The sequence below is a fragment of the Sitophilus oryzae genome, unplaced genomic scaffold (assembly GCF_002938485.1).
Source record: "Sitophilus oryzae breed Bouriz unplaced genomic scaffold, Soryzae_2.0 scaffold_172_pilon_pilon, whole genome shotgun sequence".
NCBI classification, from domain to species: Eukaryota; Metazoa; Arthropoda; class Insecta; order Coleoptera; family Curculionidae; genus Sitophilus; species Sitophilus oryzae.
Genome location: NW_022146424.1, coordinates 3,709,463 through 3,781,551, shown reverse-complemented (window position 1 = coordinate 3,781,551; position 72,089 = coordinate 3,709,463). Strand labels below are relative to the sequence as shown.

Here is a 72,089-nt window from a genome sequence, read left to right as displayed (position 1 = left end):
AGAGCCTAATAGAGTCTAACCTAACCAAAAAACAAACGAAAGAAGATATTTCAGTTTCTAGTCCCTTAAATAATTTTCCTACCAAATTACCGCCAGTAATGGCAGTTACGTTTCTTGTTTCTATAAAAAAAATGAAACGTTAGAAACAATGAAAATATTTATTTATTATAAATCTTAAAAGTACAATTATTTAAATTATTAAAGTGAATACATAAAAGGCATCCAACTTTTCGTCTCTAAGAGAAATGCAAGTTGTAGGAGTCGGAATAAGCAAATTTCTTGTACTGGCAATGCTGGTAGCTACTGCTTCTACTTGAACTGCTTTTAATTTCTTATTTGGCGTATCTTTCTGTTTTATGATTCTTTTTGCTATTTCGGTTTTCTGTTCAATTGAATTTTCAATGTAATCTTTATCAACCGAGCTTGATCGCCAACCTCCATGTCGCTTTAAAACTGTTATGTCCACTCCTGAATCTGCCAGCATTGTTGCAGAGCTGCATCGGAAACAATGACCAGTGTATTTAATGGCGTTGGAGAGTCCAAGAAATTCCGCTATCCTTTTTGGCATACCCCCTATTGTATTGAATCCAACTGGCAGGGTACAGCATTGATTCTTTCGATACGTCAAGAAAAATCACTGATGTGTCACAATGAGTGGTCGAAGTTTTGCGTACTTACGAAATGCATGTAAGAAATTGATACCATGTATTGGTCCCTCAGTAATCGTAAACACTCTTGGAAAATGAGTTTTTGTGTTCGGAATCTTCACACTAATATAAATGGCTGACAATCTTTAATGACATCTACGGTTAAAAACGTGATTTCTTCCCTCCTACATGCTCCAAATACTCCAACGATTAAGACAACTTTAGTCAATTCTTTGTCCTCGGCTTCTTTCATAAAGCGTTCTATTTCCAGTTTTGTGAATATTTTTGATTTCTTTGCCTGATATCCGGAAGCTTTTATTTTTAAAAATGCAATAATGTTTGTGAATTTGCTAATATCTACGTTTCTGTTCAGGTAAATCATGGTGCAGAGCACCGAATATCTACTCCACAGAGTTGACGGCTTTAAGGTAGTGGATAACTTCAGGAAATAGGCTAGCAATACCTTTGTGAAATTCTCAACATGTTTTTCTTTGACCCAGGTTTCAAAGTTGTAGTATGTGGTCTCGTATAAGTTTTTCGACTTCTCGGGCAATAACGTGTATAGCGCAGTTTCAGCAGTTTGTTGAATATCCAAAGACTCGTCATTATCACTCATTTTTTCACAAAACTTTGTAGGAAATACGGCGACGTTTGAACCTGATAGAACTTTGTGATTAAACAATGCATAAACAATACTTTAAAAACCGATTACCAGAACATTTTAAAAAATGTTTATAAATAAATTATGATAATAGCATGAAAATCTCAAATTATCCGCTTCCACAAAAAATCTTGCATAAAATTCGTCGCGAAAAGAGTGTTTTAAGCACTCGAAGCATTGTCCAACTCGGCTTTCGCTTCGTTGGATAATTTTGCGTCCCGTGTTTAAAACACATTCATTTCGCAACTTGTTACATAAATAGCTATTTTGCAATTAAATATTAAATTGGTTAGCATCTACCCATAAATTGCCAAAACTATGGCAATTTTGAAGTACCTACACTTACGCACTGTCACGTTTTGAATCAACTAGTAAAAGTTTTTTGACACGAAATGTGTAAACAGGGAATATTCTCTCACGTCACTTGAATTCCTGTGACTTGATGATGTTCTTCTTTCGTCTTTTGAAGACCACTAAAACCTAAATAGCTTTTGGCAATATTGAATTTATCGTTTGTTGCTTTTTAAAAATTTACAGAAGATGTAGAAAGAGTAGATGCAAAAGAAATGACAAAAAATCTTCTTCTTAAAGTGCCTTCTCCATTCAGTGAAGATCGGCAACAACCATGGCAAATTCCTCTCTATTTTTCGCTCTTCTCAGCAAAGTATGTGAGTCCAGGCCTGTCCAATCTCTGATGTTCTTCAGCCAGGAGCATTGCCGTCGTCCGGGTCCGCGCTTTCCCTCAATTTTACCCTCGATGATGAGCTGAAGGAATTCATACTTGCTATGTCTCATGATATGGCCCAAATAGGCTGCTTTCCTCTTTTTTATTATGTCGAGGAGTTCTCGGTCCTTGTTCATTTGGTTTAGAACTCGTTCATTCGAGACACGGTCAGTCCATGGTATTCTCAGCATTCTGCGATATACCCACATCTCAAATGCTTCCAACTTATTCATTGCGCTTACTTTGAGTGTCCACGACTCAACCCCGTAGAGAAGTGTGGAAAGTACGTAGCACTTGACGAAGTTGTCTTTTATATGGATGTTGAGACGTTTATCGCACAGTAGGTTCCGCAATTTTAGGAAGTTTGATCTAGCCATCTCAATTCGAGCTCTGATCTCAATGTCTGGGTTTAGGTCTTCACTAATCCAACTGCCCAAATATCTAAACTTTGAGACTCTTGCTATTGGTGTCCCACCTACGACTACCTCCGTTGCCTGTCTTGCATCTCTATTTATCACCATGACTTTTGTTTTGTTTGTATTTATCCTGAGACCCATTGAGTCGCCCACCGAGGACAGTCTATCAAGAAGTCTTTGCAGGCCCTCAGTGGTGTCTGCAATAACGACGGTATCATCAGCATATCTCATGTTGTTAATCAGCCTGCCATTCACTTTTATGCCGTCTTCTGATCCCTCAAGCGCATTTCGAAATATTAGTTCGGAGTACATATTGAAGAGCATAGGGCTCAATACGCATCCTTGCCTAACTCCACGCTTGATAGGTATTGCTGTTGTTTCAGTGTCCTGTAGTTTTACTTGCAGGAAATGCGTTAGACAAAAGATGAGTGAAGGAAATGCGTTAGAAAAATGGAAGAAGAAAATGGTGGTTGAAAAAATAGATAAGATAATGTGACAGTGGAAAGAATGTATTTTCCAATGGATCAAAGAGATATTTTCCGGCAACCATGTTTGTTTCCTATCGTATGTTTTTCGAACTCCGGCTGACATTTTGACCTGGTATATTCACGATCGTGTCGTACCGGTACGCGTCGTCAAAAGGACAGGCGCGAAACATCGTCGCATATATATTTACTATTCGCCTTTCTGGTTTCGATTCCCGCATTTAGCAGCAAAAAGCCGCGGCCATGATTTATCCGATCGTTGGTAGTGGCGCGGCAGACATGAATTATTAAAACCGGGCCCGAATGTATTCGACGCCGCCGACACTTTACCCCGACTATATCTGACGTTGTCAATTTATTATTTATCGAAAACGGTACCGGTTCGGTGTTTGTGTACCGGTACCGTTCACCCACAACAACAGTGGTGGTACTTAGAAATTCGCTCGAGTTAGAATAAGCTGCCGTTATAACAGATTTACTAGGGCTCTGGATGATATAACGTATGATCGAAAAAAAAATTGACGTCCAGTTGGCTGGAAAATGAAACAATTATTGCATTATTAATAAAAATAATTTTAATGTATCAAACTTGCAGAATGTAAGTGTCATTGGATCCATTGTCAATCTTCCCACTATAGACCCCAAGTAGCATTTTCACGACTTGCGACCACATGTTTACTAAACACAACGTTGGATTAGTTACAAAAAATAGTTAGCTCCCTACCTTGGGTATTAAAATAAATTTAAACGTTTTTATAACGTTGTGCCGACGTTGGACTAGTACTACAGCAAAGTAGAAGCTTCTGCGACGTCGAATAAACGTTGTCTTGTAACCTTTTTTGCTTAAGTGATCTTTAGGTGATTTGGACAACGTAGTTACAACGTTGGATAATATAGAGTTTTCCGACGTCAGTTTCAGGACCTATTCCAACGTTATGCAAACGTCGTCTGTTTTACTAATTCCAACGTTGTTTAGATTTCCTTATTCTTACGTTGGTAGGACGTAGAGTCACTACCTTTTTGCAACTGTATTGAACCATAACCTTAAATCTTAAATTTTCAATTCATTGTTCTGTTCAGTCAGACAGTTCAGTGCTGTTTTTGTTTTTATAAAAAAAAAACTTAATTAAAATGGGACATAAGAAAGGTACATATAAAACTAAATTTAAATATACATCGACATATATTACCGACACTTCCTCGTTTATTTAGATTATAGAGGGCGGCACAAGCTAGACTCTAGAATGACTAAATTAGGCAATCTTGCGACTAGTATACTACCTGTTAAGGCCGAACTGCGACTTTATTAGTCCAGTATGCGACTACTCGAACTACTCCATCTTAATCTCCAAAACAACAAAGTTAAAGCCGCCATGTTGTTAAATAAGAAAATGTTTCGTTCTTAAAATAGCAATTCCTGCTTTTTGAATACATTAACTTGAAATATTTGACCCTAAAAAATACGCGGAAACAATTTTTTCGAATGCGAATAAATTATTCTCATTTTACTAAAAAAAAAATTCAAGAAAATTTTTAAAACTTCTTTAATTTCAAGGCCCATTAGTATTTTTTAAAGTAGAAACAATACATTTATCAATAAAGTTGTTTGCGTTTAACTTTTTACCTTGGGTAACGAGTTACAGAGTCGGTTAAAGTGTTTCAATAATTATGATCTTCAAACATCCTCCACACTTAAATACTTTTGTTTTGTTTTCCTTCACTGCCATCTGACATATGTCTCTAACTAAATTATAAATATAATATTTTTACTATAATTATCCCAATTTAGGATAAAACGCGACTTAGACGCCATATTAGTTTTGTATTTCTGTGAATTAGGATTTTAAACAACGTTGCAGTTTGTACTAAATTAGGCTTCTAGCCAACGTCGGTATCCAACGTTGTTTCGACCCAAAAATTATTCTCCAAACTAGTGCAGACTAGGTTGGCACGAGGTTGTGCCGACGTTGCGCCCCGACGTTTGGTCGCGTGACACAACGTTGTCCTGACGTCGAAATGCTGCTTGGGACGCACCTCATCTAAGCAACTAATCCATCTAATTCCACCAGTACACAGTTTCATCAGTTACATTACACAGTTTCTTCTTCAGTGTAGCATTAGATGAGCTCCGTAGTACAATTAAAAGTATTAAAAACAAATCCTCATCTGGGACTGATGGGCTTACTTCTCAAAATGTTCTCTGAACTTCCGGAATGCACATTAATCTATCTTACTACTTTAATTAACAAGTCATTCCAAAAGGCGTTTTTCCAAACTGCCTTAACACAGCAATAATTATTCCCCTGCATAAAGGAGGAGATAAAGATCAAGCTTGGAACTATCGCCCAATTGCTCTCCTGCCCACATTATCTAAGATCATTGAAAGATTGGTTAAAAAACGGCTTCTATCTTTTCTCCTTAAATATAAAGTACTTACTACCCATCAATTTGGATTTCTAAGTAACAGTTGCACAAGTGATGCTATGTTCGACCTTTTTAATAATGTATACTCTAGCCTGAATAATTATCTCTCTACAGCTACAATTTTCTGTGATTTATCGAAGGCTTTCGACTGTGTAAATCATAATATCTGAATTAACAGATTGCAATACTATGGATTCAGGGGAGTGCCGCTCGAATGGCTTAAGTCATATCTTGGCAACAGAAGGCAGCTTGTGAGGTTTGCTACGTCTATGTCTTCTTGTTCTTGCCTATAGAATGTGATGTCCCTCAGGGGTAGGTTGGATTCGTTAGGTTAGGTACTTGACCCTATTTTGTTTCTGGTTTTATTAACGACATGGCAATTCTAGACAATAGCGGTAAAATCTGCCTCTTTGCGGACGATACTATTTTCACTTGGAGCGGCCCAGATGTTACGGCACTATATAATACTATATCCAGTGACTTATGCACCATTAAATCTTGGTGCGATTCTCACCTTTAAAAAAACTAAAGTTTTGTCATATTTTTATATGACAAAACTTTTGTACTACGTACTTTTGTACTATACAACCGTTTGTACTTAATAACACCACTATTGACGTCGTGGACTCTGTGAAATTCTTAGGACTTATTGTAAACAACTCGTTAAAATGGGACTTGCACATCGAAGCTTTATCAAAGAAACTAAGCGCTGCCTGTTTTGCGCTAAGATCAGTTTCTAAGGAACTTAACTTATCAACCTCTAGACTAGTCTATTAACTATTATGCCCTTTTTGAGTCGCATCTTCGTTATGCCCTTCCATTCTGGGGTACTTGCTGCGCGACAAAATTTGATCGTATTTTCAAACTTCAAAGAGAGCATTTAGATATTTATTGGGACTGAACAGTAGAACTCACTGCCAGAATTTCTTTAAAAATTTCAAAATACTGACTCTTCCTTCTTTATTCATTTTTGAATCCGTTTGCTTAATCCTCAAGCACATATCTGCCCGAAAGGCGATCTCACAACTATCCACTTAGGAATGCAGAGCACGATCTTTATCTGCCAACGAGCTCAGAACTAGTTAAAGGCTCAATACTCTACAATGCCAAAAAATGTACAATCATCTGCCTTTGAATATCAAGTCGCTTTCATTCTTTCCCGCATTTCGCAAAGCTCTGAAATTATACTTACTGGAGAGAGCCCTATATGCAGTAAACGACTTTTTTGTTGATGTTTAACCATGAACAATTTTGAATTTTAATATTTTAATCATCTCACACACTAGTTAAAGGTCTAGTATTTAATATTTAATATTTTCTAACTCTTACAGGATTACAATTTTCCTATTGTAAAATTTTATTGATACGTCTTTTTTTGTGTTCTGCAATGTCCATGTATATTTTATTTTATTTGTAATTTTAATGACGTAAATTTTTTTGAATTGATTTGTATTGTATTATATTTTTTATTATTTGTATATTTTTTGTGCTTTTGTTTGTTTTGTGATTGCTTTGTCGATGAACCTATTTTGGCTTTTTGTACAATAAAGCGTTGTTTATTATTATTATTATAGAAGGTAGATGTAGATTGTATTGGAGAAACTTTATAATAGATCTATTATTGTGTCCCCCTTTCCTGAGTTATAATACATTATACAGTCTCAGGGCTTTGAAAAAAGCCAGTATCTGAGACAGTTTTACAGAAGCAAAAGTTCTCCATCTCCTATATCAGTCGTACCAAAGTTTATGGCACGAACAGGTGTAGTCTCGGCGCACTCAGTGATTAGGTGTTCCGGTGTTTTCCCATTTTCCCTACAGAATGTGCATTCGCCGTTGTTTCTTAGCTTCGATCTACTGATGTTGTCTTTGGGGAGATATGATGTCCTGTTAAAAACCTGCTCGTTACGATCCGAAGATTTTTCTTGCTTAAATCAAAGAAAATCTTTGATTTTTCTTGGTCGTAAATCTTGAGAAATTTCTTCGAGTGTTTTCCAAGTTTCGTTTTAAGTTGGTTCCAACTTGGGAAGCGTAACGGTTCTGGTCCAGATCTTGTCCAACAAAAGGTGATAATACCATTCAGCGTTTACTTTCATAGTAAGTAAACAAAATTTGTAAAGAATGTCATTTTGGCCTTTGATTATGATCCGACGAGAGAAATCGTGTTTAGAAACCAAATGTTTTTGTTTTATAATCTCAATATTGGGCTTTCTCTAAGGATACAACTGCTTCCCCTAACAGATGCAAGACCTTGTCGTTGGTGGGGAAGCTCCTGGTCAGGTGCTGGGGGGAATCCCCTCTAGCACTTGGCTTGGTCTAAGAAGCATCTCACTCATCGTCTTGTCCCTGACAGTAGTGTCGTGGCCAGGGAATTGCACCAAGACATAACGATACCGGGCGGGGCTACGGACAGACTCAACCTTGGGGCACCGGGGGGCACCCCATTGTATTTTACCCCTTACTTCTACATGCGGGGCTCTGTAGAAGTGGACCGACTGTCCCTAGCGACTCATAGGAACACTATGAGATCTGGTAATGAAAATTACTGAGTTATAGCTTGATTCTTATCATTTTCAAACAATTTCACTTAGTTAGCCATCAGAAATGTGAAACTGTCACATCCAAACTTTGTAAATTAAAATCAACAAAAATTGTAAATATGAATTTTTCAAATGAAGAAAAGCGTGTAGATACTCGCGCATCAATAGAGTGGTTCCAACATGACTTTCATTATGACCCTCGCTCCCCCATAATAAAAGAAATGTTAAAAATTATTTATATCATAATTATGCAAACTCAAGGATAGGAAGAGGTGGACCAATTGCATGGGCCTCCCCCGATTACCTGACCTATCAATTTTAGATTTTATTATGCGGTATGATTAACAATAAGGTTTACAAAAAAACTTATGAATTAAGAGAGGCACTCGAAGTGGCGGTACGAGAGAAGTTTAATTAAGTCAACCGGTCCTTCTGTGAGAATAGGTAGTAATTCTGTTTTAAAAAGAGGCAACTCAAAACCATGGCGGATTGTTTGAACATTTTTTAAAATATCTTAAAGTGTATGCGTAGTATTTTTTTAAGTTTTAGTTTGTGTAATGTAAATTATAAAGAACCGTTTAATAATATATCCTGACTTTTTATAAGTTATAAATCATAACAGAATAAGAATACCATGCAATCTAAGTGAAATTAGCCTAGAAAGTAGTCAAGAAAGATAAGAATTGGCTATAACTAAATTTAACTTCTCTGAAATGTCTTGAAAACCGTTCTCTAAAAAAACGTAACATTCATCGGTCAACGTATCCTCGAAAATCAAGAAAAGTTGAACCAATAATCCTACAAGCTTTTCTTCATTTGAAAAATTCATATTTACAATTTTTGTTTATTTTAATTTACAAAGTTTGGATGTATATCGCTGAAAAGCTTAAAAAATTGCGCTTTTTATGAAGTCATTTAAAAAAAAACATATGTTTGTGTCATATGTCAAAAATAAAAGGCTTTAGAAAAAACGGAGGACACAATTTCATTAAGGATGTGATCATCTACAACTTTTATCGGAAAACTTTTTGTCTAAAATAGCTTATAATGGAATTAGGGACAATTTTTAAAATAGCCGAAATTTGTTTTTTTCGAAATATCTAGTAAGCCATGAACTTTTTCAAAAATCTGACAGGCGCATACTTATGATCCCACAAAACTGCAATCCTTTCCCCATTTAACCGACTCTCTATCTCCAGTATTTTCCGAGATATCCATAGAGAATATCGTAGAAGCTCACCCTGTATAGTCCATTAATATCTGAAATTTTCTGAGCTATCTTATTTTTAAAATAAAAAAAATCTTCAAAACATGCGCCGATTCAAATTTACTAAATAATTCTTTCTGTTTTTAAGTATTTTGAATGTTTTCCAAGATAAAATCAACATATGCCCTGGCACGTTCGAATCACTTAAAACGATTTCTTTAACCATACATTACCCCTCGTGTTAAATTAGCCCTCCCTGTATCTAAATCCGAAACGGATCTGTTAGTGTGTTATATGTTCTCCAACTAAGATAGCTCAAGTAGGGGGATGCACTTAAATTTAGATAGAGCGTCCTTTCTAAATATATATAGGTAAATATGAGGTAGAGGGATGAAGGTCTGGTAGGTACCGCGTGCTTAGACAGATAAAGAAATGCGATAGCTGATAATATTCGTTTAAATTGTTTTTCAAACTCTTTTAGTGGCAAAAACTACCCAAGACACTACCCGGCTACTCAAAATCTTTCCCCATTTTGGTCGCAGTTACTTAGCAGCTACGAATATACGACGTAGCCGCCGATGGTCATCGCCCACTTTGTAGTGGCTTTGATAGTAGCAGTTACGTATCTGCCACTATAAATGCTAGTTGGGTATTCAATTTAAAAAAAAAATGTATATACAGGGTGTCATTAGCATTAGCATTAGAAGTTTCTAGAGAACCACAATATCTAGATCGGATATTTTTTGCACATCATTGTTTTATAACGAGATCTATCGATTAAAAATATTTTCAATATGGCGACACTTCCGGAAATGCCGGAAGTTGACAGCAACTTTCTTATTTTAAATGGGTACCCCCATTTTTTATTACATACTTAAATTCTCTGTAAAATTTGATGAATTTTGATATTAAATACTCTATAACTAACATTAAGAGTTTTTGAGAAAAAAATATATTTAAAATTTTTGGACGAAAAAAACTACCTGTCAAAAAAATGTATCTAGTCTAAAATCAAATGTACTGATTACCACAGCCACTGTGACATAAAGAGAAGACATGTGGCTAGCTTTTTCAAAAATTAAATTGTTTAAATGTCATATAATAATGGCGGCAGCTGTCATGAAATGGATCGATTAAAAAATTATCAAAAATCAGTTTTTTTCAAACGGAAACCTACTTTTTTTATTTCACTAGTGAAAAGATTTTCCAATTCGTTACTTTTTGAGTATACATATTTCTATACCTATAATAAACCGTTTTTAAGTTATTTAAGATTTAGTTTGAAAATGTGTATTTTTCTTGATTTTATCTAGCTTCCTTTGAAATTAAGTATCAAATGGTCAGACAATTTATTTCCATCTGTCAGAAAACGAATTATTTGAATTTCCTATATATTATAAATACTGCCTGCTTAAAGAGTTTAAAAAGTGTATTTATAAAAAATAAAAATATATCTCGTATTTTCGCTGTTTGGTGATATCTAATAGTTGATATTATTAATAATATTGCGTATGATCAAAAAAAAACAGCGCAAAGTTGGCTTGGTTTTGTGTTTTGAAAGATGTTATGTATGTTATATTGTTTTCCTATCTTTCTTATTCAATTTTTAGTTTAATACTTATTTTTCAAAAACGACTTTTGGGTTTGACACAAGCAACAAGTAAGTTTATAAAGTAAGATTAACGTTAAGACACCTTATGTGAAATATATCAACCACTAGACCAATACATCGCAAAAATTATCATTTATAGTGATGGCTGCAAATCGCAAACTGTTGCTGGATTTGCAAATATTATCAACGGGTCAGCTTTCATGATTTATTTCTCTTTGGGACATAAATCATCAGCTTTCTTCAGAGAGCACGTTGCTATCTGGAAAGCTTTATCCTATATCATCGAGAAATACAATCAAACTAGAGTTATAATTGTCTTTGACTCTTTAGATATGTCTAAAATACTCGTCCAGGATCTTCTGAAACCAAAAAAAAAAACAGACTCTTATTCGAAAGTACAGTTAAAAGGGAATAAAACTCACGTTTATATGGGTTTCGAGTCACACTAATATCCTTGACAACACTATGGTAGATGAAGCCGCTCAGCAAGCTCCTAAAAAATATCAATAATTTCCCTTATATTAGTAGATATAGCCTTAAAGTACCTACTACTACATAAACGAACAGAACAGGCAGCTGCAACGAAAAGCTGCAGGATGAGAGGTTAGGTTAGGTAAAAGTAAACCTTCTAAGATTTGCGCAGTAAAACAGGATATGTCAATCCCACTACACTAGGATGAACGAATGAATCCAGAGTGCGTCGTCTTGCATAAGGCATACTGTAGCGTATAAATGCATATCTACTTAAAAACAAAGTGCAGAGACTGTGATGTTGAGACTCACGTGGGCTTATATTTATATTTTTCATTCTTTAAAACTGTCTATATCAGAATTTTATAGACAGTCTGGTAAAAACGGTGCGAAAAGAAAAAGCACCATATTAAGTTTGTTTAAATGTTTTTTTAGTAGTTGGTACCTACAGCCGCTGCCGTATCTATAATAATAATTATTGTACCTTTCTCCACGCACGTGCGGGTGTGTTCCTAGTTTATCTCATGCTACATCGGTCTGCTAAGTACCGTCTGACTCGTTCCGAACCAGTACCGAACGAAATTCTGGTCTGAGGCGAAATAAATGGGTATCTCGACCAAGGCTGTACATTACGAAATTTCATTTGATATTTAATTATTATAGATATATTGTGTATAAACGACTTAATATTTTCTGTATTGGTATTTGGCTGGCATCTCTTTAAGTAGGTGCAGAAGAATGTGTGGAAAAAACTGGGACTTAACCCTAAAATGACTCTATGGTTATACACAAGGGTAGTAAGACTCATGATAACCTACGGGTCGGTGGTGTGGTGGACAAAGACATTGCAAGTGGCCGCGATAAGACTGTTTGCAAGACAAAGACTTGCTTGTCTGTGTGCAATGGAACGGAAGTTGTGTTGAACTTTTCACCACTACATATTCATTCAAAGCCAAGCCAGATCTGTCATGCAGTAGGTTAATTCACGGTCAGAAGCATATAATCCAGACCTGATAAGCTGATAAGCCAGACACTGAAAACCAGAATCTAATCGAAGAAGTAAACGCAAACGAGATATTGGGATTCCCGCTAGATGCAATAGCTACAAGGTGTATCTTTAATAGCAAATGTAACATAACGATACCAGGAAGGGAAGACTGGAGAAAAGGTGTACCCATTCAAGCCTGAGGCAACCAGGTATACAGATGGCTCAAGAACGTTAGAAGGCGTAGAAGGTAGAATAGTAGGACCGAAACTATCCCCATGTAGAATGTAGAATGTTAAGGAGGGGGGTTAATCACCGCGACCTTACAGATCTATTGTGTTCTTTCTTTGAGTTATAACAGGTACCCTTTCTTGAGTTATAAGGTACAGGCATCATACAACCTCAGGACTCGCCAGGTTGTCGTCTAGGCGCACTCGTGATAAGGTGGTGTGGTGTTTTCCCATTTTCCCCACAGAATCTGCATTCGCCGTTGTTTCTCAGCTTCTACTGTTCGTTGAGGAGACAGTGTCCTGTTAGAAACCCAGTGACAATCCGATGATTATCCTTCAAAGGATCAAGGAAAATCTTTGATTTTTCTCGGTCGTAAGTTCTGAGGAACTTTTTCGAGTGTCTTAGAGCAATTTAGAGCAGCTTATACCTTTTACTTAGAGCAGCTTATTCCAACCTGGAATGGGAGTCCAATCCTGCAACGGTCTAAGACACTCGAAAAAGTTCCTCAGAACTTACGACCGAGAAAAATCAAAGATTTTCCTTGATCCTTTGAAGGATAATCTTAAGCTGGTTTCCGCTTGGAAAGTAGAACGGTTTTGGTAATAGATCAGTAACAAAAAGATTAGAACCATCCAAATAAATGAATTTCTTGGTTGATCTTCGATGTCGGAACTTAAAAAACAGATGGCTGCTTAATCTCGCACAGTAAAAATAATCTGGGCCTATTAGCGTGTCCGATAACGTTTATTTTCGACAAAGAAAGCGTGTCGGGGCATAATCTGATGATGCACACCGTGGCAGCAGCTACCGTCGTTCTCGAGGTGCTCCCGTAAAAAACCTTCCTCGTCCGGCCAGCTGGGCCAAATTAAATGGCTCCGGAAATGACCCTTTCATTCGAGAAGCCCTCGAAAGAAAATTCCGACTGAGATTTCTAGAAGTCGTTGACATCGGGGTTATTAAAGAATATTTTGACCGTAAATCTAGCCAGAATAATACTAAACGCGGTTTATATTTGGATGAAAAGACCGTTAAATCATCAAATTTAAAGGCAGAAATAGTGTAGTAAGGTAAACGTACCTATTATCAGCACCACCCCAATTATCGGCACTAATTCTACATAATTTCAAAAAATAAGATATCTATGGCAAGATTATTAAATAAAAGTATTTCAAGACCTTCAGCGAACCTTTATCTACGCGTCTTCACAATCGAACAACTGTCTGTCAAAATCGGTAATTGTCACTATCAAAAATATACTGGTCGGTTCGCGCTAAGCTCTTGTATAAAACTTTTCTTGGTGTACGTGTTAAGAAACAGGTAAGTTATATTGTGTTATAATTTCTGAATAATATTTGTTATAAGCGTTTAATTGGGTCTCATATAGTTAGGATGTATTATTTTTATTAATTGCTTGTCAAAAACTGCTTTTCTGTAGCTTTTATGAGTATTTAATGGTTGCCGATAATGGGTACATAAATATTAGTGAATGATCCAATTTTCGGCAGATATGCCGATAATTGGTTATACGCATTGAACTGTATTTAGGTTGATTTTGTCTTTAGCCCTTAAGGTACCAAAAGAAGTGTTTGGTCATTCTATGGAATATCAAGCTACGAGATTTTACACCAATTTTCGGCATCCCTTTTTTTTATTGGAATTAAACCTAACTTTGACATAATAGTAGTGCCGATATACATACACTCACGTGCCGATAATTAGAAATTATTTTTTTTTAGATTTAAATTTCACGACAATGGAAAAGAAAAAACCGATTCTCTATTCTGTGGAAGACCTAAATAACGCTGATAGCCCCATTCGATCTGGAATGCCATTTAAAGCAGCTAGTAAGTTATTAGTATCCAAGTCGACCCTACAAAGTTAAAGGCGAACGGCTTTAGAGAAGAAATGTGGACCAGAAACCATACTAATAAGAGAAGAAGAAAATATATTGGTAGCATGGCTATTTCGGATTGCAGCCTGTGGATTTCCTGCAACAAAAACAATGTTGTTAGATAGTGTTCAGCTATTGGTTAAAGAACTGAATAGACCGAATAATTTTACAGACAATAGGCCTGGACGTAAATGGTACGAATTGTTTCTTAGAAGGCATCAAGAACTGGCTACAAAGATTTCTCAAAACCTCTCATCTGCAAGAAATAGCCTTAGAGAAAATCGCATTCGTCAGTGGTTCATAGAAGTAGCGGCCTTCTTAGAGGAGTCAAACTATCTTCGTATAACTAATGACCCTGGTCGCGTATTTAATTGCGACGAAACGGCTTTTTTTCTCAGTCCCAAAGTTTTAGTTAGAACAGAGGACAGGAGACAAAGTTTTAGTTAGAAAGGATGATAGAACAGTTTACTCATTTGTAAGTAATAATGAGAAGGAGTGTCTAACGACTTTGGTAACTTGTAGTGTCTCCGGTCAAATTTTACCACCAATGATCATTTTTAATTACAAAAGAGTTCCCAAATCAGTTGCCGAAAAAGTACCAGAACATTGGGGTATAGGAAAGTCAGAAAATGGATAGATGACCGGTGTAACATTTTTTGAGTACATCGCAAATATATTTCATCCTTGGCTAGTCGCCCAAAAAGTTCAGTTCCCCGTTATTTTGTTCTTGGACGGACATACATCCCATCTAACGATGGCCGTCAATGAGTTTTGCAGTCAAAAAATAATATTGTTCTTATAGCTCTTTGCCCAAACGCAACACATATTCTACAACCATTGGACGTAACACTTTTTCGACCATTAAAACTTGAATGGAAAAAGAGCGTGCACCGATGGAGAAAAGAAAATGAAAGTCAAAAGATTACCAAAGACCATTTTGCGCCTATTTTGGAAACAACTCTTCAATCGGGAATATTTGTCAAAAAATGACAAATATCCCTGATATACCGTAGTTAAAAATGAGCATAAAGCCTGAATAGGTACCTAATATTAGTATTTAGTTAATAATATTCAAACCATTCATTTCTGTGCCGATAAATTGATCTTATGTGTGCCGAAAACTAGAACATTGATTTATTTTAGTATGCCGATAATACAAGCACAGCATATTTTGTATATAAATACGTTTGTAAATTTTATGTGTTCTCTTTAGGTTTAAATAAATTGTTTTTTCGTAGTATGATACCTTTAATTAGCCAAATTAATAATTAGAATGTGGGTTCTTCCGGGATTCTATTTACTAAATTAATTTAAACGGTGCTTCTGGTACGCAAGGTTCTTAAGGTGCCGATAATTGGTACGTTTACCTTACATACCGGGAAAGATGTTTTATTACTGTCGAGAGAATTATAATATTTTACAACCATGCCATTAATAAAACGTGGCAACGGCCAAGCTACGTAGGAACAGCGGTTCCCGATAGATCACCGAGGTTAAGCGACGTCAGAAGATGTGAGTGGATGGTCGGGTGACCGTCTGGAAATTATGTCGTGCTATTTATTGTAAAAGTTTTAACATTTTAAAAGAAGCAATGCTGATTCAATTTCTATAGAAACATAAACATTTTGGCTCCAGTTTCATTTATTTGAAATCAGTTACGTAAGAAATATTTGTTTATTCAGTATTTGGAAGCCTTTTCGAATAGTATGTCTCAAAAACATTTCTGCGAAAATGCATCCTTTTCGAGTTTTTCAACTTTAATAGTTGACATCAGTTACATGTAAACACGTTTCTGTTTTTCATTCTAGAAATTTTTCTAAACATAGACACGAAAAAAAACTTCTTGCGGGAGTGTAGGTACCATTTTCATTTATTGATAACATAGTGTAAAATATAGCAAGATTTGAAAAGTACTCGGCAATTGAAATTCGCATACAGACGCGTTTTAGCTTACAGCGTGTTTGATTGCTTTGGTTAGGTTTGTTTTGGTTTGTTGGTTCATTTTTGTTAATTTTCGTTTTTCCTCGGTATGGTATTGATTTCTAAATTTCAGTATCTACTAAGTTAAGTTCATATCTATACAAGAAAAGTGTGTAGAATGTAAAACAGGAACACGTTTTCATATAACTTATTTCAGTTATTCTAAAGTCGGAAAAAGAGAATGATGTATTTTCGCAGAGAAATTTTTACAATTTTGTGTTTTTTCTTACAGTGCCATACTCTATACAGAGCGTCGGTTACATCTCGCATGTACTTATGATGTATGTCATCAGTGTTTCACAACTACACGGGACCTACAGTTTATCGCCGAATCTGAACGGCACTATTTGAGAGGCTGTACAAGGCAAATATACTTAAGGTGGTTTGCCATTGCCTTCCTTGAGGTGGCGGCTCGCTGGTCGCTTATTTAGATAAACAAATATTTTTATTTTAATAAATAAAGCCACCGTACTGGCTGAGGATCGAACCCAGTACCATCCCATCTCTCGCACAGCAGATCGACGCACTAACTGCTTGCGCGGCCGGCCACAATTATTTTTTACTTTAATTTTGTGTTTGGGAGGCTTCTACTCATACAGTACATCTGCTGGATCTGTGTCTATGGAAGGAATGGAGACAAAAAACATTTAAATAAACAGCAATATATTTTATACGTCGATTTGATGAGTGCGTCACCGCAAATCGCTCCGCCCACTCATTTTATTGGCTACTTGCAAATTTGTTGAATTTTTATTGATGGGACGCGTCGTCTATTTTTTTACGAAAAACATCGAGAGAATATCGTTTCCCCTCTCACGGATAGGCCGTAGCTACAGAACGGACAGACGTACTGTATATACTGGAAGTTTTGTTGTTTTTTTATAAGTGATTTGAAGTAAAACAAATCGTCCAAGATTTTCATCAAACAAATTTTGTTTCTTTCTTAAAGTTTCATATGCATAAGTCAGTAAGACCTTCAATAAGAACAAGACCAAGATTGGAACCTGCAGTACCAGGACCTAGACTCCTTACAGTGCAAAACCAAGACCAAGAGAGCATTGGTCTTGTTCTTGACTTGTCATCACTACCTGCAGTGATGTGTGTATCTTGTAGTTAATGCCTAATCTCCATTTTCAACATCGGTATTTTATTGAATGCCCACATCACATACATCCAGTATAATAAACTCACCGGCAAAAAAAACCGGCCACTAAAAACTTTTCCCAATTCCAAAGTTGGATTTCTCGCTAACCACTCAATAGATTTTGATGATTTTTTTTAAATTGTAAATTAATTCTTCTTAACAGATGCTACGTCAGGAATTTTTATTCCGAATTTATTTTGAGCATATACAGGGCACAACAATAAGACGAAGTTTTTTGCCCGAACTTTGTAACAAGCTGTAGTAGCTATTGCTAAATTAAATCACACAGTAGCCTCATCTTTTGTGAGCATTTTGTTTTTTTAATCACGACATTATCTCTGTTTGTATTGAAGATACGCTGCTTTAAAATGAACGTCTCGGAAAAATGCTTCGCAGGCAGAAAGTTTTATGTATAAATAATCAAGGCAACGGTTGTAAAATTAAAAAATGCCATTATCTGTGACGGATGTTGCTCGTATTGTGGGTTTAATTGAGGATGGTCGAAGTCAACGTTATGTGTCCGATACCCTGGGTATACCTCGAACAACAATCCAGGATGTCTGGAAACGGGAACTTTCACCAGTCGAGCGGGTTCCAGAAGAAAACGGGAGACAAATGCAATTGACGACCGCTTTATTGTCCTGAATACTTTACGAAATCGTAGAATTTCGCGTTTCAGAATCAGCATCTGCTACAAGCCATGCGTAGAACTCAAGTCAGTGAGAGAACAATCCGATGAAGACTAAAAGAAAACAACTTGTCTGCAAGAAGGCCTGCCACATGACCCCAGCTACTTCCAAGACATCGTCGAGCACGTCTTCAGTTTGCGCGTTTACATGTGAATTGGAATATTGATGGATGATGGACCTAAAGTCCTTTCCACGGATGAATCGCGATTTTGCCTGCGAAACACTTTTCCGAGACGTTTGTTTTAAAGCAGCGTATTTCCAATACAAACAGAGATAATGTCGTGATTAAAAAAACAAATTGCTCACAAAATATGAGGCTACAATGTGATTTGATTTAGCAGTAGCTGCTAAAGCTGCTGCACCCTACAACGTGTTACAAAGTTCGGGCAAAAAACTTCGTCTTTTATTATTATTCGCCGTGTATATGCTCAAAATAAATTCGGAATAAAAATTTCCAGAGGTAGCATCCGTAAGAAGGAATTCATTTACAATTTAAAAAAAATCATCAAAATCTAATGAGTGGTTCGCGAGAAATGCAACTTTGAAATTGGGACTAGTTTTTAGTGGTCGGTTTTTTTTGCTGGTGAGCGTATATTTCGAAAAATATTTCTTATTGAATATATAAACAATTCTTCGAAGCTAATAATTATTGTAGGTTGTAATAGAATTTGTAACTAAACTATTTAGCAGGCAACGATTTATCGGACGGAAAATTAGGGCTCGGAGCGGTGATCTAAATCACTCAAAAATATCACCTTACCGGTACCGTACCATTAACAATCTCTACGAAAAAACCACACACGTCCATATACACACTCATACACACGCAACGCAATATAATAATACGGCAATAAATAACGTTTATTAGAGTCCGAACACCCTGTGGCGCCTCTGATATATCGCCAACCGTATTAGCTTATCGTAAGACGTAATTACAGACAATCGTAACTCGAAATTACAGTATGCAGATAATTCGATAGTACGTACGGCTGTCGATACGATCGCGGTTAATATAAACAGCGTATATCCACGCGTGTTACCGATATCGTATTGGATGGATGATGGTTTGGAGATGACCGAAGAAAATTCATTAGGAACTGCATATACAGTATCGAGGAATCATAAATAATCATATTTTTTATCAACAAGCAATTGAAAATGAGACCAAAAATACTTTGCAGTATCCCAAAAAAATCCTGCATCTCATATCTAGAAGCAACTGTAAAAGGAATTATAATTCGACGTTGAGTGGAGCTAACTGACACACTCTGTACAGCTCTAAGTCAACTGATGTAATTTTTCTGGTATTACTAAATCCCTCATGCGCAGTTTAACTCATGGTCAGTAACACTCAAAAATCTCATTACTTTGTTGCATCTTTACTTTTTTGTTGTCGTTAACTGAGTTTACAATTATCTTCCATTGCGTTCTATTGTGCTTCCTTTCACTGATTGATGAAGTGATGATTACTAAATCCCGCTTAAGATGGGCTGGTCACGTAAGAAGGATGCAAGAAAACCGCCTACCGAAATTTATATTTTCTTTATAGTGAGCTTGTAGACGGTAAGAGAAATTCGCGTGGACAACTGAAAGGGTACAAGGATGTTTTCTATGAAAACTTAAAGAGGATAATTGCATGCTTATCCTCTTTAAGTTTTCATGGAAAACATCCTTGTACCCTTTCAGTTGTCCACGCGAATTTCTCTTACCGTCTACAAGCTCACTATAAAGAAAATATAAATTTCGGTAGGCGGTTTTCTTGCATCCTTCTTACGTGACCAGCCCATCTTAAGCGAGATTTAGTACCTTGTACCCTTTCAGTTGTCCACGCGAATTTCTCTTACCGTCTACAAGCTCACTATAATGAAAATATAAATTTCGGTAGGCGGTTTTCTTGTATCCTTCTTACGTGACCAGCCCATCTTAAGCGGGATTTAGTAAACATCACTTCAGCGCTCTTGCAGCTAGTTTTGTCAAGGAGCGATACGTTTGAGACATGGTGAACAATTTGATTCTTAACAGTTTTCTAAGGTGTCTCTGTTGCAACTTGTTTATTACGTTCACGTGCCGGCGATACGGCACCCAGGTTTTGCTTCCATATATCATGGTGGGGTTATAATTGCTTGGTACCCTGCAAGTTCCGTTTGTGTGCTGAAGTCATGATTGTAGAAAACCCCGTCTTTTAATTTCCAGAATGCTTTTGAGGTGCTGCTAATTCTGTGATGAATTTTAGAGTCGATATTGGCCTTTTCCGAAATCAAACTGCCGAGGTAATTGAAGTCCGGTACATATTCCAATAGTTGTTCTCCGTATTTTACAGTATTGTTATGATTTTGATGATTTTAGTTTTATCGTTGTTGAGCTTAAGGCCCAAAGCTTATGCTCAGGTATATGTGTTCAGCATTTCCTGTAATTGCTGTAACGTTTTTGCAATTAGAGCGCAGTCATCAGCGTTTTGAACTTGTGATGAATTTTATACGTATTTTTGCCCTGAGTCTTTTCATGTTGACGCCAATTCATTTATTGTGTAGAAGAAATAATAAAGCAAACTCAAACACAACGTTAAGTTGCCGACAACAAGCAGTGCAAATGGTAACTACTAGGTTCCACGGAGGTCAATGTTAGACCAGTGTGGGATTGTGTGCGTGCTCTATATACATTGAGCCTAGCAATGTTACGTTAGCCTGGGTACAGCGACACAAGGGCCACAAGGGTAAAGGCAGATGAAATATTCATAAACACACATGGACAAACAAGGCGCATCAATGCAATTCAACTATATAGAGTGAAAAATACTCGGTCACTCGAGTATTCAAATCCTCGGTATGCTAGTAACTAATTTAAAAGGCTATTAGTTAATTACAAGGCTATTTAATTTTTAATTTATGCTGAAATCGTTTCATATGAAATAAAAACAAGTAAATCCCCAAATTACTTGTTTTCATTTGGCTTGAAATGTTTGGTTGCGAGAAAAATCTAAAATCCGAGTTTATCTCAAGAACTAATCTCATCTACTTTGTCTTCAAAAATGGGCCAAATATAATGTCTTCATTCATTATTAATATTGAATAATAATAAAAGATATTACCCTTATAGAGCATGAGATTGTTGCAAACTAATTGTAATTAAATTTAACCAAAAATAAATATTACAGTTGAGGGTTGGAACCTTTGGTGTTACACAGCAAAATAAAAACACTAAATCACCACAATACACCAAAACACTTTTACTTTTAACGCGGGTTTCGCTAACCATGTTAGCATCATCAGCAGATGATTATAAACTCGTTTAAAACTAGATTTAGTGTTTTTATTTTGCAAAAATAAATAGATTGTTAATTTATATTGTTCTCCTCTTTAGCTCTCTTTTAAACTACATGACCTTTCCTATACATTATCTCTTTAATCATTTTTTAATTACTTTTACTTATTTTCAGATCATAGTTTTTGAGCTTATTTTTGATTGGAAAATTTTAGCAATCCTTATCGTTAGCACTATCTAAACGAACGATTAGCAGATGCAGAGCACCTTCCCTGTAATGATTATTCGATAGGCTATCGACACCCCGTTGGGGACTCCAGTAGAGAGGGCATCTGCTCGTGGACTGTACCGTCAACGTGGGTGGAATCGAAGCGTCCCTTTGATTGACCGTTGTTGGTGGTTGACCCATCAACTTAATATCACCTGACCCACCGACAGACCAGACATGGGAGATACCTACTAATATGCTCTTTGTTTTCAGGTGGTTTGGCTTTTATATGTTTTGTTAGCTCATTGGTACCTGATTGTACAGTATCTCCCCGGATTTTGGGATTTTGACATTTTGGGAAAAATGCATTCTTCATAAAAAATTTTGCTTGATCTAAAATGGTTAATACCGTTTATTCTTTTCCAAATTTTCATACCGTTTTAGAGATAATTAGAAAAGAAAAAAAAACATGAAAATGTAGTTGAAATTTTGAAATGAAGTTCTAAAAATCAAAATGCGTTTCTATTGTAATGAAATTTCGTTTTCATTCTTTGATAGATTGTAGTTGATAAAATTTTAATTAACGTCATATTTTTTGCTGTTATAAAATTTTAAAGTGGCACAAAATTTATTTAATTCAATGCTACGGAAAGGGTGATAGTAGTTCTTCGGAAAATGTAATACTTTAACAACAGCAAAGTATATGACGTTAACCAAAATTAATAATAACCATCTATCAAAGAACGAAATCGAAATTATGAAACTATATTATTATAGAAACGCCTTTTTATTTTTAGGAAAAATTCAACCATATTTTCACGTAGTTTATCACTACGCACCTATTTTTCTCTAAAACGGTGTGGAAATTTGGAAAAGTATAAACGGGATTAACCATTTTAGAAGAAGCAAAAATTTTTCAATCAAGAATCAATTTTTCTGAAAATGCCAATAATGAAAAGTTTTTTCTCTCGTAAAGACAATCCGGGGACATACTGCATGATATCAAGCATTATAAATGTGTTCTGACATGTTGTCCAAATTCAGAATATACAGGGTGTCTCAGAAATAAGTGCAAGTAGTTGTGGTAGATCTCGACAAAAGAAACGTATTTTTTCTTTATTGTTTTTCAAATAAGTCCAAAATAACGGAGTTATTTTACTTTGAAAATTTCCAAAAAAAATGATTTTTTGCTAAAATTTTGAAAACCGATCCAGTGGTTTTCTGATTTTCTGATACCAACCTTTTCTGGATTTTCCTTCTTGTAAATGTAATCTAATACCTATGTTACCATATTACCAAGAAATTATGTTTTTAAACTAAAAACTAAAAAAAAATCAAAAAAATTTTTAAAAAAATTTCGAACTTTCAAATTTTTTTTTTCGCGAAAAAACTTCATAGGTGTGTTTCTGGGGTTGAACAATACTAGGTACCAGTTAAAATACTTATTCTGGGTCGCCCTGTATACAAGGTGTCCCATTTTGGTTGATTTCATACGGTACCTTCGTTATTAATGAAGATAGAAGGATGCACTTTTTGCACAAACCTGTCCCACTTTTTTGTCAATCGAAAGATAAGCCTAATTTGCACGTGTCAAGTAGCTAAAGTAAGTAACTAAATTAATTACTAAATTTAGTGACCTGCATGGTGTAAACAACCCGATTTAGTACTTGCGCAAGTAACAGATTTAGTAAACTCTTTAGTCAACTGAATAGAAACGATTCCTATTTACTTGCGCAAGTGGTCATCCCCACCTCTGTTTTTGAGCAACTAAAGCGCCGACTAAACAAGTGTAGTCCGGCCAGTTTAGTCAAGTCCATTAGTAAAGACTACTAGCGTTTATGTTATTTGAATTACTAGTACTACAATTCATTTTGTCTCTTGAATAAGTTTGTAGAAAAATATCGTGAAAGACGATGCTTATTGGATACAAGGGTTGCCGTTTATAACCATAAGAAGCTCGGGATTCGGGACACAGCGTATAAGGAAATTGAGGAAATCATGGGTATACAAGGATTAGGATTTCATGAACTTAAAAACAAAATACGGGTAGTGAGGTCAACTTAGGTGGTCAACGTTTTATTGTCAAGAGAAAAAAAGAAAATAAAACATTTATGTAATCGGGAGCAAGTTTGAAGGATATTTATGTCCCCAGTTGAAAATCCCATTTAAATCAACAACTAAACAGCAATTTAACGAAAATTAAAATGTAGACGTTCACTAAAATGAACGGGCTAAATTTTAGCTACTTGATTTAGTAGCTTGCTTCAGCTACTTGATAGGTGTAACTGCGGCTATACAGTAAACAACATTTTCATAGCCCTCTTTGTTTCTGATCTTATTGAACATTTGGAATTTGGTACACTCCCCATATCTCTGTTATTGTGAAAGGTATCAAGAAGGTGAACACTGTTTATTGTAGAACTGTTTACGTAGAATACAGTAGCATAGTCTTTAATGCTATGATAAGAATATTTTTGAATATCTGAACTAAAGTTATATTTTCTTAAATAGATCAAATTTTTGGCAAAATTCTTACAAAGAAAAAAAATCGAGAAACTCTGCAATAATTAAATTTTAGATTCATACTAGGGACAGTTTGATTTAATGCAATGTTCTGCTCGTATCGTACATATCAGTTAAATTATTCCTTATGGGTACTTAGTAATAAACACCTTACTAGAGGGAGTGGTTACTACCTATTAGGCACAAGCAAGGCATAACTAAGATAAGTAGACAATGGCTCCCATAAATTACGGTTCGATATTATGCGCGAGCTGAAAAAAGACAGTGAGTAATCTGCACAGACTATCGGTAACTGATACCAATTTACTTCGCAAAACAAACATATCGAGGCAAAAAAATTAATTCGAGCTCATTATATTTGAAAGCGTGAAATTATGACATTATGAATAATATACTCTATGTACAGTACCGGTACGAAGGTTTCTAACTATTCCTTATTATTTCTCATGGGCGGTTCTCAATTTTATTTTTTGGGGGTACAACATTTTTTTAAGGGTGTAGTTTTCTTAGATATTTAAAGATCAGTTTTGATGACACTCTCATCCGACTTTCTTGATGCTTATTTGCTAAAATTCCAATGATATTAATTACATGAAATGATTGACTCAACACTCCTTTTGGCTTCGACGTCATAAGATGTCACCTGGCCATTTGGACAATCCATCAACAGTTTTCTCATTCAATGATCAAACTCACAACTCGGTCAAACTCGTTTGCTTTAACAGAGAGAATAACTAGAAACCACTGTCTTCGGCATATTCATTAATTAGCGAGTTAGAGTAAATGTATCAAACGATAATACTGCCTTACCTGTCTTTTACCAGTCCCATCCTTTGTAGGTTTGGTTTCAGCCTGCAGTGGCCCAAGATTTCAGTGGTTTGAATGACATAACTGTCTGTTTAAGATACTCGAAAAAGTTTCTCATAACTTTTCCTTGATATAAGTAAGAACAATCTTGATTGGATTGTCACGGGGTTTCTAACAGGACCATGTCTCCTCAACGAACACCTCAGTAGATTGAACTTAAGAAACAGCAAATGCAGATTCTGCAAAACACCACAACACTAGAACACTGAGTGTGCCGAAACGGCAACCGTTCATGCCATAAACTTTGATAGGGCTGATGTTGGATATGGAGAGCTAGCCTCTGTGGAACCGTCTCAGATTCTGGTACGAAACAAGATCAAAAACGATCCACTGTAATTCGTCTTAGTAGACGAATTACCGACTAGTGTCGGTTATGTACGAACTTGTTTGTTCCTTATCATCGTGCCATATTTAGAAATCTGTATGTAGTACTCACCTCTCTCTCCAAAAGAATTTGAAGAGGCGGAAAGTCGAGTAGGGTTTCCATCTTTTGAGGGTGTGGAATGAAAGGCACCAGGCACCAGTAGAGGGTCGGCATGTTGGAAATTTTGACGATCTTGCAAGTCCAAATAAATTTAAGCTCCTTGCTGACTGAACAAAAAGAATGCAAACTACTATTATTGTACCCTCCCACTGTTGTGCTCTCCAACTGTAATTAAAGTGAGTTAATGTGTACTACCAGTGATGACCTATGCACGCGAAACCTGGACACTTAAAACGGACATCATAAGGAAACTGCAGGTCGCACAACGTTCAGTGGAACGAAATATGTTAGGAATAACCAAGAAAGACCGTAAAAGAATAGAGTGGATACGACAAAAGACCCAGGTAATAGATGTCATCCACAGGATCAAATCCCTCAAGTGGCAATGAGCAGGATACCGGGCAAGAAAGACGGACAAAAGATGGACCACAAAAATGTCAACATGGTACGCACGAGAAATAAAGAAACCTCGAAGAGGATCGAATCTGAGATGGGACCATGATTAACCTGAAAATTAGCAGGAATAATTTGAGCACGCATAACTACAAAGAGAGTATCTAAATATGTGAGGGATACCATAATTGGAAATGGTTTCTTTGCAAAATTTGATATTAAACTGTCCATAAACAAAGTGAACCTTTGCATTTCTCTATCACGAGTCGCCAATGTTTCTAACTATTTCTCTACATAAAACAAACACATATCTCGGCAAAAATTATTGAAGCTTATTATCTGTACACCTCAAATTATGGCGGTGTTATGATTAATACACGGCACTCTATCTATGACTGTTCCTAGTTAATTCTCATTATTCCTCTAATTTACATTCTAAAAAGTCGACCAGTGCCAGTGAGTTACTGCATCGAAACTATTTTTGCGCTGTTATTATTGTTGTCGGTGGCAGCGAGAAGGTCAGGTCGATTACACGGAAGTCGCATTGCTATTGTTATCTTTTTGCGATTTACGACAGATGAAAAAGTCGTATTGGCTTCTTTAAGATATAATTTATCGATCGGATCGGATTGTTTCTCTCTTATTTTCGTTCGGAATCGTATTAAATGTCGGAATGCGTGGAGGAGTAACCTTTTCTTTAGAAATAGTTGTTTTTTGCTATATTATTCTGCAACCCATAATAATTAAATTAGAGATGTACTATATGATTCTACAGCGTATCGTTTTTTTTGTAATAACAAGGGGCCGTTCTCTGCCGGATTATGTTTGTCCCATTTCTATATCTCCATCCATTCTCCTATCTATATGCCCTGCACTAACTTATGCAGGTCCTTGATAGCATGGGAGCATAGTTCCTCCTATTTTAGCCTAGCTTTTCCAAATAAAAAGTGTCGCTTGCGATCCAGAGCCTCGCAGTGACATATTATGTGCTCCGCTGTTTCAGAATCTTTATCGCAGAGTCTGCAGCAAAAACTTCCTTGATACAGGTTGAGCTTGTTCAGGTAATACTTGACAATATGTATGTGTCCTGTCAAGAAGCCTGTTGTTTCTTTTGCGGTTTTAGAGCTATATAGGTCCTTGAATAAAGGCCTTGCTGTGTCTGTGTTCTGTTTCTCCAGTGGACATTCTGCTTTTCCCTGATCCAGAGTTTTAGTGCATTAAGGGCCATACAGTTGGGTATTCCTAGTATTGGCTCTGGACCAAGATAGGATGCCGATGATCCTTGCCTAGCTAGCTCATCGACTTTTTCGTTGCCTTGGATGTAGCAGTGGCCCGGCATGCGGCACCCAGAATAATTTAATTCTGTTCCTTCGTGCCAGAGCTCCCAGTTCACCTAGGCATTCCCAGACGAGTCTCGACGATACCTTTGGGCTCATAAGTGCCCCATGTGCCGTCTGGCTGCCTGAGCATATATTGACAAGCTTTCTTGAATTAGCTCTTATATTGTTTTCTCTCGCACATTGTAGAATGGCAAAGATTTCTGCCTGAAATACGGTTAAGTATTTACCCAAGGAAAAGGATAAGCTTACCTTTGGTCTTTTCCGAAATACTCTAGCTCCTGTTCCTTCAGCGGTCTTTGACCCGTCTGTATACCAGGTTAGTCCGTCCTGAAGGAATGTTATATCTGTCCACATTTCTCGATCCATTTTGTTCATCTCGAATGATTTGTGGTAGTGATTTGGTCCAATCGTTTGGTCCGATCTCATTTGGATTAGAGGTCCTCCGATAGAATCCCCCATCTTTATGTGTCCTGATACACAGTATGTTACAGCGTATCGTTAGCTTACTCTTCAATACATGGTGGCGAATCTATAAATGAGGGAATTTTTGGAAGATTACAACGGTAAAAAAATAGGCGGTAAACAAATAACTAATTTAAGGTACGCAGATGATGCACTTATACTCGTATCTTCCGCGGATGAATTGAAATCCATTATGCACGAGTTATTTACTGTTATGCACTGATTAAAGTTAAAACTAAATAATAGGAAACCAAAATTAATGATTATCGATCGGAAATCCACGATCACTACAGAAATAGAACTTTAAATCCAAGGAGGCAATAGAAAAAGTAAAAAAGAGATACATTCTCTATTATAGCTTCGGGACAACACCGGTATCAGGTCTAAGAAGAGACCAAGTTAAAGAGATGGAGAAAATGGATACAGATCCTCCAACCTACACCTCATGGGTAGAACACACGGGTAGCTCAGCCGGAGGCAAGTTCCTCGACTGTGTGAAGGGCAGGGGGGGGGGCTAAACCCCAACCGTGGAAGAGTGTATACCCTCGTAGGAGGTAGATGCCCACTCCTCGAAGAATGAATATCTATTGTTAGAGGAGGGTGGGAATACCCTGTTCCCCCTACAACAGAAAGATCCCCACGTATGATAGAGGTTGAGTTTACTACTTTTTCATCTGCGTTATGGACTGTATGATGAGCTATAACTCAAGAAACAACCAAGGTAATGCATCCAAGGCAACGAAAAAGCCAGTGAACTAGCTATGCAAAGATCATCGAAGTCCTATCTTCGGGTCCAGAGCCAGTACTAGGAATACCCAAATGCCCGTGCACTGAAAAAGCCCGTACACTGAAAAAAAGGATCTCTCAGTCGAAATGAATTTTCATAAGCTTTAAAAAATTACTTTAGAGAATAGAAGAATCTATCTGTCCAAAGTATTTCACTCTTGACCCAAAATTAATATGCAAAGAAGTTCTTGCTACAAGAACAATAGTCTCTTTGATTCATGCAAAAATTCTTGATTGAAAAGGGACATTTCTTGATTAAAGAGACACTTTTCTTAAACCAATAGCGAATACTATTGACTCAACTAAAATTTATTTTGATCTAAGAAAAGTCTATACATCATATACATCATATACAGGCATATTACGAGGTATATTATTTTCTGATAAATTTAGGTTTTCCTGGTGGTCTGTAGTAAGTAAAGTGATATTATTTTCCTCGATAGTAGTTATTTCTGCTTCTTCACTCATTGGTATTTTTTGGGGTGGTTCATCACTCTACAAATTACAAAAAAATGTTACATCACGATTAATCAAAGTAAAGCAAATAAATTATTAAAATTATAAGCTTTGGTCACATTTTGAATTTTTTAATACGACGACTTGAAGTTCTAACATTTTTGTAATTATTTGCATAAAAAAATCGATACCTATATTCTTATTCTATATAGTAAAGCAAAATTCTGTATAAAACATCGGTTTATTTTTTTTGAGAGGCTGAGTTGTGAGTTTAGTTCTTGGAGAACTGACTCATTCGTACGATGGGCTGTCAAGGTATACGTAGCAGACGTCTATACCCACATTTCAAAAGCATCTATTCGCCTGGTATCGCTTTTCTTCAGCGTCCATGTTTCCGCCCCATACGTAGCAATCGGGAAAACAAGCGAGTTCAGCAGTCTTAGTTTGGTATTCTTAGTGATGGCTGTATCTTTCCATATCTTAGTTAATTTAGTTACGGCTGTTCTAGCCAGCGCAATTCTACGTCTTATTTCGCCTTCGCATGAGCCGCTGTTGTCGATTAGCGATCCCAGATATAAGTATTTATTAACCACCTTAAATCCAGCTATGTTTCCCACGTGAGGTTGGTTGTTGTTTTGTCGGTCCACAATCATGACAGTAGTTTTGTCAGGATTATACAGGCATATTACGAGGTATATTATTTTCTGATAAATTTAGGTTTTCTGGTCTGTAGTAAGTAAAGTGATATTATTTTCCTCGATAGTAGTTATTTCTGCTTCTTCACTCCGTGGTATTTTTTGGGGTGGTTCATCACTCTACAAATTACAAAAAAATGTTACATCACGATTAATCAAAGTAAAGCAAATAAATTATTAAAAGTATAAGCTTTGGTCACATTTTGAATTTTTTAATACGAGGACTGGAAATTCTAAAATTTTTGTAATTATTTGCATAAAAAAATCGATACCTATATTCTTATTCTATATAGTACAGCAAAATTCTGTATAAGAGAAAATCATCCACTGGAGAAACAGACAGGGATCCAGGCATAGCGAGGCCTTTATCCAATGATCTAGTCCTGAAACCACAAATGAACTTTTAATTCTCAGCAAGAATAAAAAATGTGGATTACAACGGGACTCTTGACAGGACATATATATATATAGTAAAGTGCAACCTAAACAAGCTCAACCTGTATCAAGCCACGACGATAGCCCCCTCAAAAATCAATGTTAAAATTCAATATAATTTTTTATATCAATCAAAGTAGATCCTGTAGAGAAACCGCGTTGAAATATTTCACATCGCCGTATAATTTCAATGAAATGAAAAATATCAAAATGTTACCCACAGTTTTAAATACGTTGACCCATTTTTAAGCATATATGTTAAAGAGCAATAAATAAATTAATCACAGTGTAACATATTTTATCTAATTTTATTACTGACCTAGATTAATTTCCGTGAAATCCAGAAAAGTTCTTCATACCAAATAATATTCTCACAGAACGATTTAAATTTCTATCATTTTTATATCTTTTTATTAAAACAAATTTAGTGCTCCTTTATAAGATTAATTAAACGATATTTTATAGCTTGCATACTAATTTATAATAGCAATATAGAAATGTCTATTGCAAAATAAATATAAACAATGTCTCGTAAAGCAGTCCATCCAGTATACAAAGACGTCTAATATTGATTGGTAATACTACGACTAGATAACAATTAATATCAAAGTTGATGAATAGATGCTTTAATAGACACTAACTAAAATAACTTACTTGGTTTTACATAAGATCTTTTTGTAGTGGAAAAATTGCGTTGCGAAACTTACAGGATCTATACCCCGCATCTGTAACCTGGATTGGGAATTCTCCAACGGTCTAAGACACTCAAAGACATTTCAAAGAAATTACAATAGAGAAAAATCAAAGATTTTTCTTAATTTAAGTAAGAACAGTCTTCGGATTGTCACGTTCTTTTAGCAGGACACTGTCTCCTCAATGAACATCTCAGTAGATAGATATTGATACTAAGAAACAACGACGAATGCAGATTCTGTGGGGAAAATGGAGAAACACCAGAACATCTCATCATCAAGTATCCGGTACTCTTGACATCAAAGAGTCCATTCTGGATAAAGTTGGAAGTACATAGTAAATTTAAGAAACACACAACTGGGACTGAATTCCATCTTCTCTCCTAAATTAGGTTGATTTCTAGTTACTAGCTAGACAATATGCCTCCCTCAGAGCAGGATGTACAACGGTGACAAATGAGATCCATTTGATACAGTGTTTTTTACATTTCTTGTCTTTATGAATTTTAGTTCATCCATTAAATAGATACTCATTATAATGTTCCTACATTTACCCATATATCTACATTCTACATTCTACATTCTATGATAATTTTCTTTTTCAGTGATTATACACAATACTTTTACGTATCTCGATCATACAGTATATGAGTGAAAGTATGATTTTTTCTGGTATATTATATGTATATCAATCATTAAATATTGTATAGACACGTTTTTACTTTTTTACATTTCTTTATCCATCTTACGATATTATTCATTTTAAGACAAACCTATTCTATGGGGCAAAAACAATTTTTCCTTATAAAATTTATTTAATTTACTGCCGTACTCATTTAACAAGCGCCATTCAATATAGATTGATAGCCGATCGGTACAATTGTACTTTAACAACAATTAGAATGTAAAGCACGGTTTACTTTATTCGTTTGTTGTGTTTTTTTCTCGGTTTTATATTATATCCGGTAATGTACGTTTAGCAATAATTTATTCTCCAATGTCTTGTTATCAATCGAGAGATAAAAAGGTATTGTGGGAAACGGTACAGACTAGGAAATGGTAGGTATACGTTTGTAACTCAATTAACAGCCTAGTAATTAATCTTAGAAATTTTTAGTAGTGTTAGTGATTTAATTAAATGATATGGAAGTGATATTTCTATATACAAAATAATAGTCCGGTCGAGCTACCAAAATCCGTGTATTTTTAGAAGGGGGCCTATTTTTATGATTCTAAATAATTTTATTTACACCACATTTATTTATTTATTTCCTGACAGTGTCATTTGTTTTGACACTTTATTTTTGTATTATGTTTTTTTTTATTTTAAATAAATAGTGTTTGTTCTTTTTAGAGCTTCTTTTAGTGCGAAGTGTACAAGATAGCTTAATAGCCGTAACAAACTCATCGCAACTTTATTAAAATATTTTGAACGGGAAAGCGGTAGTAATCTTAGGTAGTAATGACCCTTAATGTCAAAACATACCCAGGAGCAGATGAGGCTCGGACCACAACCTTCTGGTGACGGAGATTATGGTGAAGCTCAAGAAGCTGAAAGTTTTGTCGAACCAAAGATCTATTGATACCAGCCTACTAAGAAGTAATAACGCGAAAGTGAAGGTGTACCAAGTAATAAATGAAAACCTAAGTAAATTGATAAATTGCTGTTCGGCAACACAGAGCCAACCTGAAGACATATGGCAAAGTTTAAAATCGGCTATTATAGAACCCTGCAAGAAATATCTGAAACCTGAGAAAAGAACAATGCGAAACGATTGGATGACTGATGAAATTTTGATGCTTATAGGGGAAAGAAGGAACCTGAAAAATACAGACAGGAATATAAAAGAATACAGAAAGTCATCAAATATAAATGTCGTCAAGCTAGGGAGGAGTGGATAAAAGAGGAATGTACTGAAATAGAAAATCTGCAAAGACTTCACGATTCACACAGTATGCATAAAAAAATAAAAGAGTTTACTGGAACTGTTCGGAAGCAAAAATCGTACATTCTTACAAATGAAGATGAAGACATTGTGTTGGATATTAAAGATCAATTGACCCTATGGGAACAATACATCGAAACCCTTTTCAACGACCAAAGAGAAGAAATCACTACCAGCACTAACAATGAAATGGGGCCATCTATTTTAAAGAAAGAAGTGCAAGCGGCAATAAAAGCAGCCAAAGATTGGAAAGCGCCTGGCCCTGACGATCTACCTGTTTGAAGAACAACACTTAGGTTTGATATATATATATAATACTATAACTTCTCTATTTAATAAGATCTACGAAACAGAGATGATACCAAAGGAATGGCTCCAGTCGACGTTTGTCACAATTCCAAAGAAGCATAATGTCAAAAAATGTGAAGAACATCGCACGATCAGCCTTATGAGTCACACACTTAAGATCTTTCTCAAAGTCATCCACCACAGGATTTACAGAAAATTAGAAGAAGATATAGCAGATACTCAGTTTGGCTTTAGAAATGGTTTCGGTACTAGGCAGGCTTTGTTTGCCTACAATGTCTTAATGCAGCGATGCCTTGATGTCAATTAAAATGTATATGCCTTCTTTATTGACTATAATATAGCATTTGATAAAGTAAAACACAAGCAACTAATAGAAGCGTTAGAACGAACAAATCTCGATACAAGAGATATACAAATAATAGTAAAACTGTACCTCAATCAAAGTGCGTCTGTTCGCGTCCAATCTGAACTGACGAGAGCAGTGGATATCAAACGAGGAGTTAGACAGGGATGTGTTCTTTCACCACTCCTTTCCAACGTCTACTCAGGGGAAATCTTTAACAAAGCCCTCGAAAATGATGCTGGTGGAATACTAGTTAACGGCATACCACTGAACAATTTGCGCTACGCGGACAATACAGTCCTTCTCGCTGAAAACATGCCAGACCTTCAGAATATATTAAATAACGTCATCACTAGTCGAGAATATGGTCTGACACTCAATGTTAAGAAGACCAAATCCATGATTGTCACTAAAACTGGAGTGCCCAATGAACATCTGTACGCGGAAGGCGAGGAGCTCCAAAGAGTAGAGAGGTATGACTACCTGGGTACAAGTGTCGACTGCACCGCGGATTATTGTTCAGAAATAAAGATTCGCATTGAAAAGGCCAGTGCATCCTTTGTGAAGATTAAGAAGCTGCTCTGTATTATCTGCCGCGATTTGAGCCTAGATCTGAGAACTCGTATGCTCAAATGTTATGTATTCCCAGTCCTTTTGTATGGTATGGAAGCTTGGACCCTCAACGAGCTTTGCGAGCGGAAACTGGAGGCCTTCGAGATGTGGGCATGCATACCGTAGGATGTTGAGAATACCATGGACAAAACATGTCATCAACGTGGAGGTTCTGAGAAGAATGAGAAAGGGCGTAGAGATCCTCAAGGAAGTGAAAAAAAGAAAATTGCAATATCTCGGCCATATCATGAGAGGTCCAAGGTATGAAATTTTGCAACTCATAATCCAGGGAAAAATTGTGGGAAAAAGATCTGTTGGGAGGAGAAGAATATCCTGGCTCAGAAACCTGTAAATATGGTTTAATGTCACGTCATCTGATCTATTTAGGGTCGCATCTTCCAACCTCCGATATGGAGACGGTACATAAAGAAGAAGACGTCCCTTAAGTGCTGTTAAGAAGGGAAGTTTTGTTGATATAAATAATAACTCTTTATATATTTATAATTAATTTATTTTTGTTTACTAAAATATTTTGATTAAAAGAAAATATGAAAAAGTGGGCAGCGCTGTGCCGGTCAAGCTTAATCACGTGACTAAAAGTTTATTTGATATGAACTATATGTATATATGTTTCAGATATATTTCAGATGATGGTGGTACGATTTTGTCAACTGATTTTTTGCATTTCTTCCATTTGCAATGCTTTTGAAAAATTGATATTTCTCTTGACATAATGCTAATAAAAATCTGAAAATGAAAGATGTGGAAGAGATCAAACTGAATATTCGCAAAAATTACAAGCACACAGTCTGAAAAGTTTGCTAATTTTTTTTAACTTTTGTGCAAAGCTCTATCTATACTAATATATAAAATCCTTAAGTGACTGACATACTGATTAATCACGATCCTGCTCAAACCACTCAACGTAAGAAGCTCAATTTTGGCATACAGGTTGATTCTAGGGTGTAGAGGTTCGACAAGAAGGGATTTTTCGAAATTCCAGTCCCAAGAGGGTGAAACCACCCCTAAAATATTACAACATTTTTTATTTAAGAAACGGTCAAGTTTCCGTAAAAACGCTTAAACACGTATATTTTATTTTGTTTTTTTACATATTTTAAGATGTTTTAAAAATGTATACAGGGTGTTTCGAGAAATCTGGTCATTGATTAATCACGATCCTGCCTAAAGCGCTTGACGTAAAAAGCTGATTTTTGGACAATAGATTGACTTTAGGGTGTAGAGGTTCGATAAGAAGGGATTTTTCGAAACTCGAATTCAGTACATTTATATTATAGTAGTACTCAAATATTAAAATATTTTTTATTTAAAAACCGGTGAGTTTTTCGGAAAAACGCTTAAACACGTATATTTTATTTTGTTGTTTTACATATTTTAAGATTTTTTATAAATTTATACAGGGTGTTTCATAAAATATCACCATTGAGTAATGACGATTCTGCTTAAACTGCTTGACGTTTAAAGCTGATTTTTGGCAAACGGATTGACTGTGGGGTGTAGAGGTTCGATAAGGAGGGTTTTCTCGAATCTCAAATTCCAAGAGGGTGAAAACGCCCCTCAAATATTACAATATTTGTTATTTAAAAAACGGTTAGTCTTTCGGGAAAACGCTTGGACAAGCATAATTTGTTTGGTTTTACATATTTTGAAATTTTTTTAAAAATAATACAGGGTGTTATAATATTATATGTTATACAGTTGGGTAATTTCTTAACCACGACTCTGCTTAAACTGCTTGACGTAAAAAGCTTAATTTTGGCAAACGGATTTTTCGAAAGTCAAATTCCAACGAGATGAAACTACCCCTCAAATATTACCAAGTTATATAATATTACCGCCATATTGTTTTTTCTCGTGCTGACATAAATGTGAGAAAATTTTATCCAGTTTGTATGTTAATAGAAATTCTTGCTTTGGTTTATCATCACCATTACAAATGATTAATTCGACGTGAACTAAGTCGCTGGTACACGCTATTTCCTTATATTTTATTAACCTTTTTTTTATTTATTTTTATATTATTTTTATCTCTAATAAATGATATACTGAGAATGTGCAAAACGATGTATTAATCCTTGCATTTTCTGAATAAAAATTGGGTAGGCATTTTATCATATTTCAATAACTTCTATCTTGCTATTTTGCTCCAAGCCTCAATGCACCGATGTATGTTTATTTATAGCTAGTTATTCATTATCTTTGCCTTATCGACATCACGCGATCTCTTAATTGAAATAATTCTCGATAAATGATTATTAAATTTTTAGCAATGACGTTGAAATTCGCAGCTTATAAGAATTCGATCCGTGCATTATGAAGGTTACTCTCTGGCTGTTTGATCAAGCTTTTCATGCAGATATGGATATTTAATTAATCTGATATTGAATAAAACACGCTTTTAAAAATCGTTTAAACAATCATACCTTTCGTTTATGTACAAATTAATAAAATATGGAAACCATAAACTAACAACCTGGGTTAATAATAAAGACACAAGCTCTTCGAGCACATTGGCATTATAGTTTATAACAAATAAACTTTTAGTCACGTGATTAAGCTTGACCAGCACAGCGCTGCCCACTTTTACATATTTTCTTTTAATCAAAATATTTTAGGAAACAAAAATAAATTTGTTATAAATATACAAACAGTTATTATTTAAATCAACAAAACTCACCTTAACAACACTTAAGAGACATAAAGGGCCGTTGCCGTTACTGCTGTTTTCCCTTTCAAAATATTCTAATAAAGTTGTGATGAGTTTTTGAGGCTATTAAACTTTCTTGTACACTTCGCACTAAAAGAGGTTCTAAAAAGAACAATGTTCGACTGCAAGATCTGCTAGTAAACATTATTATAACACTATTTATTTAAACCAAAAACTCGTAATACAAAATTAAAGTGTCAAAACGAATGACAATGTCAGGAAATAAATAAATAAATGTGACAACTTGACATTTTTTACAGCAGAGCTACCACCTGAATCCCCAGGCCGAAATTTAAACTCCAGTTAGTCAGCTCGGCGCGGCGCCGAATATATCTGTTGGCAACAATGAATTTAAAAATCGCGCTTTCGATTACGTAACTAAAAGTTTAATTGATATCAAATATATGTATATACTATATACCGGGTGTTGCATCGTCGAGCGGGATATAGGAAATCCCATGTAAATTTTAATGGTGTCAATTATTGGCTTCCTTAATTATTTTAGAGAATAATTCTATTTAGGTTTATTGAAGAGCACTAAAACCCACATTCAAAAGAATAACTTTAGATATTTTTGATTAGCCCGTTTACGAGTTATCGCCGATTTCTTTTTAAATATTTCTCCTTTCTTATGGCCCTGTATTTACTTATGAGCAATCAAGGTAAAAGATAACTGTCAAATGAAGTTGTCATTTCAGAAATTTATCTATTTAGTGCTTTATTATTATTATTAAAAACTCATACCTACATCGAAAATATTAGCCATGAATTACACTACCGAAGAAAAAGTATTGATGATTAAATGGTATTATCAAGGAAATAGTTATCAAAAGATGTCGGACATATTTGCAGCTCTGTATATCCGAATAGACCGATACCTGGAAAATCTACAATCGCAAGGAGTATCCAGAGATTTGAGACCAAAAGTACCCTAATAAATAACTGCAGATGTGAAGCAAGGCAGGAACAAAGAGAAGATGCAAGAAATGATACCGACTTGGAAGTTTTATTGTGCGTAGAAGAGAACGATGGAAAGATCAACACAAGGAAACTTGAGGATGAAATAGGAATAGATCACACTACAGCGTTTCGAATTTTGAAACGACATAAATTCTATTCCTTCAAATATGAAAAGCACCAAGAGCTACGAGATGGGGACGAAATACGGCGGCAGGCCTTTTGTTTTGAAATGATGGAAAGAGCAAACACGGATAGGGAATTTTTAAAAAACATATGTTTCACTGACGAATGCACGTTTACCTTAAATAATGTTTTATCTTCAAAATTATCGATATTGGAACAAAGAAAACCAACACAGGTTTGTCGAAACAAGGACGCAATATCCACAGAAAGTAATGTTTGGGCAGGGATATTCGGACACAATATTATCAGGCCATTATTTCTTAAGCGAAATTTAAATGCATATTATTATGTGGAACTACTCGAAAATCATATTTTACCTGCTTTACATGATGCCGCTAGGGAAATCAGGAAGTTTGGTACCAAATGAATGGCTGCCCGGCACATAGTACCCTGCCTGGTCGGGAATATTTAGACAATAGTTTTAACGGAAACGTTATTGGCCTAAATCATACAGTAAATTGGCCAGCAAGGTCTCCTGATATTTCGCCAAATGATTTCTCTCTCTGGGGCCATTTAAAAAACAGGATATACAAGGATAAAAAATACCCAAATCTAGACGAGTTGAAATATTCTATTTCTGCCGAATGCAATAGAATTTCAGTTTACCAACTAGCGAATGTAAGAAGAGAATTTTATGATCGCCTGGGTTATTGTCTAGCAGTCGATGGAGGAATATTTGAACATCTCCTTAAATCCTAAGGTTCTAAAAATTTAATAGTACCTAAATTAATAAGTTATTGAATATTGTAATAATACTATAATTAACCTTGTAATTGATTACTTTATTTTACTTTAATTCATATTAATTTGTATTTATAAATACATCTTTAAAATTTCCGATGTGGGAATGAGTTTTCAATAATAATAAAGCACTAAATAGGTAAATTTCTGAAATGACAACTTCATTTGACAGTTATCTTTTACCTTGACTGGTGCTCATAAGTAAATACAGGGCCATAAGAAAGGAGAAATATTTAAAAAGAATCGGCGATAACTCGTAAACGAGCTAATCAAAAATAACTAAAGTTATTCTTTTGAATGTGGGTTTTAGTGCTCTTCAATAAACCTAAATAGAATTATTCTCTAAAATAATTAGGGAAGCCAATAATTGACCCCATTAAAATTTACATGGGATTTCCTAAGTCCCGTCCGACGATGCAACACCCGGTAGACTAACCACTTTTCAAAATATTTCAAATTTTCAATATTTTTTTTTCAAAAAAAAATCTCGTTGACGTCTATTGGTACTCTTTGTCTAAGTATGTACAAATATTTCTATTTTCACGTTTCAGTTTTATTCTCAACACCTCAAGAAGAGACGAATATATTATTTAGAGAATAATAAATAAAGCAAAGGGTTTTATTATATAACATTGTACGTATTGTCGGAATATCAAATAGCAAAACGATTTACAATGCTCGAATTAAAGCTTAAGGCTAAACGATACGTATTCTCCTAAAACTAAATCATGCATATCATTTGCAAATATGCACAAAGTCGTAAACATTTCATAACGTACCTACCTACTACACTTCGGGCGGTAGCCTTTTATCCAACTCCGGTCCCTACAATTTAATAATTCATTACTTTTTTCCATTCAATACCGCTCTAAATAAACTTAAATACGTTATCCTTTGTATAGGGATGGGTAATATTAATGATATTTCGATACGCGTTAATATAGAAAATATTATTATAAATATTATAAAATATACAAAAATTTCAAATATACCAAATCAGTTTTATTTTTTCAAAGTTTTCCACGTAAATGAGACATAACCTTTATAAAAATTAGAAAACTAAGAAGAAAAACAATAAAAAAATAATATAGCGGGTTAACGACTGTTCTCCAAGTTCGATTTACTTCCGTTTTAATCGATATTTCTGGTAAAAAATTCGACGATGCGTCCCGTTAAAAAAGAATCCGCAAATTTGCAAGTGACCAATGTAATGATAAAGTAAAAAATACATAAAGTATGTGTAGACTTAATTGTTAATTTCTATTAGATCATATTTTTTTAGTGTATCGATAATTTCTGATCGACATTATTACCCATTCCTAACAGAACCTGCGTTTCTACCATCTCATTTCCATAGATCTCTAAACCAGACTATACCAAAGCAAAAAATTCCACCCCATGTTCTAATAAGGGGTGCTATTTGGTTAAACGATCTACAATTCTAATTATTTGGTGGGAAAAAACATAACCAACTAAGAAAAAAAGTTATTCAAGTTCAAACCCGCATAATTTACAGTGCTACCGACTATTCTCAATGCCCCTCTTTAAGATTTAGCACTAATCTTGTACACTGTGAAATTAATAAATCTAAATATTTTAACTAAATTGCTACACGGGATATAGGATTAGGAAATAGGGTCCATGAGAAATTATATTAATTATTAGATAAGACCTTTTTTGTGTGAGTTTGTTCTTGTACTTATGAATTAACCGGATTATTTTTCATGGATTACCTTTGAATATTTGATTTAAAGAAGAGGAGATTTTCGCAAATCAAAAATGTATCAACAATATTCATGAGACACAGGCCATAAAGCAGATTTTAACAATGCAGAAATTATAAGAAAAAAATAAGAAATTGGATCTCAAAATAAAATAAAAGAGAATTTGTATAATCCAATCAAATAGTTACAAACAAATGTATTGCTTAGTCATTTTTGCTTCAGATGAATGGGTTACTTTAAGCCAGGGTTGGCATGATTTAAATCAAATGATTTAAATCATGATTTAAATCAAATGATTTTTTTAATTTTAATCATGTGATTTAAATCAAAAAGAAATGTTTTATTGAAACTTTATAATAAATCAAAAAATAACCGTAAAAGTTATTAAAAGTGACAAAAATTCGCTGTTCGAAAGTTCGAATACATATCATTCGCAAAGTCTAATGCAGAACTAGGTTCTTATATAGAAAATATATCTTCATTCCCGAGAATCTACAATCGTTATCAGAAAATATGTTGTTTTATTTTTTTTTAAACGGTTGTATGTTTCCAAATTCCTACCGACATTTTGATCTGCAGTAAGTACTTTATACTTTGACATTTGATAATACATATTAATTTCATTCTCGACTTAAAGACTATTTCCGAACAATAATGTAGTGTATTGTTTTATTAGGAGTAAAAATTATACTTTTTTTGACGATGCTGTACCTTTGAAGGACCATAGTAAAGCTATAATTCCGACGTTACAGGGAGGCATAAAAAGTACATTTTTACCCCGAATAGAACATACTATTTTTTTAAACATTACAATTAATTTTTTAATCAATTTCAAACATTGCAAATAATGTAAACAGTAATCGAGCAACAATTTGTACACTCGTTGCATTTGACACACAATATCAGTCTAATAATATATTTTTGTACTTTTGTGCTTAGGCGTAAAGTGCTTTACTTTTATGTCTAGGCGTTAAAATGACAAAAATTAATACTTTTGAGACGTTTGAAAAAAAATCCTTTTGATCTGAAGCCAACGACTTTTTTTGCGGAATATATTGGTGACCGATGTGGAAAAATGACACGCCCCGTAGAATTATTAATGTTATCGGTATCGGGGTATAGATTTAGCCATTTAGGATAGGACTTTAATTGGAATTAAGTCCTAGTCATTTGGAAATCCAATTTAAATATTGTTTTGAATTAAAATCAAAAAAATCTGATTTTTTTGATTTTTTTTAAAAAAATCATGATTTTTTCCAACCCTGCTTTAAGCATTCTATAAAGCGACACACAAGCTAGTTTTCATTTGGATTCTGCGCAGTGGCATTTTTCAAATTTTATTTTTAAGGTCCGTCTACACATAAGGTTTTACCTGTCAGTCGTACCAAAATTTATGGCACGCATGTTTGGCATCTCGGCGCACTCAGTCATGAGGTATTCTGGCGTTTCGCCATTTTCCCTACAGAATCTGCATTCGCCGTTGTTTCTTAGCTTCGATCTACTGCGGTGTTCATTGAGGAGACAGTATCCTGTTGAAAACCCCCTGATAATCCGAAGATTGTTCTTACATAAATCGAGGAAATTCTTTGATTTTTCTCGGTCGCATGTTTTAAGAAACTTCTTCGACTGTCTTAGACCGCTGCAGGATTCCTATTCCAGGCTATGTATAAAACAAATAATTTTTTTGTAAATTTACTTATATTTTTATATCCCATTCATAATAGAAGACTTGTTTTCGGATGTTTTAGTCACTTATTTCCCGATTTATTAGATGATGCCAAGAAATTTTACAATTTTTTTCGAATGGGACCAAATTTATTTCATCATTTGTGTATAAATATTGCAAATGACTAGCATAAAAATTCGACCGAACCAAACCGAACGAATCACTATCAGTCCTGACTTGCCTGGACGCGACGTGTTTTTTTTGAAAACAACTTTCGTTCCCGCATTTGTTTTTCTCATGACTGTCTTAGATTGGATTCAGCAACGTCCGACGTGACTGATCGTGACTGGATTGCACTGTGTTGGTGCGAAATGGCCCTTAGGCATCACGCGACAAAGTTTTGATGCTTTAATTTGGTCCACTGTGCGGCTAGTGAGACACCGGTGCTGAAATGCTTGAAAGAAAACTCGAAATTTGGCCCCCATATACGAACATTAACATTTCCAATGTTAAAAAATTATTTACAATATAATAATATTAAAAAAATGTCTATACCTCTGTGGCCAGGGGCGGATACAGGAATTTATTTTAGGGGGGGCCCAAAACAAAAAGTAATGTAGAATGTGCTTTTTAGGGCGCCATTTTTAACCCAAAAGCTTAAGATTTAACCCAATTCACAGATTTTAGAGGGGGCCCGGGCCCCATGGGCCCCCCCTCTGTATCCGCCACTGTCTGTGGCGGATTCATTTCTCCAAAAAATCCTATGGGTATTTCGCCACTGTAAGAAAATCTACAAAATTAAATAGTTATTTTTTGTACACTGCTGCGTTAATCCAATGGAGACTAATTATTGTCAGTAGTGGTTTACTAATAACTTATAATGAAAGAAGCGATAGCCTCTAAAAGAAAAATAAAAGAGGCATTTTAATACAATCTAATAAAAACAAATGTATTGCTCATGCATTTGTAGATGTTAGAGTAATGTATGGCAATCGCTTCTTTGATTTTAAAAAAGATAACATACGTAAAAATTAGAAATAAATTAAAAAATAGTCATACAGAATGTTTGAATCTTTTTGGTTTTACGTTATTAAGTTATTGTTATCAGGTAGTAGTCTCTCTTCCCCTAGGAGATGCAAGACCTTGTCGTTGGTGATGGGGAAGCTCCTGGTCAGGTGCTGCGGGGAACCCCCCTAGCGCTTGGCTTGGTCTAACATCACAACCAAAACATATAACGATGCCGTACGGGGCTACCCCTGTCCGTCATACCAGGCACCCTCTACTGACTGTGGTCATGTCCCGCGGGTAAAGGGTGTGGGGGGGTCTTGGCTTAAGCGCCTGGACCAAGAGGGGACAACCTCACCAAAAACCTAAATCCTACAATGCGGGACCAGGTCAAAGGGATGCGTGGCTAGATAGAGGACTAGCCATTACTGGCCTCAACCTTGGGGCATCAGGGGACACCCCATTGTATTTACCCTTTACTTCTACATGCGGGGCTCTGTAGAAGTGGACCGACTATCCCTAGCGACTCGTGGGAACACTATGAGATCTAGTACTAAAAACACTACCGGTGAAGCTGTGGGGAAGCCCCCTAGCGACACTGGGAACATTACAAATAGAAGTTCCAAGGGACCAAATCCAAAGGAAACTACAAAAGGGGCAGCTGACACTTGCTTGGGATCATCCTCCACAAGTGGCACACAAGCTACCACCTTCTTCAGCAAGGGTCGGGAGCCTACCTCTAGACCTAATAAGCGACACAAGTGGCCGTTTCGTCTACCCGGCCTGGGTCGACCAGGCGGGCTAGACTATCCTCTGAGAGTAGGTCTTAGTGGAGCAGAACTCCGACTGCTCCACGAAGGACGTCCAGAGGACGCAAAAGCGAAAACACTCTTCCGAGAAGGGGAGAGTAAAGAAACCAAGAAACAATCTGACTCATCTCCACCAAAGGGCAAGAGAGGGAGCGAGAACCTCTCACCTCTTCTCCGGCAGGGAGAGAAAAAAGCCAGGATGGAAAGCCGTCCAACACCGGGAGGCAAGCAGGGACGTTACCAGCTTTGCCGCTATTGCTGGAGAAGTGAAAATGGCGGTGCTTCCTTTTATCAGAGGTTGCTCTGACCACCGACCTGTTTCTTGCGATCGGATCGCAGCACATTGATCTACAAAATATGGGTCAGTTGCGTTTTGCGGGGATACACTTTCGGGTGGGCATGATCCCCATAGATTGTGTATCTCAAGAATAGGCAAATTGGTTGGTGGAAATCGCACCGAAGCTTAAAAATTGGCAGGGGCCGAAATTGGTTGCAGTGAAGGGAGAAAACATCTCTAAAGGGGCGGCCATCACGGTCTTTTTGCCGAGGAGCAAGGGGAAAGACACCACCTACCTGCTGAGCCTTATCCAGGGACAGAACTTCAATGTAAGGACATCGAGTTGGCGAGTCATCAACTCGAGGGAGGAGGGTCATGGTCAGGTCCTCACAATAGGAATTGACCTCAAATCCAAAGAGCCAATAGAGAAAGAGGGGCATATCCTCTCTTATAAATGCGGGACAACACCGGTATATCAGATCTAAGGAGAGACCAAGTTAAAGAGGTGGAGAAAATGGAGACAGATCCTCCAGCCTCTACCTCACGGGTACTTCAGTCGGAGGCAAGCTCCTCGACTGTGAAGGGCACGGAGGGCCAAACTGCAACCGTGGAAGGGTGTGTACCCTCGGAAGAAGAACATCTGTTGTCAGAGGAGGATGGGAAATACCCTGTCCCCTCTACAATAGAGGTATGATGGGTTATAGGCTGTGTAATGACTCAAGGAAGGGGGCACTATAGATCTTTAAGGTCGCAGTGATTAACCCCCCTCTCACTCATTCTACATTCTGCATTATATCAGGTAGTAATTTTTAATTTTGAAGTTTAACTTCATATAATGTCAGTGTCAAACTACAGTGTTCTCGAATAGTTACATTTAAAATATTTTAAATAGTTTTTTTCTTGGTTCTTTGTGTTTTTCTGCTTCCGACGACGCGACGGGAAGAGATTTCCGAAATGTTAAGCATTTTTTGTCCCTTAGCCAAATTTGTTTGTTAGTAAACCACTGCTGACAGTTAGTCTCCGTTGGATTAACGCCAGAAGTGTTTACAAAAAATAACTTTTTATTTTACCACAAAGGATTTTTTGGGGAAAATAATATTATCTTAAATATTTTAGGTGACACTGAAACAAATGTTTCAGGAGGTACATTCAAAACAAAACGCTTCTATATTCGTCTTTATTTAACTTTCTCATGCACCTCCATTTATGTCACAAATAATATCGTTTTGCTCGTTCTCATATATGCCAAGTGGACAAGCTAAAAACAGACCATACGCACACGGTTAAATTAAGTGAACATATAAGAAGTACCCATGTCAAACTGCAATGCGTTTAATTGGACAGAGATATTCGATTTACATAAAATTGAAAAAATGCCTGGACGCGGAGACTTTGTGCTCTTACAATAGTGACAGGTCGGTTATATAAATATAATCGAGTACCATTGGGGTACTGTCTATATCATATGTTAATTTCTGAACAGATCTATATAAAGTCGAGGTAGATTACGTACAATTTTTAAATCATAATTTTTTGTACTAATATATATTTATTTATTGATTATATCGTTAAGAAAAAGAATTATACCGGGTGTTTTCCTAAAGTTTCTTTTTATTTTTTGGGACATAACAGCCAAATTTGGTATTTTATTTTTTGGGACATAAAAGCCAAATTCGTATGACATAAAATAGGATTGATTGACGTATTCAACTATTTTCGGTAACTTCCTGTTTCCCCGGAAATGACTACAACTTTTGGGGCACAATCTCAGGACTTTGACAAAAGCCAGTAGGTGTATGAGACGGTTTCATAGAGGTTAGTTCTCCAGCTCCGATATCAGTCGTACTAAAATTTATGGCACCAATGGTTTAGTCTAGGAGCTAGCCTATGTCACGTGTACCCTTCTATGTCCCCTAAATTTTGTTGCGGGGATTTGTTAAGCACCTCTAGGAATAATTGACAAAATTGGTCACATGGTCCAGAACATGGTCATTTGGTCGCCATATTTAAAAATGGCTCCCAAATTCTAAAAAAATTTTTTGACTATATTTCCGTAAAAAGTTCTCCGATTTTGCATTTTTAAAGATCAACTTACTCCTCTTATGAAGAAAAAAATTGTAATTAATTTACTGACAAATTTATTAGTTATTGGGATATTTTTAACATTTCCACTTAGCGGAGGAATTTGGAATATTTTCTTTAATTTTATTGAAATTACACATTCTTGTGAGTTATATAAGGCAATTAAAAAATCAGTGAAGCATTTGGAGTACCATATGCAAAGCCTCTCATAAAAGTGATCCCATTGACATTGTTTTTGACGTTTACAAGGAAAAAAGCGTGAAAGGATTTGAGAGGGCTAAGCGATCGCGGAAACAGCCTATTCCACAGACTGGAGCACCAAATGACAACACTCCCCTTCCTGTATATTTTGACGCTTATTGGGCCTCCTATCAAAACAAAGAATTATTGCAGTCATACTTTGTTGATTGGGTATCCCAAAAAAAAGATTCGGTCACTGCATCTATTCCCATTTACCTGTTGTTAAAGATGGTCAGCCAATGTGTTTCAGTATAAAGAATAGCAGAATTGAAGAAGAACGTACTGACTGTTGGAATCTGATCACGAAGAAGGGGATGACAGAATTCTAACCTATATTTCTCATATGACACTGACTACAAAGGTAAAGAACGTAGTTGTTTTACCGATAGTGATGTTTTTGTTAGTGCACTTTACCACTACTTGCAGAAGTGGAAAAATGCAGGACTTAAAGAGCTTTTTTTAAACCTTAATTCCACTCTACTCGTTTGATGGCAGATTACCACTTAATGCTTTAACAGCTTTACCTGCTATTCATTCTTTAACCGGTTTTAGCAGCTCTTTAACCAAAATTAGCAGCTCTGAAAGTAGCAGAATCGTATGCTGAAAAGCTCTTCTTAGAATCTGGTAAAGAGCCATTAAATGAAGAAATGAAAAAACAAGCAGAAGAAATTACGAAACTTTCAAGATTTGGCCCCTACTTCAGGATCAATTCGTCTTCACATAAAACGGAGTTACTTGCAATGCTACAAATGAATTCATGCTTTGGAACCATGTGAAAAACTGAATCCGTTGAACTATAGTTACATAGAAAAAGATGATATTTTGATTCCACAAGTAACAGATGACCCAAAGGACCCTGAAGACTTTCCTAGTCCATGTAGTTGCCAGATGTGCTTCAGAGAAACTGTATGTCCCTGTAGAAAATTAAAAATAATGTGTTGCGACTTTTGTAAATGTAAAAGTAGTGTTTTAGATCAATGCAAGAACCCTCATACATAAGTTAGTAAGTTTTCTGTTGAAAAGTTATACTTGTTGCGCGTTTTTTGCGAATACGTCTTATGCATTTAAATATACTTTTATTATTTTAAAACGAATTTTTATTAGTGCTTAAAAACGCGCCATGGTTCCATATTTTTAAATTATACTTTCCTCAAAAGAACTACAGTTAAAAAATATGTATTCACAAAATTTGTTTGCGGTCAAATAATGAGTAACCAAACCTTTAAAAATAAAATCCCGACAGTTTGTTAGGAAGATATTAAAATATATAATAAATTAGTAACATGTCGGCCATTTTTAAATATGGCGACTAAACGACCACGATCTGAAGCGTGTGACCAGTTGGTTTTTAAGCTCTTATACATATTTAATAAAACACCGCACAAAAACTTAGGGGACACATAACTGCACTAGTGCCTATAATTTTTAATAATCTTAGATTTGTGAAAATCTCCCTTTCTTAAATAATCTTTATGTTCTTTAATTCTAACATTTAAGGGTCTAGATGTTTCACCAATGTAAAATTTATCGCATTCACATGGTATTTGGTATATTACATTTTTTGTTTGTTGTTCTGTATTCATTGGTTTAGTGTGTGATAAAATGGATCTAAGTGTATTTTGTGTTTTGAAAGATTTTCGTATGTTTTATTGTTTTAATATCCTTCTAACATAAAACAATCAGATCTGTACGTAAGTTAGACCTTAAAATAGTTTTCATGAGCTTGTGGTGTTTAAAAACATCTAACTGGCCATATTTATTAATTTTCTGTATAATATAAATATAAATAAACTCAATCAGCTGTGAAAGAATTATAATTAACCGTTTACTTCTTGTAAACAGGATTCCGGATACACGTAACATATACTGATTTTTCAGCTACATCCTGTAATAGAGGCGTGAACCTGTCACCTGTTGCACTTGACAAATTAATTGGAATGGCTCGCTGTACACTTTTACTCGACCAGTCAATGGGAACTGATTTAATATTTTTATCTGTATGCTAAACTGTCTATTATTAGATATGTGTATGTACAGTCAGTGTCACTTGTTACATTTGCATTAAATAGAAATAGTTTTAGATAATTTGAGTTATTTGTATTAAAAAACATACCGTACAGAACTTATACAATATTTTAATACTTTATTAAATATAATATGAAGTGTGGTTGTACGTATATTAATTTATTAGATATACAACACACCTTACCCGGCTAAATTAGAAAATCGTTTTTTTATCTTGTTGGTATATGATGGATGACTGATTGAGCGAATGATGTGGAATGATTGAGACCAATCGGTTGGTCAATTGTTACCATTTGTCCTGGATATATTTGTTTAGATTTTGGATTCGCGTATTTTCTATAAACTTTAATATCTTTCTAATTTTGACTATGCTATTTTCTAACAATTTTTCGTTAAATAAACTTGAATGTGATTATAATTTATCTACTTATTTTATAAATAAAAATATTATTCTGATGTTGAAGTTTTTTTTTAACTTGTGTTAGTTATCTGCTTTTAGATACACTCTATATGAATAATTTTTTGGCATATGCAGAATGTACGAAGCTTTTTGTACCATTTAGGACCATACATATGACTAAAAATGCATATTTTTCGAAAAAACGTCGTATTTCCCTTAAAACAAAAAAAAAATAAAAAACCGATCAAAATGTTTTTTCTAATTTCAATACAGATTAGTCGTACTTGGTAAAAATTTCGATTTTTTAAAAATTGTAAATTTGCGGTAAAAAAGATTCTTAACCAAATTTTCACACTATTATAAAACACCCTGTATACGAGAATTCACTAAATATATTTTCGAAAACCACATAGCATCTTAATCACAATAGATGCCTAAAACCTGGTCCAAACCGCATCAAAAAATCTTTTTTACTTCAAGAGATATTCAACTTTAAATTTACCCTAAAATTTTGCTTGTCTCGATAATTATGTCCGGCGGTTTATTTGACGAAATTGTCCAGAAGTACTAGTTAAACGCCAGAAAGAAATCTAACAACTAACCTGTTTGTTTCACTTATTTTTAATGGCCAAGCCGTAAGGGGAATCCCCCGGGTTCCGAGCGTCGACGCATCGGCCCGGAACGTAGCGGTTTAATCTTGATTGAGATCGATTCCGTTACCCAGTAGTGCCCGTAGTAATGTGTTGATCCCGCAGATCCCGCACGGAAAATCCCGCAACTTTGATCCCGCGGAATCTTAGAGGGATCCAGCATTTGCGGGATTGCATTTCCTAATTGTGATTAATAAAATTGCGTATATCTCATCAAAGAGGCCGAATTCGATAAAATATCAAGAGATAATTTTTAATTGGCATTAAATGGCCTACATAATTTTGATATCAAAAGAAAAAAGTCAGTGGCCCACATGTTTTTTTTTTGAAAAATATTCCAGTGATAACCCATATGCACGTCCCTGATGAATTTATTGACACTTTTTTGGCATTAAAATATGTAGTATTTATATAGTAACTTTTCCCACAAAATTTCATTCGAATCACTAAAAGTATTTGGAAGATAATTATAATAAATCGAAAGATTATTAAAAGTTTAACACCCTGTAGCTATGAAATAAAGCAGATCGGACTTATATTGATATGTCGATATGAAAAATTTTATTTTTATGTGAGGAAAATCCCCACGAGAGATGTCACATGTTCTTTGAAACACCCCATACAGGATGTCCCAGAAATAAGTGCAAGTATTTTAAAGGGTGGTAGATCTCGATAAAAGAAACATATTTTCTCTTTATCGATTTTCAAATAGGTAAGTCCAAAATAACCGAGTTATTTTAGTTTGAAAATTTCCAAAAATAAAGATTTTTTTTTGTTAAAATTTTGAGAACCACTGGATCTTTTCTGGATTTTTTTTCTTGTAAATTTAATCTAATACCTATTTTGCCATATTATCGAGAAGTTATGTTTTTTAACTAAAAATTAGATAATTTCCAAAAAATTTGTCAAAAAATTCCAAATTATTTTCAATTTTTTTTTCGCGAAAAAAAACTCATGGTGGTATTTCTGGGGTTGAACTATATACTACCAGTTAAAATACTTGCACTTATTTCTGGGACACCCTGTATATCTTATATGGTCCAGGGGAAAAACTTGATAACCTCCAATTTCTTAATTTTATAATATTATAGCAGGTCTAACTGGTCCCTACAAAATGTATAAACTTTGCAGGGCATAAGTTGTTAAATCCTATGAGATATGCCTAATAAAAATCTAGAATACACGGACAGAACCTGATAACCGCCAGCCGTTCAGTGCTCTCCTGTATAATTAGTAAAATGGCGCTTATCATGTTTTTCCCCTGGACCCCCATATGAGATTTGCGCTGCATCACTTTTTATGTATATCCATAATGAATCATTCAGAGTGGTCAGTGGACTAATCCAGCGTATTCATCCGTGTTTCCATATTTTCATCCAGTTTGGAAGGTTATATCCGTTGTTGGGGCTTGTTATCCGTTGACTGGTAATTGTAAAGTGAACTAAGAAATAAAAACGTCGATGTCTACAGTTTTCACTGAGCCTACTCTCTGGATCAGATAGAGGAATGATTATTTCATCAAAATCTGGGGTCAAATAGTTTCATCTTTCATCTTCTAGGATAATAATTAATAATGAAAAATAAAAAACGAGTCTTTCTATTTAATACAATGTATAAAATAAATAAAATCTGTCGTTATATCACAGATGATTTGTGAAAACTTCGAGTTATTAGTAGTAAGAAACTCAATATTATAATTGGAATATCATAAAGCTATTTATGCGGAAACAATTATTCTAGTTTTAAGTTTAATAGTAAATTAACGTTCCACTTTTCATTTGGTAGTGACGTACAACAAATTAAGATATTTATATTAACGCTTATAAGGAAAATCTTCATTATTGTAATTATCACGGCAAATACCGCACCTTATCTCCGATAAACACCTTCGGTAACCTTAAGATGTTGGAGGATTTTTTTCAGTTGCCTCGAAATGGGAGATTGTTCAAATACCATATAGATACGAAAAACGGATATGGATTATACGGGATGTTGTTTTTTTTTTTGAGATTGAGAAAGATTTTGGATTGCATGGTGCTAAAATTTTAGGAGAAAAAATTGAAATAGTTCAGCACTATTTTTTTAGTGATATAAAATTTAATATCATATCTATAGGCTTGGTGTATTTCAGTTGATTTCATCAAATTCCGACCGCAGCGCTTCAACGGCGGAAATCAGAAATTACCAGTACTAATTCACCGTCATGTTGATCGTCTTAAAAGAATATTGAAATCGTGGTCACAGTCGTGGTTTTGTCAAAATATTTAAGTATTTTAGTTTTTTGCTAGTGCAGTTATTGAGACTATAAAACACTCAGGTACGAGGTTTGTGTGATGTAACGCTGTTTCGGGTAGTAAAAAATAAATTAAAATAATAATTTGAACTAGACGTCGCCCAGTGGAGTATTAGCATGAAAAAGGTGATCGAAATTCGAAAAAGCAAATGTGTTTAAGATTTCCCAAAAAAAGTTAAATGATAAGTTAAATCATGTTTGCCATGAATGGCGTTCCTATGGGTATGTTTAGTTGCATTCGTATGTTTCAACAAAACGTCAAAGTTGTTAATTCTCACAGATAAGAGGTAAATGGCTAAATTTTATGTTTAAAATTATAAATTGTTGTTGTTCTTGTGCTCCTTTTACGTTTATATTATTTATTTTGATATTCTCTATACTAACGATTTTTTTTGCAACTAAAAGTTAGGCGTTCAGAAAATTTGATTAAATTTGTTACATTTTTATTATTACTTAAAGATTTAGTTGCGCATTTCGGAGCATTCAGCATATTGTCTATATTACGTTTTACTTAGTAAACATTGGGCTTTCATACAGTAAAATAAAATACTGCGACTTTTTGCGACTTTGCTGATAAAATGAGAAAAACATTCTTGGTTTCCTCTAATTTGCAAATCAGTGATACTAATGCGAGGTGTAAACCGCGATGACATTGTTGTGTACAAAGCGATCGCATTAGTGCCATTAGCAGTATAGCACAATTTGGCATTAGTAGCGGCTTTAGTGGTATGGGCATTGATCGCGGATCAGTCGTAGCATTAGTAGTATTAGTTGCGATATTACTACTGGCATTAGTGGCATTGACCGTGGAAACACTGGAACAGTGATTTTTCTTTCTTTTTTTTAGGATCGACAAATTATCCTTTATTTTGTTCATATTATTTCCTCTTTAATTGAAAATAGCAATAATTTATATAAGGTCTACATAAAGAAATTTCGATCAACTATCGGTGTCAAATACCCCTCTATGGCGTCGTGTTGTGTTGTGACAATTTCAAATGTTAATAAAATTGCCGAAAAAATGTTAACGCATAAAGGAGAGCGTAATTAGGGCGTTGTGGGATGCAATAACTTTCAACAACTCAACTTTCCGGATATTCAATTCTCCCGAAACAAAATTTTATAGCTTCATAGTTTCTTATACCGATTTGATCAAAAGCTAAAATGGATTCAAGTAGTTCAACGAAACAAGTGAGTAAACAAAGTGTTCGTTATATAATTTAAAAAAAAATAAATACACTATGAGAGGAAAAAATATAATTTGTAATATTAATGATATACTTTTTTAATCGACTAGTGATTAAAATGTTTTATCAACATCTTCTAAAATTATAATTATGTACCTTTAAAAAATCTCGTTATAGCCGAAATAGCCCCAATTATGTCCCACTAGCAACACCGGTGGTTAAAACTATGCTCGCTACCTCAGCTAAAAGTTAGTAGCTTTGTTGAACTCATCTAAAAAGTTTTTTAACTGAAATAATAAATTATAATACAAGTTAGACCATCTGAAGATATCAAAATATTTACTTTTTTATTTTTATTTTTAGAATTTTCACAAATTATACTTCCTAGCACTTTTAGAATAATTAAATATTAAATGTTTCTTATACTCGCTATTTAAACCCGCGTATTTGTATGTAGGTACTAGTTGTTTTGCTTTGGTTTGTTTTTTTTCTGACCATATTAGTAAAACGATCACCAAGGCTGAAAAAACTGTCACCGCTTTAGCCTTACTCATACTCAGGCCAAACGTGGGAATAGCTATAGCATCCAAAAGGAGAGTGCTTGCTAGTGTGGTACACTCACAGCTGTTATATGCTGCCCCGGTATGGCATAAAGTCATTAAGAATCGAAAACTTACACAAAGACTACGCAGAATACAACGTATCATGGCTATTAGAGTATGCAGCACATACAAAACGGTATCTGGAGAGGCTATAGGGGTTTTATCTGAAATAGCACCTATTGAATTGCTCATACAGGAACGGTATGATAGATACCATGGGATGGATCAGGATCTAGCAAGGACAAAACTTCTTCAACAGTGACAGGACAAATGGAATACCGGAACATATGGCAGATGGACATACAAGTTAATACCCGATATTCAATTATGGTTCAACAGATCATACGGAGAAGTGGATTACTTCATGAGTCAAGCATTGTCTAGCCATGGATGTTTTAAAAAATATTTGTATGATCGTTGAAGGGTTGATAGTGCATCATGCACCTACTGCGGTCAGGTCGATGATGTCCAGCATACATTGTTTGCGTGCGAACGATGGCAGTGCTTTAGGGAACAATTCCGTATGGAAGCCGGTAAGGACTTCGACCTACCTACAAGGGGAAGAACAATGGACGCTAATATATCGGATAGTCCGAAATATCATAAATTGTAAAGAGAGCGAAGAGAGACAAAGAACATGTTAAGATAAATCTAGACACCCTTTGCACTGAAGCAATGCGAGAGCGGATTCCAGTGTAAAGTGGTAGTTGGAGGAGGGTTTTTTAGCCGGTAGGAATCCGGCACTACCCAACTTTGGGTGTCTTTTTTTGGGGCAAGATTTCTTCCCTCCTCAACGGAAACAAAAAAAAGGTACTAGTTGTTTACGATATTATGTGATGGTGGCAGGACCGGTAGAGAATGCACCAAGCCTGTAACCCAACTTAGTTTAAAGTTTAAAAAAATTATGGACTTTTACTACAAAATTATCTTTACGAAAGTCTTGAAAAGCTAACGTTTAACGAAAGTTTAAACGTCTCTTATTAAAGATGCTATATCTATAAAATAAATTTATTTTTATTCGATATTTTTTTTTTCGTAAATTTATATTATTTTATTTTATTTTTATTAATTTAATTTATTTTTGTTAGAATGACAGGTAAAACTTTATGTATAAGCTTGGTTTCGGAATTAAAAAACTACGCAAATACTGCCTTAATCTAGATGAGATATATCCAAAATACCCTTCTGAGATTAAAGATAACAAAAAAAACTTATAACAATGTTTCTTTTTCACATAAATATTAAAATAATTTAAAATTATAACACATGTTTAAAGGACCTCCCTCAAGCCCTCAAGAGATGTAAGATAACAAAAATGCCCTTATATATTTAGAAATATCTGATTCTTGGTCACATAAATTAAAACAAATATAATTAAGAAGTTTGGTACATTGTGTCAAGGGGTATAACTGTCTTCAATAAGAGAAGATAACAAAAATAAACTTGTGTAAGAATATTTATGTTTTTGGTTCACAAATAGATATACTAATTCACTCTCGAATCATGTACAACTTACACATGATGAGAGATGATATTCTACATAGTTTACATTTAGCATGTACACACACCGGAAAAGTCTAGGGATATTACAATTTTATCCAGCCATCGTCAGTAATTTTATTATTTGCATTTCTGATATAATAAAATTAAAATAAACAAATAGTTTACAGGACGTACTGGAAATAAAAATGCGAAATTTACCGAATTTTTCAAATTTACCTTGATTTTTATTGAACTCAAAAAAATACACACATTTTTTTTTTATTCTAAACTGTGAATTATAAAAAAGATAAAACCATTTTTACTTAATAAAAGGTATGGCCTTCTCTACTGTTCATAACAACCCTACATCGTCTCTCCATGCTCCTGATCAGGTTGTCGATCTCTTCTTGAGGTACATCCTGCCACGCTGCATTCACGGCCCGAACCAGATCCCTACGAGTTTCACGAGGCATACCCATTCTCAAAATTCTTCTTTGGACTGCGTCCCATACGTGTTCGATGGGGTTGAGGTCAGGAGATTGTGCCGGCCAGGGTAAGATATTTAATTGATGAGCATTGATAAACTCACTTACCACTCTGGCTGTATGAGGCCGGGCATTGTCATGCATGAGAATGAAGTTTCTCCCAAAATCATTGGCATATGGTAACACGACAGACTCAAGAATTAAATCACGATTGGTGATTCCTGTTAGAAACCTTTCAAGAAAAACGAGATCGGTTTTTCGGCCTAACTGGACTCCGCCCCAGACCATAACTGTTCCACCTTGATAAGAGTGCACTTCCTGAACATGATCCAACCGAATAAGATTTTCCGGTTCACTCCATACCCTTAAGCCTTCTCGAATCCGGATGAATTCCAAAGCGCGACTCATCCGTGAAGAGAACATTGGCCCATTGTTCATTCGACCAATGAACATGATCTTGAGCCCACAAATATCGTACCTCTCGATTTCCTCTCGTTAAGGGTTGAGCTCTCCAGGGGCGTCTGCCTCTTAAGTTGACTCTCCTTAATCTATTGCGAACAGTGTCAGGACTAACGGTTACATTATGTGTTTCCTGGAGAATTAAACTAAGCTCTTGTGCTGTAAGAGTCGGTCGGCGTCAAGCATTTAATTGTAAAAAAATGATCTTGCTGAGGGGTAGTAATGCGATGTCGCCCTGTGTGTGTTTCAGCAACATCACCACTTTCACGGTAGCGTGCACTTAATCGCGATATTACACTTTGCGTTGTATTTAATGCTCCAGCTACGTCGATTTGGCGCATTCCAGCTTTGAGCATACCCATGGCCCTTAGCATTGCGTCTCTGTTAAGATGTCTACGCTCCATAATGTCGTTTAATACTAAACAGAGTTATTTGAATGAATTCTGGCTAGTTATCATAAAAGCATAGCCAGTACAGGTTAAAATCGAACAATTGATGCTAGGTGCTTTTTATACATTGGACAAAAAATGCACAAACACTTCTACAAATATCCCAAATTTAGAAATAAATAGTGTGACTACTTCGTTTCAATCGAAGAATCGGCCTACAAATATGTGGTTGTTTATTCAAAACATTTATTTTTAACTTTAATAAAATGATATCCCTAGATTTTTCCGGTGTGTGTAGTTACCTATAAACTTAAATTAATTATATGTAGTTAGTTAAAGCACTTTTCTTACTTTGGGTTATCGTACCTAACAAAACCAAATCTATAGATGCAATCGCAACAAGAAAAAAAATCTCAAGTTTCACAAAACCACTTGCTCTCTGTGTTTTGGTTTTGTACAAGGTAGGCGCAGGTACTCATGACCATTTCTAAGTACTAAGTACCCAATGGTGCACCTGCTCTCGAATTCTTCTGTGCAAATAATGCGTTTTTTTCTCTCCTTTTGAAAGAATAAATACAGGTGCTTTTTTTCTACTTTTATTCTTCATCTGCAACTCTTTACCTGCTTTGGAAGAAACATACTTTGGGTTATTGGATTTAGTTTCTAAAGAAAGGGATAAGAAACATTAAACTGGGCCGATTTTGTTAAATGTATCCTTTTTTATTTTATTCTAATCCTGGATATTATGACATAGAAAACTGTAGTAGGCCCGTGCCTCTACAGGGTGTCTCAGTTAAGTTATCTAATTTTACACTGAAAAAAATATCATTCATAATATTAATGAACATTGATTATTAACTGTTGTTTCATTGGGACAATGCTTTTTTTCATTAATATAATGATTTGTTAATCATTGATCGATGTCCGATTTATTAATATTATGAATCTAATTTCATCAATATAATGAAAATCTGGTTATTAAATTAATGTAAGATTTTCATTAATATAATCATGCGTTCATTGTCTCAATGAACGCGTTCTTTATTTTAGTGCTGAAACTTTAATAAACACATATTCATTATTATAATGTACTAAATCATTGATTAATGAGTTGTACATTGTGACAATGAACAATATTATTAATACAACGAACACACTACATTAGATGAATGTACGCGGTTATTAATATCGTGAATAAAATATTAGGGCTTAAATGTCTGCCATGTTGATCGGTTACTTTGGCACTTTAATAACGTCTGTGTGGTTGAGTTATTCAGTGAGGCTTTAGTTTCATTAGAGCGGTAAGTGTTCTCTTTAATATTTTAAATATTTTAAATAAAAGTCCTATCGTATTGTATTTAATTTGTTGTGTTGTCAAATCAAATTCCGCTGTGTGAGATATGTTTCAGAAGATAAAAAACAAAAAGAAGAAAAACATAGTAACAAGTCGAGGCATGGGACTGATTATGGTAAATTCGAAAGTTCTTTTAATATTTGGCATTTTAATTATTTTGATATACGTCTTTTAGAACCGGAAGAAGATATTGAGACCTGCCTTCAAGCCCTCAAATTCGACAATTTAACATCGGACCCACTTGATGCGACTGACTGGGAAAGCCTGTTGCAAATTCGTCTAGACGTTTTCAAGTCTAAGGATACAGCTGATATAATGAAGAAATGGTCTTTTTATAGAAATCCCTGATAATATCGACTGGTAAATTAATTTTCTTATTATAATTTACCCAAAAATTAATAATAACGTTACTATTCTCTTCGTCGATTCGATTTTTTTTAATTTTTAATTTGTATATGCTATATCGAGTTTAATAAATTATTATTAGTTTATTGCACTTGTTTTTTATTAATAATCCTTAATGGAAAAATTTACTGTGTTAAGTAAGTAAGTCAGCACTATTAGTAATTTTGTTACCTTTGTAGCTAAGGGTTTGTTCAAATGGAAATTTATTTATAGCAGAATTATTTCAGGTAGTTGGCTGGGAAATGACTATCAATGACATTTCATATCAATGACAGCGATCTTCATCATCGATTATACGGTGTAACAAGAGTTACTAATAGTGTCGACTTTTAAATGTATAACTAAATAGGTTATGAAATTATTTCATTGTATTAATGATACGGTTCATTAATATAAGGATTTAGGTACATTATATTAATGAAATCTGTTCATTGTACCAATGAATGTGTTCTTCAAATTAATGAACACTGTTCATTGATTTAATTAACTTAAAGTTCATAGAGTTAATGAATTACTTTTCATTGTGCCAATGAAATCGTTCATCGGCTCAAAATTAATGATTTAATTCATTATATTAATGAACTTTTTCATTATATTTATGTCGACTTTTGGTTCAGTGTACATTGACACGAAAGAAAAATGTCTTTTATTACAGAAATATATTACTATACTCTGAAATCACCCTGTATATATCAACGCATTATAATAACAACACAAATGAATCGTGTTTATTTAATTTACCATTTCAGAAGAAAAAAACTCATTCTTCAGATCAAAGAAATTGCTTTGCAATATATTTCGTTTCCCTTTTACACAGGTCATGCGTGATATTCAACAACTGCCAGTTCATTAATTACTATATTCCTTTAAGGTTATAGGTATTTTTTACGCTTTAATTAAAAAATTATCTTGTAGAGCTAACGTAGATTCTGACATAATGGAATTACGGACAGCGCCAATCCAAAAATTGCAAGTTGTGTATAAGAATTAATAGTTCCATATCAATTAATATCAGGGAACGAGATAACTAAATTTGCGCAGTGTTATTAACGATGTCTGAATAATAATGGTTGCTTGCATAAAAAGGTAATACAATTGAGGATAAGTACAGATTTTTTTTCTTAGTACTTTAAAATACAGTTATTATATATAGAAATGATTATAACGAAGCAAACAATATTTATGGGACATTTTAAGATGGGACTGAAAAAATAATGAAAATTAAGCCTTATTATGATTTGTCATAGCTAAATATTCGAAATAAAAAGTGTACAGGGTGGGTCAAATTCGACGCTTTTAAATGGAAACACCCTTTTCTATAGGAGATAGATGAAAACTAATATCGATGTCTGGAGCTCAATTTTCATCAAAAACATGATGGTGAAAACCGGACATCAATATTACGGGGTGTTCTTCAAAAATGTGCATTTTTAACAAATCGCTGTAACTTTTTTGCTATGGAAAATTTTGTATTTCTATGAAAACATTTCCAAAGCACCTTTTAACGTAGAATTTAATGGTTTAAGTATATTTTTTTTTAAATTAATAATTTAAGAGTTATCAACAGAAAAAATGATTTTTTATTTGGGACACCTTCTATATTTTTAATTAACTGAAAAAAAATTAAAATTACCAAAAATATAGCACACTTGATATTTGGTTATAATCCATTTCGAAATACAGAATTTTTAAAAGTTCGCCACTTTGAACTAGTAGGTTTTGGACCCCTTATTGATGATGTGCCCTTACTGGAACTCGAAAACATATTTTTCCCGCAAGACGACGCACCGCCTCTGAATGCTGAAGTCATCAGCAAATTTTTGCAGCCAATTTCAAGAATAATTGGATAGGTAACCAAGATCCCAGCCGTTGGCCGTCGAGGCCGCCTGACTTAGTGCTCATGGATCTAATCCTATGGATATATTTGCGGAAGAATAAAGGTTCCTTATTCTTCCGTATAATCTAGACAAGAATTAAAAATACTTATCAGTTATGAAAGGGTATCTTTCACGCCCATTGAGTTAATGAATTCCGCGAGAAATGTTCAAAAACTGCCCCGTCTGTCCATAACAGAAGACGGTTGATATGTCGAACACCTGTATCAAAATATCATGTCTTGGTTTGCTGTTTATTTTTATTGTTTTTAGATATAGTTTAAATGTGTTGATGTTGGTTAAATATATTTTAAATTGTTATAAAATTCTGCATCTCTCATAGCAAATATTATTTTCGTTTTAATTGATGCTCACAGCTAGCATTTTTTGCATTACAGCTGGTGCCGTTCAAAGCCTACTTATTTTAAGCGGGCGAATTTTTATGTACTCTATATCTGGAAGAGAAATCGGACAAAATATCAAGTGCTTATATTTTTGGAAAGGTAATTTTAAATTCTTTTCAATAAATTAAAAATATACAGCGTGTCCCATATAAAAAATCAAATTTTCTGTCGACAATTCTTAAATTATTAATTTTAAAAAAATTATGCTTAAACCATAAAATTCTACGTAAAAAGGTGCTTTGGAAAATACAAAATTTTTAAGCAAAAATGTTATAGCGATTTGTTAAAAATGCATATTTTTGAAAAACACCCCGTAACTCCGAAACGGTAACAGATATCGATATGCGGTTTTCATCAACATGTTTTTGACAAAAATTGAGCTCCACACACCTATATTAGTTTTTGTCTATCTCCTATAGAAAGCAGGGTGTTTCCATTTAAAAGCTTCGAATTTGACACACCCTGTACACTGAAGATGGAGGAGGAAAAAATTTGACACCCGCAACATTTGATGAAATAATCCAGAGTCAATACTGAAAATACCTAAATGTATAAACCGTACTGAAGCAAAACTCTGGATCAGGAAAAAACAGACCGTCTACTGAAGAAACAGATATAGGTACAGGCATTGCAGGGTCCTCATCCAAGAACCTAGTTCTAAAATCACAAAGAATATGCTCAGCAAGAATAAAGTTACGTATTACAACAGCTCCTTTGAAAGGACATAAGGCTGTCAAGTGCTGCCTGAAGAAGCTCAACCTGTATCAAGGACAAGGGAGTCTTTGTTGCAGACTCCGCGATAAAAATTATGAAACAGGAGGGTCTACCGTGCAGGCAACTCTTACTTTTGTGGCGGTATTTACATGTGTGGCAGTAAATCGCATAGGGATCTTATTAAGTCCGAGTGAGAGAAATGCGACGGTGTGCTGTTGCCGCGTTGCCACATTTCTTCGGTACGCTTTTCCCTGTCAAGTAAAGTAAAATCACGATCACAAACCGCTTATTTTTAAAAGACTTTTTTTTTCGAAAAGATAACTAGATACAATCATGAGATATGTTTCTGAGCATCTGCAATGGAGGAATAAGGATATCGTTAAAGTGTCCATATTTTTTATAACGAGAAAACGTCAGTAATCGCGATAATTTAAGAACTCAACTTTTTAACACATAACACGCGATAACTCAAGAACCACTTTAGGTAGTGAAACTTTTTTATTTTGAAGTTCAGATCTTTTACAAGATTTCGATAGGTTTGAAGAGAGAAATTCGATAGGCTTGATTTTTTTCCATTCAAAAATTTAAAAAAAACGTCCATTTACTTTTAGTGCATAGCAATTTTCAGCAATCGTGTAACATTTTTATTTGCAAAGATTGTCACATACTGCCTGAGAAGAAAATATAGCAGAAATATTAAGAAAGTTTTTGACAAAAAACTACAATGAATTATTTCTAATTGATTTTGAGATATTGATTTTTGAATTTAAAGTTCTAATAGCGCGACCACTGTCGAACACCGCCCCAATTCTACTTATTTTGTGTCTCTAACTTGCACTTAAAAATTTACAAGCTATAGGGAAAATCACTCGTTAATAAATAAACAGAAAATAATTAAGGTATCTCGAGACGTAATTAAATCGTAAAGCTGATCGCATGATAATATACACGGTTCTCTAGAATTTTGAGTACTGTTCATAGACAATGAAATATTTTTTTATTTCTATATGTCCATGGTACTGATTGGGTCGACCGGTCGACCGCGACGAATCTGCTGTATCCCCTTCCACGTCTCTTAGCGATGTGCACAGATTCTCGGTTTATTTCATACGTTTGGCAACGTCTTTGAACGCATTGCATTTGAATGCACTGCAACGCATTGTACTTTTCTTACATACTGAAATCTCCACCCAAAGCCCAAAACTAACCTTTGCCAGCCCTTAGTCAAAGAATATTATAGTAGAATATTAATCGTAATGCAATTATCTTTGTCTTAGTACATATCACTGCGATGCCACAGATTATGTGGCGATTTTGAATCGCAAGCGACACTTTTTATTTGGAAAAGCAAAGCTAGTACCGAAGGAACTATGCTCTCCTCTTATCAAGAACCCGTACAAGCTGGTACAGAGACTGGGTACAGTGATATAAAGGAAACAAACACAATATGCTCTACAGGTCGTAGTGTTTCCTGCGTAGGACTGTCTGAGGAAGGCTTAATGCAAGTGTTATTAAATTTTCCTTCTCTCTTACAAGTCTCATTAACCTAAAGTAGGTGCTTCATCACAACAGCAGGAGAAAAAAAAGACAATAAATATTACGCTTCATTGTTGGTCGCGAAGTACCGCGTTTAGGAATTGTTTACTTTCAATTAGGGTGTATATCACTTCGAATCGCTTACAAACGACTTTGATTGACTATAATTGAGTATGTTTTGATTTCACTTTCGCTCGGATCGTTTCGTTTTTACCGTTCGCCGGGGCATCATCAATTATCCGCGTCCATCTCGTACTTTATTACGTTACCGTTGTAGCTGATCTCTTATGAAGTACGCTCGTTGCTTGATTGATTTTAAGATCGAGGTGTAATATACGTATCCGGATGTAGTACGTTATGTAATAACAGGTATTTGAGATATTATGTGTGTTAAATGAGAGAAATACTCTGAAAATACTATGATTAGTTTCCTTATTTTTCATACAGGGCCGGCAATAGTGCGTCGGGCATCTGTAGCTCCTAAAATCAAAAACTTGAGAATTTTGTTTAAGGGCAAACCTAAAGTATGTACCAGGATGTATTCCAGGAAAATATGTTAACTTCTATAGGGTGGCTCAAAAAAGTGTGAGTGGACCTAGATGATTTTTTTTAAATGGAATACCCTGTATATTATTGCATTTTTGGCTTCCTTTCAGATCACTTTACATAACCCTAAAGGTGCGTATTCATTATCCGAACGAACGAACGAACGAACGAACGAACGAATGAAAGTGCGGCATATTTAGACGGGGACCGAACGCATGCGGCCGTTCGTTCGGTCGTGCGCTCGACCATCCGCTTCGAGTGGGTACATCAAAGGCGTTCGCCTGCGTGCGCTTTCAGATTTAAGGTGCGTATTCATTATCCGAACGAACGAACGAACGAACGAACGAACGAATGAAAGTGCGGTATATTTAGACGGGGACCGAACGCATGCGGCCGTTCGTTCGTTCGTGCGCTCGACCATCCGCTTCGAGTCGGTACATCAAAGGCGTTTAGACGTCATGGTACAAAAGAATACAAGGTATGATCGATAGCGGCTCCACTCTCTGTTCAGTGCTCGCGCATACCACCTGTGACGTCACTAGGGAAAATAATGAATAAATAAAAAATAAAGAAAGTTGACAGGAGATCTGCATTTTTGAGGTTATGGTTAAGAATTGTTTATTTTTAAGACTTTTTAGTTCGTTTAATTTAATAATTACTAAAACCAGCAGTTCCAAAAATATATTTAAAAATAATAATTATCTATTAACATGGATTTGCTATTAACATGGAAGCCTTTGCTTATAGCACCATATATAAGCATTAACCCGGCCTAAGGGAAACTAGAGACTCCTTCTCTAAATCCACTTAGGTAAATCTCGGCAGGCGCGTCCACGTCGCGGGGGTGGGCCCTATTCGTTGAATAGGTGGCTAAGTTATGTCGGGGACCCAATGTCGCAGGGTATATTGCTTCCCCCTGTCCAGGGTTACGGATGAAGCCCACAACGGTGGAGAAGGCGGAGAAGAAGAACTTCGGTACGGCAGATCCAGCGGAAGTGGCTACCCAGTTTTTAGGGGAAATATAAAAACAAACTGATGGAAGGCAGCAGTTCCACCAGGATCAGGTTTTAGCATAAGAAAAATGATTTCGGATTGGTAAAGTACTGAATAGTGGAAAGCAGAGCTGTAACAGCGGAAAGGTTCCCACACTGCGATACGGAAAAGAAACAGGAACTCTTACTGTATTAATTTCTTTCCAAATCTATCTTAATGGCTGACGAAAACACAAAAACGGCCCTCAGTCCGGGGCACCTCTTAAATGAGGAGAGGGTGCTAAGAATCTCCCCGTCGTCAATCAATAAGAATAAACAAATCCAATCAACAGATAATAAAATCAAAGTTTTTAACAACATAGTACGTATTGCTACCTGGAACGTAAAAAGCTTATTCATGCTTGGAAAATTAGCGAATGTAGAGATGGAGATGAGCAGATTGAATATTGATATCCTGGGTATTAGCGAAGCGAGATGGCCTGGATCAGGAAAACAAAAGACCGATAAAGGACATATTTATTACTCAGGAGGAACTGACCCAAAACATCTATATGGAACAGCAATAGTAGTTACGAATGATATAAACAAATCCGTAACAGATTTTGTGCCAATAAGTGATCGTGTTATGCTACTGAGGTTACAGACATCTTACCGCTTTTTAAACATCATACAAGTCTACGCTCCAACAGGAGATAAATCAGATGCCGAAATAGAAGAGTTTTATGGCAATGTAGAAGAAGCCTTAGGCCTTACAAAGAAAGGGGAAATAACGTTGGTTATAGGTGACTTTAATGCAAAAATAGGTTGTGGCGAGGAAGGAGAATACGTGGGAAAGTATGGCCTTGGTATAAGGAACACTAGAGGTGATAGGTTAGTGCAATTTTGTACTGAAAATCAATTTTTAGTCACCAATACATTCTATAAGCTCCATCCTAGGCGGCTATACACCTGGAAGTCACCGGCAGACAATAAGAATAAAATAGTACGTAACCAAATCGATTTTATTTTGGCGAATCTTGAGTTCAGAAAGTATATAAAATCGGTGAAAACTTACCCAGGGGCAGATATTAATAGTGACCACAATCCCCTCGTTATGGAGTTTAAAATGAAACGTTTTAAATATACTAAGAAGGAGAAACAGACCAAACGCATAGACATAGAAAAACTAAAAGACCCTCTGGTAAAAATGCAACTAGGCCCTGAAATCGAACGTCAGTTTAGCGAAACAAATATATGTCAACAAACAGAAATAGAAACAACCTGGAAATATATAAAAGATACAATATTGCACGTGCAGGAAACAAAAATTGGGTTTACACGGAATGACAAAAAGAAAGAATGGATGACCACAGAAATATTGAATCTCATGGAAGAAAGAAGAAAATGTAAAAACTCGCCATCACAATACAAACAACTTAACAAGAGCATCCGCCAAAAATGCAGAAATGCAAAAGAGGAATGGATGTCCGATAAATGCAGAGAAATAGAACTACTGCAAGAGCAACACGACTCATTTAATATCCACAAAAAGGTAAAGGAAATAACCAACAAACGTAGAAAGCAACTCGTAGGAACCTTGAGGAATACAAACAACGAAATAATAATGGGTACTGAGGACAAACTGAGAAGATGGAAGGAATACGTTGAAGTACTTTTTAACGACGAAAGACCAGATGCACCACCAGCAGTAAATCACGCATTAAACGAAATTGGACCTCCGATCTCAAAATCAGAAATTGTACATGCAATTAAAGCCCAGAAGAACGGGAAAGCAACTGGCCCTGACAACATTTATGCCGAAGTCATTAAAGTAATCGCAGATCAAGAAGGACTAGGTCTAGATATCTTAACGTCCATTTTTAATAACATCTACGCCACAGGTCACATTCCAGCTGATTGGCTAAAATCAACATTTATTACTTTACCAAAAAAGCCAAATGCCTCTAAGTGTGACGACTACCGAATGATCAGTTTGATGTCGCACGTGCTTAAAATATTTTTACGAATAATACACACACGTATATATAAAAAATGTGACATCCAGGTTGATAATACACAGTTCGGATTTAGGAGAGGATTTGGAACACGTGAAGCATTGTTCTCTCTTAATGTCTTAGCGCAGAGATGCAGAGACATGAACGTCAACGTTTTTACCTGCTTCATAGACTATCGAAAGGCATTCGATTGTGTAAAACACCACAAAATGATTGAAATCCTGAAAGATACCGGAGTAGATCAACAAGAAATAAAGATCATCTCCAACCTCTACTGGCATCAAATTGCAGAAGTAAGAGTTGAACAAGCAACATCGGATGCAGTATTGATAAAAAGGGGAGTCAGACAGGGCTGCATACTTTCTCCACTCCTCTTTAACATCTATTCAGAGGCCATTTTCAGAGAGGCGCTAGAAACAACGAACGGAGGCATCACAGTGAATGGCATCAGGATTAGCAACATTCGGTATGCGGATGACACCGTGATTATGGCGGATAGCATGGCTGACTTGCAGAGAATGACTGACCGCATTGTTCAACATAGTGAACAATTCGGACTGCATATAAACATTAATAAAACCAAGGTGCTTGTCTTCTCAAAAGCTAACGTCAATGCGAATTTAATAATTAAAGGAAATGTAGTGCAGCAGGTGTCTTCTTTTAAATACTTGGGCACAGTTATAAACGATCAGATCGACCCGAAAAAAGAGATAAGATCTAGAATTGAACAATCTAGACAAGTGTTCACACAAATGAAAACACTCTTCACAAGATCAGATCTTAGCCTGGAACTTCGCATTCGTATGGTCAGATGCTATGTCTTTTCAGTGTTGTTATACGGCTGTGAGAGTTGGACACTTAACCCAAGCCTAGAGAAGAACCTGGAAGCGTTCGAGATGTATTTGTATAGAAGAATACTTCGCATATCATGGGTACAAAGAGTAACGAATGAAGAAGTGCTTAGACGCATGGGAAAACAAAAAGAACTACTGCTAACAATAAAACATCGGAAAACGAGTTACATAGGTCATGTAATGAGGGGTGATAAATACGAATTCCTGAGATTGATAATTGAGGGCAAAATACAGGGAAAAAGGTCAATAGGTAGACGTCAAAATTCATGGTTGAAAGATCTCAGAAGATGGTTTGGTTGCTCATCAATAGATATCTTCAGAGCTGCAGTATCCAGGACTATGTTAGCCATTTGGATCGCCAACCTCCGCGCGGAGACGGCGACTTAAGAAGAATGGATTTGGACGATAATAGGTAAAAATACTAAATTTATTTCTATATTCGGTATAAAATTGTTTATTAGGTTTTTAGTTTGCGATGTTTATGGTAAATAATTTTCATTCTTATTGCCTCTGAATTCACGAGGACAGAGATGAGGATATCTATGGAAAAGTAACCACAAGAGGAATTGTTACATCATTTAAAAAATGTTGGGAAGTTTATTGTTTCCCATCGAAGAGTAGAAAATGCCAATGCAGATGAACGTATAGTAATTGTGATAGAAGTAATTCCAAGGGTGAAGTTTATTATAATTAGTGGAAGTAATACCAAGGGTGAAGTTTATTATAATTAGTGACCTGTGCTTCTTTTTATATGTAGATGTTTCTGGTTTTGAGAATAAATCGGTTGAACCACAACCAAAATTTAAAGGAAGTATTTGCATACCCAGAATATGCCCATCAAGGGTTATATAGCTCAAATTTCCTTTAATGGTAGGCAATTATTCAATGCAAATTAACTTTTTAAGCGACTGAAATATTAAATAGTTTACAAATGGTATATCACTAAAAATATATTACTTTTAAGTACAATTAAGGCCCGATACATTTCAAAAGTAGAATATTATTTTATATTAAATGAGGTATTGTACTAACAATCAATTTATATTAATAACGGAGATTAAAAATAACAGAATAAATAGTTCTTTTTCTTATACTACAAAATAAACTATAGAATACAACAGTATTTAAAAAAAAATAAAAGTGATGTTCCGGCCGAGATTCGAACTCCGGTCTCTCGCTTCCTAGCCCGACTCCTTATGCACTGCTCCATAGTAACTTGCTTAGCGATAATTCAATGACGGTATATAAACAAAAAAAACAGGTTTATAACAATATCTTGACGATTTGAACTGGCGCGCGAATGAAGAAATGCGTGCGGTCTTCTCGTGCGGTTCTATCGTGCGGTCCCCGTCCATACCACTAGCGAACATTCGTTCGTTCGTTCGTTCGTTCGTGCGGATAATGAATACGCACCTTAAGATACGAATGAATATATTTCGATAGTTTCAGAGATATTAAATAATAAATCAAAAATATATATTTTTCAGCCCTTCTTAAAAAATTATTAAAAATACAGAAACTGTTCCGAAATCAGAAGTATATTAGGTATTTTCTTTAGCTGGTTTGTTCTTACTTTGCTATAAATATGGTAATCGTAAATCATACAGAATGTTCAATATTCTACGCCAAACTTTCTAAAATATAAAATATTTTTTCTTTGTTTTTTTTAAATGAAACACCCTGTATATTATTTTTTTATTAGATCGGGAGTTAAAAAATGAACATTTTTTGTATTTAGAGTATTTCAAAATTTTTAACGGTTTTGCAGATACACGCGGTATTATTTCATATGGCGCTTTCAATGGTAAAATACGAGAGAAAAATCATTGGGTGGCTTTGATAAAAATTTACTGTGGAAAATGCCATATGAAATATAAAACCGCAAATATCTGCGAAACCGTTACAAATTTTGAAATACTCTAAATACAAAAAATGTTCATTTTTTAATTCTCCGTCTATTGAAAAAATAATATACAGGGTGTTCCATTTAAAAAAACGAAGAAAAATTATTTTATATTTTAGAAAGTTTGACGTAGAATTTTGAACATCCTGTATGATTTACGATATTCATATTTATAGCAAAGTAAGTACATACCATCTAAAGTAAATACCTAAAATAGTTTTGATTTCAGAACAGTTTTTGTATTTTTATTAATTTTTTTAAGAAGGGCTGAAAAATATATATTTTGTATTTATTTTTTAATATCTCTGAAACTATCGAAATTTATTTATTCATATCTTAGGGTTATGTAAAGTGATCTGAAAGAAAGCCAAAAGTGCAATAATATACAGGGTGTTCCATTTAAAAAAAAATCATCCAGGTCCACTCACACTTTTTTGAGCCACTCTATAGAAGTTAAAATATTTTCCTGAAATACGTCATGGTACATACTTTAAGTTTGCACATAGACAAAATTCTCAAGTTTTTTATTCTAGGAGCTACAGATGCCCGACGCACTATTGCCGGACCCTGTATATGTATACAGTTTTGACGTTAATGTGCCACCTGAATTGATGTAAATAAGAATTTTTAAAAAAATGGTGTTCGGCGGTAGAATATATCTGTGAATATATACACTCAGATGCAAAAAACGCAACGGAGATATTTTCGGTCAAATTTAGAATGTTATATGTTTGTTATTTTTAGCGCTATTTTACATTAACATCATGTTCGATGTTTGGGAAATGCTTGGCAGCTTCATTAAATGAACTTCGCTTGGTTCTTTAATGGAATCTTTCCCTGCATTAATGGGTTCTTTAATGGTTCTTGGAATGGGAATGATAGTATGACCGGACCATAGGAACGGACGAAAAATTTTATTTTAAATTTAAAAATTTCGAATTTTTAAAATCTTTTTTTTCGTATAAAAACCTCATAGGCGTGTTTCTGGGGTTGGTTAGGTACTAACTAGTGTTGCACAAGACAAGAATTCTTGTCTTGAAAATCAATTTCTTGTCTTGTCTTAAAATTCAAGACAAGAAATTTTCAAAGTCTTGTCTTGCAGATTTCTTGAATGGCAAAATCTTGTCTTGTCTTGCGGGAATCTTAAAATTTCTTGTCATGAAAAATTTTACTTATTTAATTAAATTGTCCTGATATTCACAAGAAATTTCGAAAGTCTTGTCTTGAATTTCTTGCAAGAGTCTTGGTCTTGCAAGACTTTTTCAAGACTCTTGTGCACCACTAGTATTAACTAACTATACTACCAGTTAAAATATTTATTTCTGGGACACCTTGTATAGCATGAATATATCAACAACAATTACTAAATCCTTAATTTTAATTTTGCTTAATTGAAATTAGGAATTGTGTATCTATATTCTCCGAGTTTTACTAATCATTCAGTGATTCCTCACAAATCCACTTGTAAACTAACAACATAACAAAATAACAACATTATAAAGTGGTTGTCATGATATTCTGTAAACTTTGTCATGATGATGCATTCAATATACGAGGTTAGATTTGATAATACTACGACTGAATCTTACTTGCGTTTTTACAATTATTATAAATATATGTCGAACAGTACTGGCTAGATCACCAGTCTTCTTTCACCTTTCTCAACAAAATGTTGGTGTACTTAATATCAGCCGTTCTAGTTTTTGTTTTCTACGTAAAATGGAAATTATCCTACTGGAAAAGAGCTGGTGTATTCCAGTTTGATCCCGAATTCCTTTTTGGAGACTTCCGCAAAGAGTTACTAGGAAAAGCAAGCCTTTTCGAAGGCTTTCGCGAAAAATACAGGCAATTGAAAGCACGAAACCACAAACACGGTGGGGTCTACTTAATGATGAATCCAGTTTATATGCCAGTGGATTTAGACATCATCAAGAGAATCGTCATCAAAGACTTTCCCTACTTTCTGGGCCATGCACAAAACTTCCATCCAAAAGACAACCTTACCATGAACGTTTTTGCAATATTCGGCGATCCTTGGAGGAAGCTAAGAACCAAACTCACACCAACCTTTACTTCAGGTAAAATGAAGTTGATGTTCGATACTTTAGTAGGAAAAACTACAGGTTTAGAAACACTAGTTAGGAGTCACATCAAAAATAACAAAGCTCTTGACATAAAAGAAGTTATTGCAAGGTTTACGACAGATATAATTGCCAGTTGTGCGTTTGGAATTGAAAGTAACTGTTTGGATGAAGCTGAAAACGAGTTTCGTAAGTACGGAAAGAAAGTATTCGAACCCACGACCTGGAGGGTGTTTATAGTAAACGGCCTTCCTAAATTCTTAGTGGATATATGCTTTAATCTAGGATTTAAGGTTTTTCCTAAAGACATCAACCAATTTTTCACAAAAACGGTGCAGGATACCATTAGATACAGGAAAGAATCAAAAGTGATCAGAAAGGATTTCATGCATCTATTGTTACAGATGAAGGATCAAAAAAATAAGTCAGATTCTATCACAGAAGATGAGATTATTGCGCAGTGTTTCATATTTTTCGCTGCTGGATATGAGACTTCGTCGACTACGACAACTTTTGCTTTGCTTGAGCTGAGTCAGGATCAGGAGATTCAGGATAAGTTGAGGGCCGAAATCAAGGATGTGTTGGAGAGGCACGATGGAAAGATTACGTACGATGCTGTCATGGAAATGACGTATTTAGAGATGGTTCTTAATGGTATGTATTACAATAAATTAAAAATAGTCTAAAGTAAAATAGTAAACAGTAAATAAAAAAGATTAGCGATTATTATATTCACTGTCTGAAGTACACTATCTTATCTAGGATGGAGATTTTATGTGATTATGTCCTCTTTTTTATAAATCTCGCGACAATGTAATGGCAGACCACCTTGAGCATATTTCCTTTGTACAGGGTGGCTCTAATTCGATGCTCATCATTGGGATTTCGGAAACCGTAAGAGATACAGGATCGGTTAAATGGAGGCAAAGTTGTGCAATTTCATGCTCAATAAAATGCCGTATTGCATTTTGAAAAATTCCGAATACTTTTCCGAATATATTCGAAAAAAAAACGGAATTTTCAATTTTGTTTTCTATTGTTTCCTGGCTTTATTTGTTAAGATAACTTAAAATAAAAACTGGCTCTATAACTCCGTGTGATTAAGTATTGACTCTGACGTTTCGGCTTC

General features: G+C 35.1%; 1 protein-coding gene across 1 annotated transcript in view; it reads left to right on the top strand.

Moving 5' to 3' along the window:
* The first annotated feature begins 70,525 nt into the window (after positions 1 to 70,525).
* The window catches only part of LOC115881591 (probable cytochrome P450 6a14), a 2,523-nt gene continuing 959 nt past the window's right edge, over positions 70,526 to 72,089 (top strand). Inside the window, exon 1 of the mRNA XM_030899133.1 lies at positions 70,526 to 71,614. Coding sequence (XP_030754993.1) covers positions 70,549 to 71,614 — 1,066 coding nt within the window. The 5' untranslated portion in view covers positions 70,526 to 70,548. The remainder of the gene's footprint in view (positions 71,615 to 72,089) is intronic.